This window comes from Bidens hawaiensis, unplaced genomic scaffold (assembly GCF_021521415.1).
Source record: "Bidens hawaiensis isolate Kalapana, Puna unplaced genomic scaffold, B.hawaiensis_p1.1 tig00024416_1, whole genome shotgun sequence".
NCBI lineage: Eukaryota > Viridiplantae > Streptophyta > Magnoliopsida > Asterales > Asteraceae > Bidens > Bidens hawaiensis.
The window spans coordinates 72,402-144,490 of NW_027493843.1; positions in this window are offsets into that span (position 1 = coordinate 72,402).

A 72,089-nucleotide genomic window follows, 5' to 3' on the forward strand; every position below is an offset into this window, starting at 1 on the left:
CTCACAGACCTCATTATGAATGACGTTGGATGTAACTCGCATCAAATCATCTTCATGGATCTTGATCATAAGATGTTTTGATAATAGTATGCTCATTTAGTATCCTTAGACCTGAGATGCATATTGGAACTTTCGTTTACCGAGGATTATTCTTTGATCATGTTAACCGCTGTTACGTAACTTCCGGCTATAAAGGCATTGATTGGGAATGTTCTAAAGTTCAGTGGGAGTTATATGTATAAAGATGGGATTCTGTACTCTTACATTAAAATGTAATAGTTAGACATATTGGCGTCCTCGTTGATTCAAACTGGTAAACTGTGAGGCCTCACCCAAACTTACTGTGTGTTTGATTGGACCACTTTGACTCTATATCGAGAACTATAATAATTGAACACTATATGAGATTGATTTGATCCATGTCTCATTGTTCAATTAATGTCTTATACAAAAATGATAGATGACAACGATTACTATAAATTCATTATCCTGCAATAAGGTATTCCATGATATATTGGTTATGGATTTAAAAATGTCATATTTGGTTGGAGACAGCTATGTGTAGCTAAAACGCCTCTAGCTGCTAGCGTTGTGATACTTGACCCAAATCCGTCCAAGTGGGAGATTGTTGGATATTATGGTCGGTTCGGGCCAAGTCAACGCGGACCGAACCGAATTTGACCCGGTAAGAATTACACCGAGATTAACGAACCCCGAGCCTACTTAAGTTGTTAACTGGGCTAGACATAAATAATCGAGACTGTAAGTGGACTAGGCATTAAGTTGATGATTGGGCCAAAAGCCCAATGGGTTCAGATTAGGTTTAACCCTAATCTAATAATATATAAACAAATTATTGTTTATTATTATATTAATCCATCATTAACAAAAACCCTAGCCACCCTAACCTGCTGCCACCGCCAGCCGTAATTCCGGTCACCAGAAAACCGCCGCCATCTCCGCTAGCCTCCGTATCTCGCCGGAACACCACCATTAATCCTTGTTGTTGCTCCCGGCTGCCGATACTGCTCTTTTTGTCACTGTTGCTACTAAGGACTGCCGCGTATTGCTGCCGTGAATCACCACCGCCGCCGGAGCTGCTGCGCCGCCGCCACTCGCCGCGCCGACGTCCTAGCTACCGGATTGTTCGTGTTAACCTCTAGCAACGTTCGTTAGATCTTGGTGTCTCACCCGGTTTTGATAACCGAGGTATAAATAACTAAATTAAATCTATGGTTGTGTTTTAATTATATTTCGTGCTCGTATAGTTGTAACCGGATCCGAGTTCGGGTTTCCAGTTCGTTTTAATCATTTATTTTTCCACTGTGTTTTTGGTTCGTCTTATATATTAATATGATTAATATTTATTTAAACGGATCCAATACTTAAAACGGGTTAAAATTGTTTAAACGTTTGTTCCGAACCACCAACGAAACCCAACAGCTTTCTGTTGCGGATTTAAGAACTTTGGAAGTTCCCCCAATGAATGGTAAACCTACATTTCTAAATGTGGATTTAGAAGAGATTACATGGATAACTTGAGGGTGTTTCTTTGCTTTTGGAAAAGAGGACAAAGTATATAAACTCGTTATAAGAAGTTTGATCATATCATAATGAAAAGTGTATTCAAAATAAAAGAGTGCACCAATTTTGTGAGCTAACACGCATGCGTGACTCAACATTTTTAAGTTTGTTTTTTCTTGTTTAACAGTCTGTCGTAACACGTTGGTCCTAAGTCGACTTAGTTATTATATTCGTTGTTTTACGTAACATTTAAGTGTTTACACCCCGTAACGGGCGCACATGATTGAACATTTTTACATCTACCTTTTGTTTTGTTTAACACTCCCATCACATAGTGCGGGCCCAATTTCCCCTTAAAACACATAGGTTTGATAAGCATTTCTACATTACTTTTTTTTAATAATTTTACACCCTTTCGCAACGAGGAGATCTTAATACTACTTTGTTACAAAATCCCTTTTTAATAATACAAAAAATTAGCAAAATTCATACCCAAACGTGATCCATACAAGCATTGGAGCGAGGAGGAAGAGGTGGCCCTCGCAAGGGCGTGGATCGTCATTTCGGAGGATCCCGACGTCGGTTGGTTTCTTAATATTAAGTATTTAATAAAAATGTATTTAGTGTTTACTAAAAATTTAAAATGTATACTAATTGTGACAAATAAATTTAACTTGTAGCTAACTTTCAAGCCACCGGGGTGTTTTGGAAGAAAGTATTTGAAGCTTGGCTCGCGATAACCGATAAACCCGAAGACTACCGGGGAAAAGAAGCGGTTCAAGCCCACTGGAAGGGGCTTAACGCCGATTGTCAAAAATTTGCATGGATAATTAACTGGTCGCAGGGGCCCGGCTGGCGTAGCAGGCATAACGACAGCGACATCATAACTCAAGCCTTGAGCGACTTTCGAGCTCAAGGCCAAACTTTCGAGCGGTCCGGGAAACCGTTCAAGTATATGAATTGTTGGAAAAAACTATGTCATTGCGCGAAATGGAACGGGACACCGACCGTTCTAGTCGCCCGACGAGCCGGCTCATCCCGGCCTTCAAAAAAGTCAAAGACATCGTCGTCAACAAATCCAAGCATACCAAACACACCCTCCGATGCTCGTAGCTTCTTCTTGGACGACGCGGTTAATTTAGCCGACGCGGTTAATTTAGACGACGACGAAGACGTACAGGAGTTGCCTCGATCACGTGGGAGATTGTCACACCCCGTCAAGGCGGAATCGCGGGCACGTGACGTCATGTATATCATAAGCATATGATTATCGCCAACATACATGAATTAGGATACCCATAGTTTTTAAAAGTGTTTACAAACCATAACTTGTTTTAAGCAAAATAAGTTAAACATTAAAATGGTATCCTAATTATGCATTGAGGTCGCGTCTTCATGATTCCTTACATGCGTTGTTAATTCCCTAAAAAACATACGTTTAAAAAAGTAAACACAATGGTTGGTGAGTTCACAAGTTTTTAAGACTTGTTATGAAATCATGTTTTCATAAAATGTTGATTCAGTTCGCAAACAAGCATACGATAACTTATTGAAATAAATACGATGATCCTCCGCAGACTAGCTAAATCTACTAATTAATATGACGAACCCCTGAGCCTATAACCAAACCACGACTTATATCCTTTTGCCCTATTCAAATCTCACAGATGGAATATAAGCATCCTGTTTCGATGCAATATCGGAGGTTAGCGCGACTAACCTAACAGTAGGGGGAAATGTCAACGTCAATAGTACTATTCGTATATTCCTGTGGCTAACTCCGTTAGCTAATGGTTATAGTATGCAAGCAAGAGACTTATAACACTACATAGTTCAACTCATGTTCACATAAGGATTGTGTGTTTTGTTTCTAATTATCGTATATAAAAGCAGTTGTGTATGTTTTCCACCCCCGGATAAATAAAACAGTAAAAACCATAAAAAAGGGGTAGTGAAACTCACCTCGTGAGTTTAGTGGTCATTTTTCTAGAAATTTCTGATTAATCAAAGTTCGTCGCCTTCACACATCCTAAACGCGTAAGGTCAGTTAGTTCGTTAGACTCGCAAGCCAGTTTATGCTAGTCGCTTTCACCCAACTAGTAGTTTAGTTGTTCGTGCCACCAGGCCTTTCGTTTATTGCGTCGGTTGCTTTCACCAACCGATCGTTTCGTTTAAGGTGTCGGTTGCTTTCACCAACCGATCGTTTCGTTTATTGTGTCAGTTGATTTCACCCAACCGATCGTTCCGTTTATTCTATAAATAATGTTTCACACGTTAGGTTTGGACGACCCGTTGGTAATAAGTTTTTTTATATCTTTTTTGAAAATAAATATCCATATATAATATATACTTATATAAATATTAAGAATATAATATTCTTAATAGTGTCGGTTTCATTTAGATATATCCAATTTGTTTAGGCTTAGCAATAAATATATTGAAACTATATATTGATTTCTAAATAAGATTTCTTTAAGTTACGGTTGTAAAACACAATACATTCGTACACCTTTCTTCATAAATTAAGAACTGACTTCATATATCGTTTTGGTTGTTTAACTCGTAAAAATATTACTTTTACATTTGACACGCGCACACACACACAAACACATATTTCTTCAAAATATATATTGAAGTAAATTAACCGTTTTGACACCAAGTGTTGTTATAACAAATATATGTTTTACTTGCTATTTTAAAATATAACACGTATAGTTTTATTTAAGAGTCATATATAAGCTTTAAAAACTTATATACCGTATTTTTAAAATGAGTATCTATAGAACTCTGTTTTTGTATAATTAAAATTATAAAATACTTATATAAGATTTAAAACGCGTTCATTTTTGTATTTAAACCGACATCTTTAAAAACAAAATACTCTATCACCTATGAAATTTATAAAACAACATTATTATACTTAACTTTGTGCATCTTTTACTTAAGATAACCACCACATTTATATTCATCCAATTGAACGATATACAAACTTAATGCTTCATGTTTTACTCGTTTTAGCCTTACACGTATTGTTATAAGTCATTTTCCATGTTTTTCTTACCAACCCAAATATGTATGATCATAAATATAATGAGACCCAAGTTCTAGTAATTGCAAGTCCCACTTTTAAAGCATATCTAGTAGTTCTTTCACTACTAGACACTTTTTGTACAAAACAACGGTTTTCCACATATGTTTGTAGCTTTATTTAACTTGTTAAGCGTGTAGATTGTTAATTAGGCGAAAGCTTAGTATAAAAAATTCATATAAATATAACACTAGGTTTAGAGATGTGTAGCTCACTTAGTTTTGGATTAACGTTTAAAGATATTAGAGAGTCTTGAGTTCGTTTCTCCATGTAAAGCTCATTTAACTTCATAGGAAAAGATCTCCAACACAGTCTTGACTCTTGAAACAAAAGGCAATATATATTAGTAGAATGTTTGTATATGAGTCGTAGAGAGAGGGAGGGAGAGAATGAGCATGCGTGTGTATGTTTCATATCCGAAGAGAGAGTGTAGAGAGACTCTAGTGAGAGAGAAGGTGACGGTTAGTGAAGGTGGTTCCGGGTTGGTGTCGGAGCTGGACCAGGGAGTTTAGTAGGTGTGTTTCGGGTAGCGGAGTGTGATGTGGTGGTTCATGGAGTGTGGAGGTGGTTACGGAGGTGGCCATCGGTGGTGAGGGGTTGGCGATAGTGTAGTGCGGTGGTGTTACGGCGCATTACGGGGGCCGTTAAGAAAGACAGAGAGAGTTAGTGGCTGCGGAGGTGGAGCGAGAGAATGACAAGAAGGTGGTTGGTGGTGTTTTGTGTGATAGAAGGTGGTGTTTTAAGGTGGTGGAGTTGTATTCGTACAACCAAGGAGGATGTTTTGTGAGGTCGGTTGTAAGCTAAGAAGAGATAAGGAGAACGAGGGTTGTTTGTATGTGTATGTGTGTTTGTATTTCTTTACCATAAAGAATTATAGATTATGAAGAGATGGAGGTATGGTTTTTGAGTTAAGCAATTCAAGATGAAGGGTGTATGTGGAGTGTGAGGTTGCACCATAAAGAATTATAGATTATGAAGAGATGGAGGTATGGTTTTTTTGAGTTAAGAAATGGATGTGATTTGCCGACAAGGTGAGGGGGGGACCAGAGGTTTGAGTTTGAAAGTTTGTAGATTTAGGGATTGGTGGAAATGATGTTGTCATAAACCACTCTTTGACTTATACCGTTGATTAAATATATATACTTTTTCTTATATGGCTTTTCCAATTAATTTATCTAAGTGTGCATGAAATATTGAGTGCAATTCAAGCGTAGGTGGAGTAGTGGTTGGTTGAAATTGGTTCAGTGAGGATGTCCAGAGATTGATTTTGTTGAATACCATGTTGCAAAGGTCTTATGTGACTAGGTGTTAGAGCTTGCACAAGATATCTTAACAATTAATATATTAATTAAATTCATTTATTTAATTTGTTTAGAATAAATAAGAAAGATAAGAGATGCCAGATGATTAGGTAGTGTTTTATGGAGTTTAGGCATTGATCATAACTTTAAATGTTCGTATGCTTGCGTACCGGTAATATAATGCAACGTATGGCTTTTAAATAATAATAATAAACTCTCATAGTTCATTATGTATTTCTTGTTGATATTTTATAAAAAAAAACATTATAGAATATAATCGTATAACGTAGAATTCAGACCTTCCAAATATATATATATTCGATTCGTTTAAAAGTATCACCAATGCCTTTATCCGTCGGATAATCCAAAAGTTCGAGTAATAAATCGTGCATATGCGGCTTACGTTAGGCTCGTTGTGATTAAACTTAGCAAAACTAAATCATGCATGAGTTAATGTTAAGAAATCATGGTTAAACATTGTACGGAAATCAGGAAATGACCTATTTTGAGGGGTGTCACAGAGATCGAGAAAAAAATAAGGGGGAAGATTCGTCGTCATCACGATTCAATACGGCGGCCAGTGAAAACGTCGGACAATTAAACGAATTGGTCGGTCGTTTAGAAACAAATGTCATGGAAATAGGAAACGACCTTAGAGCATCCAACAAACACAAAGAAAAGCTGGCCCAGACGTTGGAATTACGTCAAATGAAAGAAGAATACGAATTCCTCAAATCGGAGGGGTTTCACGAGGAGGCCGCATTATTACATCAACGACGACGTGAAAAATGCGCGAATATTACAGATATTAGTTTTTTTTTAGTTATGTATTTTTTTTTAATTTTAAGTTATGTATTTTTTTATTTTTAGTTATGTATATTTCTTTAGTTTTGTATTTTTTTTATTTCTATTTAATTTTAATACATTTTAATTTTTTTATTTAATTTTTTTGGTTTTTATTTGTTTAGTTTAATTATAAAAAGAAAATAATGAAAAAAGATATCGTGGACCCACTTTGTAGCCCTACATCATTACACTTTAAAAACAAATTCTCACCCCTTACTAGTTAGACGCCACGTGTCGTATTTCGTCCCATTTGTAGTCTCTTCACTACGCATAATCTGATAATTATGTTTTACATCAAATCAAAACACCTTTTTATTAGTATGACGTTTAACACCTTTGAGTAGTTTAGCTGCTTTTTCTCGCTTCCTTTCCGTCCCTTTTCTCTTTCCTAGGTTTTTCTAAAGCTAAAAAGTCAACCTTTATTAAATTTCACGAGTTCATTGTGAAATCAAATAACCAAATAAATATTTTATATTTTTTGACCCCTTCTTGGTTCCAATATATTAATTCACATCTCCATCGTTTTCTTTCACTTTCAAGTTTCATCATCAAAAAATCCCAGAGTTTTATCGTCTTTGCAACTTGTGGATGAGCTTGATCCAACACAAAACCGAGACCTTAGACTCGGCTCTGTTATGAACGTATTATGGCTCATTCATTACACATGTGTATATTTTCAGGCGTCATATATTATTCGAGATGATCATTTATTATGTTGTCGTGACATCTTTTTAAAAAGTAAGAATATGATGGTATCAGATATCACTATGGTAAAAGACATTGACGTAGTATTTAGGATAATTTGTTGTGTCCACGGAAAAAAAAATTGAACGGACGAAGTGGGTTTAAGTCTGAATGATTACTATTTTAAGACCGGTGCGTTGACGTGCTATATTTTTGGGTTTTCTTTTTCGTTTGCTATAGCGAGTATTCTAACAAACCGAACTGATACCCCCAGCACATCAACAACAAACCGAAAACGTCTCGATGCACTTTTACCCATATTCCGACTATATTTTTAGGTTTTCTCATTAGTTTGCTATAGCAAGTAGATACTCTTTTGCCCATATTGTCGAACCTAAATCACGATGCGACATTCTTATTTTTATCAAATATTGATTATTTTTTTTATCATAAACGGACTTTGCATGATAATGTAAACTCACCGGTAAGGCTTTTTTTTGTATGTTGAGAACCAGCGTCGCAGCATGTGAGTTACCAGTCGTGAAGCGGGGACCAAATATCCTAGCTTATACAACTACAATCGAGTGATTTTTCAACATCGTGAAAAACGTTTGTTGTTAGTTTGGGTTAGCATACTAAACAGGGTGCTGTAAAGAATAAATATATATTATATATCTATTAATATGACCATCATTATCAATTATATTATATTAGATTAAAATAATAATTATATCTTATTATATATATATATATATATATATATATATATATATATATATATATATAGTTTGGTAATTGTTGATGGACCATATTACTTTTAATTAACTAATAATGGGTTTCCCTTTGGGTGTATAAAACGAGAGATAAATATTAACATCATAACCTAATCACACACATATAACAATTTTGTGTGTCTCCTCTCTTCTAAACCGGGTTCCTCTCAAGAATCCTAACACCATCCTTAACTATACATCCTAAAGGGGAACTCGATCAAGATGACAAGCATGTCGACTACATCATACTCTGTTGCAGTCACTACTCTTCATGCTGTAACAGGTTCATAGGTTTATTTTTATTCATGTTTACTATTACTTACATGGAGAACTGATCAACATGCGGCATCAGAATGATGCTGATTAACAGCTTTTCATGTTTTCCCAAAATCTAGAATTAAAATTGAAAAACATGAATTTTGATTAACACCCTAACTTTTTCAGTTTCTTTTTTTTTCATGTTCTATTACGAAAACAATATATGAAACTGTTTAAAATCGCTAAAATTCATCTTTAATAAACCTTAATAATTTCGAAATTTGTTAAAATCATGTTTAAAGATTTCGATTCCAGTTTTTGAATATGTTTGATAATTAAAATTTTCGACGATGTTCTTCGTGTTCATCAAAATTTTTGTAAATTATAACATATTTTGGTTTGAATATGGATTAAAATCCGTTTGAGTTAATTTAGAGATATAGATTTTCAAATCTGGAATAAATTAATTTTCTTAAAAGATTTGAATCTCATTAAAATAGAAAATATATATAATTGTTAATCCTTAACAAAAAAAAAATTGAATCAAATCTTATTATTATCCTTTTAGTTTTCGAAATCAGCTTAGGGATCAACTAGTTTACGGAATTAATTGCATGGGTTTTATTATTTTTTGTAATTTCAGTTTAATTAGGATAATATTAATTTTTGGATTTTAGAGTTCTCGGATTATAAACCTTATGGCCTTATACGGGTTTCTTTGGAATAGTTTTCCAATCTTTTTCCCGCAAACACGCTAATTTTCAGAAAACTCATGAGTTTACCCGAAAACCCATAACACTTGAAAACCTATTAACCAAGAACCCATATCATCCGAAAACTATAATTTACCCGAAAACGTTATTTCTCTAAATCCTTAATTTTACCTAGAAAGTTTTTGCTATTAACTCATTGAAATGTTTTGTAAATACTTAAATATTATAAAATTTTACAAACCTAAATTTTTAACTTGAATGAACTTTTGATGTATCACTTCTGCCCAAAGGTTTCAATAACATTTAGCTCTTCTCATTTTTAATTATCCCTTAAGACATGATACGACTATCCTACTGCTCTTTCTAATAACAATCATTTTATTGAAAACTAGAGCATAACAAATGGGATGAGTAAATCATAATGTCTCTTATGATATTGATAATTAAGAACTTATTTAAATAAATGCAATTACTAGAGTTATTCTAGATAGTTTTTCCTAAGACTAATCAAAATAACTCCAATGTTAAATGTTAAATGGTATCCCTGAATACCTTCTAAATTCTAACTACACTGTTAAATGGTATCGCTGAATACATTATAATGTACAAAACAATGACCCATAAATTTAAGGGCTTACACATGGAAATAATGACACTTTTCTAGTACATTACAGACTAAAATTTTCAGTAGTACAATTTGGTGCCTTAAGAATCAACTATAACACCCAGAAGTACCAAAGGAAATTGAGTGTGTTGATCAACAACATATGTACAAGAAAAGAAATGTCTGGTACTGGAAATAAGATGTTATTCAACTCACACCACTAAAACCTAAAAGAGGATATTTCTAAGGTTTATAGACAAATCACAAGTATTACTTCCAGCTTTAAGTTATTTAAGGAGAAGTCTCATTGCAAAAACATGTCATTAGATTAGGCATAAGCAACAAGATTATCCAAAACTCAAAAGAACAACTAGCTAAAATTAAAAGTTGTATATTAATGATATTTGAGTATGTTAATCCTAATATACCCATTAACACATGATTGGTTGAGTCTAGTTCTATATGTTTACCCGAAATTAGCAAATAACTAATATGAGTGTTAGTGACATATTTAAATGTTAAGGTTATTAGAACCATGATAAACCGTCTTCATTACGCTTTATGATACCTTAAATATTATGGAGATTAATCAGAATTTATTATCAATACTTAAGCTACATTATGATAGTTATGAGGTTTTCATAGCCAATATAAAGTCAATGTTACCTTAAAATCTCATATTATTTGTTATCAATATCTAGATTGAAACATTTATAAAATAGAACTATATGATACTATATACATTCATAATTTGTGTTATCATGCAAATAAAAATTTAACAAAAGACAAATGAGACCTATAAAATTCATCCATTAAAATCAAATTTCATGAGAAATCATGACATGGTTGATGAGGGTGATTTTTCATAGAATCTCATTCTTAGTGATTTTAAATCACGTGTTAGATGCCTTAAACTTTTCTTGGCTTAAGAAATAAGTATGAGTCCACCAAAAGTTATATTTCACTTAAATTCGTGAAACTTATTCAAACGGAATTCTTTTATCATTTAAAAGGCTATTTACTTGTATCTAATATGTCTTCCATAGTTCACGGTCTAAAAGAAACTCATTCATATATATACTTAATATGATTTCTTCTACTTATGTTCCTATATCTCTTATGGCATCTGAATATTAATGGAGTCAAATCAAGTCTAACATATAAATGACATATTCCCACGTCATGTACATCATTGAAACTTTTCTTGTATTTTTTCTAGAGAGATTAAAAATCAGTGGGAGTCTTAAGTGTCTCAATTATAACTTAGTATATTTTACAAGAGGTGGGGGAGTGAAAACTTGATATTATCTCAATTACACCTCTTTTACAAGACACTGCTTCATCACAACACTATGCCATCAAAACTTATCTCTTTAGAATTTATTACTACTCTTACAAAAGTTTTATTGTTTCTTAAATGTGGGCATACTCTGATTTCTTACTAAAATAATCCTCACAAGAGAAACTACGAAGACTTACATCATTAACATGTTTCTCTATTAAAATCTATTGTTATTTAAATATTGACCCTAAGCAAGCTAATTTCCTAAGTGGTTCTAAGGTCAGTGGGAGCAGTAAAAGTCCTAATAATGATTTGTTAAAATTACAAGAGACGGGGGGGGGGGGGGGGAGGGGGGAGTCATTTAATTTTACTCCAAATTTAACTCCAGTTACACCTGTTGTACACCATACTGTACCAACTCTTGCACGCTTAGAATCCTGAAAATGATAGCAACCTAACCAAGAGCTAATTCATAAAATTGAAACTTCAAATAAACCACAATAATCAACTCAGGAGGTCATCTAGGTTTTATAACCTACTAACTTTAATTATTATGTAACCTCCCTAACTAAAGTTTAAATGGATGTTGGAAAGCTTACTGATCAGACCTCTTCTAATTAAATCATTAGCATCAATCAATCTTCTGAATTGAATAAGCTATTATTAGAAATTAAACTAAACTTCATAAGTTAGAATAACGCTTGAGATTTTGTTGAAACACCTAAGGGTGTTCATAACTAAATTAAATCCTAACACAAACGTTAAGACACAAACAAGCATGATTGATCGTTAAAGGTTATATTCAAGAGGAATAAATTATCAAAGAATCTTCTTACCTATATTACAAAAGATTTCTTTAAGGATCATTATTGTTCTAGTAACATTAAAACAACTTTCCATAACAATCGGCTTACATATTTATATGTTCATAAAACATACTAAAAGTTAAAACTGAAGGTCAAGAACATTGAGTCTGTAAGTCAATAAAATCCATATATGGGTTAATGTAAACATCAAAATTGATGAAATCTTTATACAATTATTTTCATCAAAAACCAAGTGGATTAATGTACCTACCTTAAAATGAGTGGGAGAAACTAAAAACAAACTTGTCTTTATACATATATATATATGACATTCTTCTGACAAGTATATGTTACCTAAGTCAAAGCATTGTTCACACACTTTGATATTATAGATCTCATAGATATTCCTTACACATGTAACAAACAATATTGCTCTACTTTAGAGGATAATAGGAACACATAGATTATTTCCTTATGCTTTATTAAGTAGAAGCCTTATATAAGTTCAAGTCTATACTCGTTTATATATTACTCAAATTGCAACACACTAGATATGTCTAGATTAATGTGAAGCATCTAAAAGAGTATTAAGATATATTTAAAGAAAACTAAAGACTAGAATTTAAAAAGAAGAAGCCGGAATTCAACTTTGTTATATTCAAAGATAACATAATGTAATTTTCGGGATATATTATTATGTTCGCAGGTAAATTTATCTCATGGAGGAATCATAATAAGCTGGTAACAACAACCTTAAGTCATGATGATATAACATGTTGATTATTCACAACACAATTATAGATGTTGTTGAAAATCTATTAGTGGACTCATAAGTATGTTAACTCCGTATAATTTATATATTGAAGACTTACTGTGATAAAGTTAGCTACCATGTTTTCTCAAACAGTAATAGTTCGAGAGATGTTGCATTAAATTTTGATATGAAACTAGTTATTCGTTTATAAATGAATTGAGGAATCTAAATTTTCGTGTCGAATACATTCATTAAATGCTTAAGGATCCGATAACTAAAAGTCTCACCCATAAATATTAAGAAAGCGCTTATAATAATGACGGGTTATTGATGACTATGCGCAACTACATATCATACTATGAATGATTGACTATTAAATTTCCTCATTAGTTTTGATTTTGTACGTCTCTTAATATGTTCTGCATGCATAATGACATATAAACGAATTAATATACAAACCAAACGTTCTGAAGGGCTTACTTGAAAATTTTGATCATAACTACTTAGGTTTTAAATAAGGACTGCGGTATGATTAATGGGGTCTTGAGCTGATGTTCAATTCAATGACTGTATTTCTCTGCTCCAGTTTAAGTTTAAAGCTAAAATGAGTGTTAACTCCTGATCAGGCTTATCTAATACTCATAACAAATGATTACTCAGCAAGTGGGATAATGTAAGAATAATATATATTATATATTTATTAATATGGTCATCATTATCACTTATATTATATTAGATCAAAAGATTAATTATACCTTTTTATAAATATACATCTATTTATACATCTCGAATCCCTTGTAAAGTTATGTTTATTTAATGTTTTGAGTTCGTTTTAGTTCGAGTTTTGTTTTTCTTTTATTATTTAAGGTTTTGAGTCAAGTATTATATGTTTATAGTATTTTAAATCATTTGGTGTCTTGAATATTAAGTTTTAATTCTTTCTATCATTTCATAAGAAGTTTAAGTTAGTTTTACTCGTTAATGATTACATGATTACGCCACTTAGTGTTTTGATTTGTTTTCATGTAGATGGTAGCTTAAGAGTCAAGGAAAAGTAGGCCTAGAAGGTTCCTAATCGATTCTTTGAATTCAAGAAAGAGATCTAACGAGTTATAGCAAGAAATATACGAAAAAACGAATTTCCCCTCTGATGCACGCCGCGCCGTGCAACGGGGGAGGCCAATCTTGGTCGCGCGGTGCCTAGGGATTCTGATGAGCCAAATTTTGCGTTTTTTTAAAGCCCAGCTCGATATATATATATATGAATGCAAACCTAAACGAATGAACAACATATTCCAGCCGATTTTGAGAGGAGAACCAAGGTTTTGAAGGTGTTTTTGAGGCTAGGAATCAAGGAGGATTATCGAGCTTTCATACAAGTGTTCAAGGGTCGATTAAGATGGGTTCTCTCGTTCTTTATCTTTGTTCTTGTTCATTATCTTTCATGATGTTTATCTTTGTTCTTGGTTTTAGTTATTTATCTTTGATTATGACTATGCTAGATTAGACTTCATGTCTACCTAGGTTTGATGAACATGTGTTGATTTGATTCTTGCTTTGGACAATTGATTTGATTATGGTTTCGTTTTATTAATAGTAAAACACTTGATTTTGTTTTCATGATGCATATGAGTATTTGTTATCTTAATTGATTATTAACTATTGCTTCACATAGATCTTTTATCTCTTGATTGTGTTATTTAGTTTAGGGTTTATGTTTAATCATTACTTAGTGTTCTGATTATTGTGATTGAATGAGCCCATTAGATCATAGAAGCTTGTTGATAGTTGGTTAGGGTTTCGAATGTTCTGCTAAATTCCAATAGCTGTAAAGTGAGGAGTTGTTCATGTGTCTTGGTCAATCGCATGCTAGGATAGATTAGTGACAATATTCTTGCTTATTGTGTTGATCCATGTTCATGATATCATGTTTAGCTTATCAAGTTATCTAGGGTTTAGTGTTGCGTGAGATTGCTTGCTTTAGATAATATTAATTAACCCTATTTGATAACTGTAAGGAAATCAATATTACTGATTGCTTAATAATCTACTAATTATTCTTTGGGATGTCGTTTGATTCGATCAAGGGTCCTTTAGGGTTTGTTAGATGAATATATTTAGAAATCAGTTTCCATATCATATTAATTGTCCATTGCTTGATGATTGTTGATGTATGGGATTCTTACCTAGGTAGATTCCATCTCTGATTGGTTTCGATCTTGTGTTTGATTGCTTGTTTTCTCGTTTACTATTTTATTTAATTTCCTTGTTTAATATTAGTTTAAAAACTGTCACACCCTGACTTAGGGCCTAGGCGTGTGACTACAAGTTGGTACCTGTTTTGTAAATATATCAGAGTTTATGGGTTAATTTTAGCGAAGACTTTAAGTTTGAATATAATATTAATTTACATTGAAAATTTTCTCGGGAATTAAATACCCGAGTATTAGTTTACAAAAGATACGTTTCATATTACAAGGATTTTTAGTTATCAAAAACGGAGTCATCTTGTACGCGCTTCTATCTTCATTAAAACTCCAATCCTTTTTAATGCTACTTATGCATAATTACCTGCAATGGATTGGAAAAATACGTCAACTAAATGCTAGTGAACACGTATGACTCTATAAAACATTTGAATGACATTACAATACAAACATAGTTTTCTTGACAACCTCAATGGAAGCATTACTACTTCCGGTATATGTACCACTACCCTACACACATAACGGTATTCTCCGAGCCCAACGGCCCTGAACAAAGAACTGGTCATGACCGTTGCAGCCCGCGGCTTCTTTGCCTTTGATTGATTGATTGCGCTTTAACAGTTATGTTTGGATCCAGACACATGCATATTCAGCACAGTTGATTTATTCTCTACTTTGTATTATAACTTTTTAGAGATTACACGATCTCATGTAGACATTGATTGACTCGGACAAACACCCGTTCGTCTCATTGAGTATAAATAAGTTTTGATTGTTTGAAAAGGTTAACGTATTCACTTGTACTGTCGGTGTTGGAAACCTTGACTGATTGATTGATTGTGAATAATATTTAACCTATATACAATAGGTTTGTATAAGTACTTGAATGATGTTTTGATTAAGCTATGATTGCTAAGCTTAACCTTGAAATCGTTTATCTTTGATTTGTGATTGAAAACACTTAGTTTTTATGTGACGTTTGATGTAGCATGCTTTGGCTTATAGGTTATAACACGTTGGTAAGTTTCTCCAGGTAAGTAAACGGGTCCCTCGGTTGATTGGGATTTATACGAATTACTTTTCCTTAGGCAAGAAACTTACTACGAATGATATCACCCTTACAGTTACTACATGCCCGTTAAAATATATCTTTGATTAACATTACTTAGTTATGAAGTAACGTTTATGAAAACTCGTTTATGAATGTTTATAAAACCTTCCAAGGTTAAAGGCCATAGCCTTGATTGATCGTCTAAGCTATAATTCAGATAACTTAAACATAACTCCTACCTTAGATTGGATACTTAGATTGATAATAAGAATAAGGCAGGATCTTGATCTACTCGATTATTCGACTGCTAGCTTGATTATAACTTCGTTCCTTGCACGAACTACGAGAAAATGGCACGTCGGCTTGGCACGACAATGGGGCACGCCTTCGAGGTTAAGTGTGTGTAAATGGAGGTGTGTTTTGGGATGAAATGGTTCAAACCCGTCACCCCCCTTTTATAGGCTGATTTTATACCCCGTCGCGGTACGCGAGGGGGTTCTGGTGACCCGTCGCGTACCGCGGCGCCGCAATTTTACGTCGCCTTATGCGGTGGTGACACGTGGCCTGTCGTATCGTGCCACGTGTTGACACGTTGTTGGACACGTGTCCAGTGAAATTCCATCACGCTACGCGATGGGTTGAGTATTACCCCGTCGCGTACCACGATGGGATAAGATTTTCAGATTTTGCAATTTGGTCCCTATACTTATAAAAATAGTATTTTTAGACTGAAAACTTAAGGGTAAAAGACGCGGTGTTACATCCTCCCCCCCCCCCTTTTTAATAATCTCGTCCTCGAGATTTATTGGAATAGATAGGGATATTTCTTTTTCATTTCTGACTCGAGCTCCCATGTATACTCGAGTCCTCGTCTTGAATCCCATTTGACTTTTACGAGCTTGAGTCGTTTGTACTTGAGAAACTTGATCATACTATCTTCTATTTGAATAGGTTGTTCCACAAACTTAAGCTTCTCATTAATCTTAACATCTTTCAATGGCATAGCAAGAGTTTCATCGGCTAAACATTTGCGTAGATTGGATACATGAAACACATCGTGAATGCCTTTCATTTCATCGGGTAACTCTAATCGGTAAGCAACTGGTCCGATTCTATCAAGTGTCTTAATTGGTCCCACAAAACGTGGACTCAGTTTCCCTTTCTTCCCGAACCTTACTACACCTTTCCAAGGTGACACTTTCAATAAAACTTTATCGCCTTCTTTAAACTCTAATGGCTTGAGACGAACGTCCGCATAGCTATTTTGTGTATCTCTTGCTGCCTTTAATCATTCTCGGATTTGTATAACTTGATCAGTGGTTCTTTGAACAATTTCGGGTCCTGACAACTGACTATCACCTGTTTCAGTCCAACATACAGGTGTTCTACACTTACGCCCATACAATGCTTCAAATGGTGCTGCTTGGATACTCGTATGATAACTGTTATTGTACGGGAATTCCATCAGCGCGAGATGAGTGTCCCAACTTCCTCCTAAGTCGATAACACAGGCACGAAGCATATCTTCTAAGGTTTGAATTGTGCGTTCACTTTGGCCATCAGTTTGGGGATGGTATGCGGTACTTAAGTTTAATCGAGTCCCCATAGCCTTTTGAAAGCTTAACCAAAAATTTGAAGTGAAATGACTATCTCTATCAGAAATGATGGATAGCGGCACACCATGTAAGGATACTATGTTTTCGACATATAAGTGTGCTAACTTATCCATGCAAAACAATTCTTGTATCGGAATAAAATGGGCAGACTTGGTAAGTCTATCGACAATAACCCAGATCACATCATTTGATGAGAAGTCTTAGGTAACTTCATGATGAAATCCATAGTTATCATATCCCATTTCCATATCGGGATTTCCGGTAGTTGTAATAATCCTAACGGCTTTTGTTGTTCAGCTTTCACTTTAGAACATGTCAGGCATTTAGCTACATACAAAGCAATGTCTTTCTTCATCCCGATCCACCAATAATCATCTGTTAGATTGTGATACATCTTTTCACTTCCCGAATGCATCATATAATTTGACTTGTGTGCCTCTTCTAGAATCTTATCTCTCAGAATTCCGACCATTGGTATCCAAATCCTAGTACCGAGTCTAAGTATTTCATCACTACCTTTGACTAATTGGTCAATTGTACCATTCTCTTTTTCGACTTTAATATTTCCTTCTTCCAATGCCAACTTCTGAGCTTCTTTGATCTGACTAGCTAAATCAACTTTGAGTTCCAATCTAAGAGCTTGGACTCTCTTTGGTTTCTCATGTTCTTTTCTACTTAAGGCGTCAGCCACAACATTCGCCTTTCCTTCATGGTATATGATCTCACAGTCATAATCATTAAGTGTTTCCATCCAACGCCTTTGCCTCATATTCAATTCCTTTTGATCGAATATATGCTTCAGACTTTTGTGATCAGTATATACAATAAACTTAACACCATACAAGTAATGTCTCCATAATGTCAACGCAAAGATTATAGCACCCAATTTAAGGTCGTGTGTGGTGTAATTCTTTTCATGAACTTTTAACTGCCTCGAAGCATAAGCTATCACTTTCTTCCCTTGCATCAAAACACATCTCAATACCGTGTGCGAAGCATCACAGTAAATAGTAAAGTTTTCTAGTCCTTCTGGCAAGGCCAGAATAGGTGCCTTGGTTAACTTTTGTTTAAGTGTTTCAAATGCTTCCTCTTGCTTCGGTCCCCATTCAAATTTAATTGCCTTTCTTGTGAGTGAAGTTAATGGAACAGCTATTCGGGAGAAGTTTTGAATAAACCTTCGGTAATAACCAGTTAAGCCTAGGAAACTTCTGACTTGAGTTGGTGTTTTGGGTTTCTCCCATTTGGTTATTGCTTCAATCTTTGTTGGGTCTACTTGAATACACTTCTCATTTATGACATGACCAAGAAATTGAACTTCGGATAACCAAAATTCACACTTAGAGAATTTGGCGTACAATTTCTCATTTCTTAGGGTTTCAAGTATGATATTGAGATGAACTTGATGATCGTCTTTGGATTTTGAGTAAACAAGAATGTCATCAATGAAGAAGATAACAAACTTGTCAAGATATGGTTTACAAATACGATTCATCATGTCCATGAAAGCTACTGGAGCATTAGTGAGTCCGAAAGGCATCACGGTGAACTCATAATGTCTATATCGGGTTCTAAATGCTGTCTTTGGTATATCTTCTTCTTGTACTTTCAACTAGTGGTAACCCGATCTAAGATCAATCTTTGAAAAACAACTTGCTCCTTGGAGCTGGTCGAACAAATCGGCGATTCTTGGAAGTGGATATTTGTTCTTGATTGTGACCTTATTAAGCTCTCTATAATCTATACACATTCTCATCGATCCGTCCTTATTTATTACGAACAATATTGGAGCTCCCCATGGTGATGAACTTGGTCGTATAAACCCATTTTCCAAATGCTCATCTAATTGCTTCTTGTAAGGCCCCGTTTCCGGTAACCCTACTTTCGTGTTGGATTTACTCATAAACACAGTTCTAAATATCAGAGTTAGTTAAAACATTTACGCGGAAAATAAAACTTTCATAAAACATTACAATATTTCATAACTTGTCTCAAAACATCCTTTGTCTTTCAACATTAAAGCATTAAAATTAAAACATCATAAGTCTTCAGATGCCAGACTCTTATTCATTGCCACGTGTCTTCTCAAGCGAGCTGCCTCATCCTACTCACCTGCGTGCATACTAAAAGTCAGCTACGCTGAGTGAGTTCTAGTTAATCACATAATCACACAATACATTCTTACATTTCATACTTAACCTCTTAACTTTCTATCATACACATCTAAGTGCTTATACTTTCATTTTTACCTTCATACTTTCTTTACATACATAATCATACGTTTTAAAGAGCCTTTCGCCCTATAACCTCACAGATATTATAAGGGTCTGGTCCCTAACATCACAGATATTATAAGGGTCTGGTCCCTAGTTCTTGAATATTAGAAGGATTCGATTCCCTAACATCACAAATATTATAAGGGTCTGGTCCCTAACATCACAGATATTATAAGGGTCTGGTCCCTAACATCACAGATATTATAAGGGTCTGGTCCCTAGTTCTCGAATATTAGAAGGGTTCGATTCCCTAACATCACAGATATTATAAGGGTCTGGTCCCTAACATCACAGATATTATAAGGGTCTGGTCCCTAGTTCTCGAATATTAGTAGGGTTCGATTCCCTCTTCGTTACCATACAACCATACATCATACCTCGAGTATTATTAGGGCTCGGTACCCTTTTCGTAACCATACATCCATACAACCGTCATTTCCTTCTTTTATTAACTTTATTACGTTCATACACATAAACATACATATCATACTTACCTTATTCATAGCGTTACAACCTGACAGTACGTGCAATATCCGAAGATCGTTCACGTACCATCAAGCAATCATTCATACATATCACATATATCACATATGGCATACACTTATCACTTAGGATAAATGTATTAACATCACATCAAGTATGCACACAGCCCCGAAAACATAACACATAAATGGGGCTAGAAACTCACCTGAACACGGTTACGTTCACCGTTAATCGTAATCCCTTTCTTCAGTTGTGCACGGCTGACTGTATAACAAATATACGTATCAATACTCGCCTGATCTAATCTGGTGGCCTAGTAATAGCTTACTTTTACTTATCGTTTTAATTTATTTTCTAATCGAACTTGGCTTTAGGCGAAGTTAAACCTCAGGCGAACTTGGCCTTAGGCGAAGTTGTCATCAGGCGAACTTGGCTTTAGGCGAAGTTAAGCCTCAGGCGAACTTAGCTCTAGGCGAAGTTGTCATCAGGCGAACTTGGCCTTAGGCGAAGTTGTCATCAGGCGAACTTGGCATTAGGCGAAGTTACCAGTTAGGCGAACTTGGCCGTAAGCGAAGTTATCAATTAGGCGAACTTGGCCTCAGGCGAAGTTATCGCTTTGAAGGCGAAGTTATCGCTTTGAAGGCGAAGTTGCCCAGTTCGCGGCGAAGTTGCCCAGTTCAGCCGCTGTTTTGGTTTTTATCGAGCATTTTGGCGATTTTAACACCCTTGTTATGGTTCAACATCACCCACTACGTTCCCCAACCGTTTTCGGTCGTTTATACACTATAAAGCTTGGATCTTTAAACTTCAAAGATCAAGAATCATACCTTTTTGAGCTTGTTTGGATCTCGTTTACTTGCTAGTCACAACTAATCGCTCTCTCTCTCTCTCTCTCGGATCTGGTCGTCCCTCTCCTCGGCCGCCGACGGTGAGTGTGGTGTGTGTGTGTTTTGGAGTGTGTTAGAAAATAGATGGAATGAATGATGGTTTGGGGTTTTAGGGGATATTTATATCCCTTAAATCCCATGGACCTAAGGCCCATTCACATTTAACCCATCTCAATTAATCCAAGTCCATGATCCGCTCCTTACCCGATATTAATTAGTTAATAACGCGAAATCACTAAACATAACTTTCTTTATTCAACATTAAAATTTTTAGGATGTTACAAGTCTTCCCTCCTTAAAGAGGTTTCGGGGAATTAGGATGTTACAAGTCTTCCCTCCTTAAAGAGGTTTCGTCCCCGAAACCTAACTATTACATAAACAAACTAGGGTAAAACTTGCGCATCTCATCCTCGGCTTCCCAAGTAGCATCTGATCCCTTGTGGTGTTTCCATATCACTTTTACCAAAGGTATAATCTTGTGACGAAGCTGCTTCTCCTTGCGATCAACAATCTCTATCGGTTGCTCAATGTAGTTCAATTGTTCATCAACCTCAATGTCCATCAATGGCACGTGAGACGTGTCATCAGCTAGACACTTCCTCAAATGAGAAACATGGAAGGTTGAATGAATTCCTTCTAACTCATCGGGTAAATCCAGTTTATAAGCTACTTCACCCACACGATATACAATCTTGAATGGTCCAATGTACCTCGGACTCAACTTCCCCCTTTTTCTAAAACGGATAGTTCCTTTCCAAGGCGAGACCTTAAACATCACATTGTCACCAACGTTAAACTCGACTGGTCGTCGCCGCTTATCTGCGTAAGACTTTTGTCTGTCTTGAGCGGCTTTCATTCTTGCTTTGATCTGATCGAACTTTGAAGACGTTTCTTGAACCACTTCTAGGCTTCCCATTTCTTTCTGACCAATCTCACCCCAACACACCGGGGTTCTACATCGTCTACCGTAAAGCGTCTCAAACGGTGGCATACCAATACTTGAATGGTAACTGTTGTTATAGGAGAAATCTGCCAGATGCAGATGATCATCCCAACTTCCACCAAAATCTTAAACACAAGCACGTAGCATATCCTCAAGGGTTTGGATCGTCCTTTCAGACTGTCCATCAGTTTGAGGATGATACGCCGTACCGATGTTCACCCTCGTCCCCATAGTTTCATGGAATTTCTTCCAGAACCTCGAAGTAAACCGTGTATCTCTATCAGACACGATCGATAACGGTACTCCATGCTTGGTTACAACTTCTTTGGTGAACAAGCTTGCTAGCGTTTCTGACGAGATGGCCTCTCGTATGGGCAGAAAGTGAGCACTCTTGGTCAAACGGTCCACAACCACCCAGATGGTATCAGGTTGCTTAGCTGTACGAGGTAGCTTAGTTATGAAATCCATGGTGATGTGTTCCCATTTCCACTCAGGTATCTCTAGCGGTTGCATCTTCCCATAAGGCTTTTGGTGCTCGGCTTTGACTTGTAAGCAAGTTAAGCACTTACTAACATAATCCACTACATCATTCTTTATTCCTGGCCACCAGTAATCTCTTTTCAAGTCTTGGTACATCTTTGTAGCTCCATGATGGATTGAGTACCTTGACTTGTGAGCTTCATCTAAGATTCGACTTCCAAGACCACCATGGCGTGGGATCCACATACGGTCGAACCAAGTCTTTACTCCATGAGTGTTTTCCATCAAATCATCTTGCTGGCCATAAATCCTTTCTTTCTTTACTAACCCTTCATCTACTAACACCTCTGACTGCACCTTGATGATTTCTTCAAAAAGACTTGGGTTCATGATCAACTTGTACGACTTCACTGTTGCAAGGACTTCCTCATTCTTACGACTTAACGCATCAGCGACCACGTTAGCTTTACCGGGGTAATACTTAATCTCACAGTCGTAATCCTTAATCAACTCCAACCATCTTCTCTGCCTCTTGTTCAATTCTTTCTGCTCGAAGAAGTACTTTAAACTCTTATGATCTGTATAGATAGTACACTTAGTACCGTAGAGATAATGCCTCCATATCTTAAGAGCATGCACTACAGCTGCTAACTCCAAATCATGCGTCGGATAAGTACTCTCATGGACTTTCAACTGTCTAGACGCGTAAGCTATCACCTTCCCTCGTTGCATCAACATGCAACCTAACCCTTGATGCGAGGCATCAGCACAAACAACGAAATCCTCGTCACCATCGGGTAGAGCAAGGATTGGAGCTTGCGTGAGTCTCTTCTTCAATTCTTCAAAGGCTTCTTCCTGAAACTGTCCCCAACTGAATACTATCGACTTTCGGGTCATACCGGTCAGTGGTGCGGCTATCTTGGAGAAACCTTCGATGAATCTTCTATTGTAGCCAGCTAACCCTAGGAAGCTTCGTATATCAGTCGGATTTTGCGGAGTCTTCCAATTCGTTATCGCTTCAATCTTAGCTGGGTCCACGGTAATCCCCTCCGGATTAACCATGTGACCTAAAAATTGCACTTCTCTTAACCAGAACGCGCACTTCGAAAACTTGGCATACAACTTCTCCTTCTTCAGAGTCTCCAATACCTCTCTCAGATGCTCAGCATGTTCAGACTCATTCTTTGAATAAATCAATATATCGTCAATGAAGACGATAACCGACTTATCCAACATCGGCCGACACACCCTATTCATCATGTCCATAAATGCTGCAGGAGCATTTGTTAGACCGAATGACATTACGAGGAACTCGTAGTGTCCATACCGCGTTCGGAACGCTGTCTTAGGGATGTCTGCCTCTTTCACCTTCAGCTGATGGTAGCCTGATCTGAGATCTATTCGTGAGAACCAACTTGAACCTTGCAATTGGTCAAACAGATCATCAATCCTTGGCAAAGGATATCTATCTTTACCGTAAGCTTATTCAACTCACGATAGTCTATGCACATTCTCATACTTCCATCCTTCTTTTTCACGAACAATACTGGTACGCCCCACAGGGAAACACTCGGTCTTATGAAACCTTTGTCGAGGAGTTCTTGCAGTTGGGACATCAATTCTTTCATCTCGGACGGTGCTAGACGGTAAGGCGCTTTTGCGACAGGTTGGGCTCCTGGTATTAAATCTATCTGAAATTTTATCTCTCGCTCCGGTGGCAACCCCGGAAGATCCTCAGGGAATACTTCTGGGTAGTCGCGCACAATAGGAACATCTCTCATTTCTTTCGTCTCGGCCGTAGCGTTGACGACACACGCCAAGTAAGCACAACACCCTCGCCTTAGCAAACCCTCGGCTTTTATCATCGAAATGACCTTAAGCCCAGAACTTTCCTTATCACCATAAACCGTCACCGCACTACCATCCAATGACTTTAACCTTATCATCCTACTCTTACATACTATCTTAACCTTAAACTCAGACAACCAATCCATACCCAAAACCACATCGAACCCTCCCAAAGTCATAACGTACAAGGTAACCGGAAACTCATGTCCTTCCAATTCTATCTTACAGTTCTTAACCATCTTTGTTATTTTAACCGAAGTGTCACTGGCGGTTTCTACTACAAAAGTTTCAGACACTCGGCAGCCTTTCATTTTAGCTAGTTTACTAAATGTCGTAGTTACAAAACTTCTATTCGCACCAGAATCAAATAATACGGCAGCAAAAATGCCGTTTACTAAGAACGTACCGGTCACAACATCAGGAATCTGTCTAGCTTGCTCTTGGGTCAACATGTAGGCCCTAGTCCTCGGCCTTGCTTGATCAGCACCTTTCTTCCCACTACCTCCAGCCTCACCATCGGTGCACTCTCTCGCCATATGGCCTGTCTTGCCACATTTGTAACATGCTGGCTTCGCACTGCACTCATTGGCATAATGCCCTACCTTCCCACACTTATAAAACACATTAGACCCCATCCGGCATTCTCCACCGTGAGCCTTTCCACATTTGAGACAAACATCAGAACTTTTACCCCACCTGCACTCACCACCATGCATCTTTCCGCAGGTCTTACACGATCTCTTCTCCCACACTCTCTGCTTCTTATCTTTGGGGTTCCATAACTAAGTACCGGGTCGTTTAGCAGGTGCGACCCATTTCTTCTCTTTCTTCTCGTCTCCCACCACCACATCATCCGCAACCAGGTCTGCATAGACCATCTCTGCGAGTTCGACAGCAGAATCGAAAGTAGCAGGTTTACTTGTCCTGACTAACATGCGGACTCTCTGTGGTAATCCCCTCACATAACACTTGATTCTCTTAGCCTCAGTGCTGACCATATCGGGTACCAACCTAGACATTCGGTTGAACTCTGTAGTGTACTCACTATGTGTCATCGTCCCAGCTTTCAAGTTTAGGAACTTCATCTCCGCCCTTTCAACCTCGGCGTCAGCACAGAACTTCTTCATCACTAACTCCTTCAGATCGTCCCACTTCATCTCTTTGATATCTTCTCGGGTCTTCCTCTGCTCCACACTCTCCCACCAATACATAGCCTCATCTTCAAATGATTGAGTAGCATAACCTACCGCTTGATCGGGACGGCACTCGCTAATCCGGATAACCTTATCCATGGCGGTTATCCACTGAAGAGTAGCGATTGCGTCTCCTAAACCGGTCAGCTTAGGCGGGTCACAACCTTTGAAGGACTTATAGTTGCAACCGCCTCGGCCCCTCTTCCTATCATCATCTTTCACAGACCTTACCTCACTTGAGTCACCCCTTTCCCTCTCGTCATCCTTTCTACCATTACCACTTGCCCCTTCAACAGTTCTTTCACGGCTTCCAGCAGACCTTCCCGGGGTAATATTCTTCACAGCAGTGGCTACAGCTTGAACAACAGCTGCTTGAATTGCGGGATCCAGTTGAACTCCTTCATTGTTTTCCGGGTTTCTTCCCGCTGCGCTTCCTTCAGCTTCGGTGTTGGAAGCTGTCTCAACCGAAGGTTGCTGGACACGACGAGGTCTGCCGCGTCGTCCAGTGCGACCTCCAGCTCCAACAATGTCTTCAGCCCCAGCCATCGTATTCTAAAAGGGAAAACACAAACATCATCACGCAAGGAACTATTTAGTACAAGGATAGCAAAGATAACAGGTAATAACAGTGGCCAGCTGTGACTAGCTGATCACGTTGCTTTCCGTGTACTATACACTTCCCTTTATGAGTCTACTTGTGCTGGTTCTACTTAAGCAGTTACTCAAATCAAACAATCAATTATTCCTATCCTGTCATTCACATATATCATTTAATCATACAATTTACCTTTACTGATCTTGCTTGAGCAACACATGGCCTTCTTGAACTTGCATCTTCTTTCCTATCTTACTTAAATCCCATACTCTGTTCGAGTCTAAGCATGTAGGATGCTTAAATCTCTCGAACTTTGCTCTGATACCAACTTGTAAGGCCCCGTTTCCGGTAACCCTACTTTCGTGTTGGATTTACTCATAAACACAGTTCTAAATATCAGAGTTAATTAAAACATTTACGTGGAAAATAAAACTTTCATAAAACATTACAATATTTCATAACTTGTCTCAAAACATCCTTTGTCTTTCAACATTAAAGCATTAAAATTAAAACATCATAAGTCTTCAGATGCCAGACTCTTATTCATTGCCACGTGTCTTCTCAAGCGAGCTGCCTCACCCTACTAACCTGCGTGCATACTAAAAGTCAGCTACGCTGAGTGAGTTCTAGTTAATCACATAATCACACAATACATTCTTACATTTCATACTTAACCTCTAAACTTTCTTTCATACACATCTAAGTGCTTATACTTTCATTTTTACCTTCATACTTTCTTTACATACATAATCATACGTTTTAAAGTGCCTTACGCCCTATAACCTCACAGATATTATAAGGGTCTGGTCCCTAACATCACAGATATTATAAGGGTCTGGTCCATAGTTATTGAATATTAGAAGGGTTTGATTCCCTAACATCACAAATATTATAAGGGTCTGGTCCCTAACATCACAGATATTATAAGGGTCTGGTCCCTAACATCACTGATATTATAAGGGTCTGGTCCCTAGTTCTCGAATATTAGAAGGGTTCGATTCCCTAACATCACAGATATTATAAGGGTCTGGTCCCTAACATCACAGATATTATAAGGGTCTGGTCCCTAGTTCTCGAATATTAGTAGGGTTCGATTCCCTCTTCGTTACCATACAACCATACATCATACCTCGAGTATTATTAGGGCTCGGTACCCTTTTCGTAACCATACATCCATACAACCGTCATTTCCTTCTTTTATTAACTTTATTACGTTCATACACATAAACATACATATCATACTTACCTTATTCATAGCGTTACAACCTGACAGTACGTGCAATATCCGAAGATCGTTCACGTACCATCAAGCAATCATTCATACATATCACATATATCACATATGGCATACACTTATCACTTAGGATAAATGTATTAACATCACATCAAGTATGCACACAGCCCCGAAAACATAACACATAAATGGGGCTAGAAACTCACCTGAACACGGTTACGTTCACCGTTAATCGTAATCCCTTTCTTCAGTTGTGCACGGCTGACTGTATAACAAATATACGTATCAATACTCGCCTGATCTAATCTGGTGGCCTAGTAATAGCTTACTTTTACTTATCGTTTTAATTTATTTTCTAATCGAACTTGGCTTTAGGCGAAGTTAAACCTCAGGCGAACTTGGCCTTAGGCGAAGTTGTCATCAGGCGAACTTGGCTTTAGGCGAAGTTAAGCCTCAGGCGAACTTAGCTCTAGGCGAAGTTGTCATCAGGCGAACTTGGCCTTAGGCGAAGTTGTCATCAGGCGAACTTGGCATTAGGCGAAGTTACCAGTTAGGCGAACTTGGCCGTAAGCGAAGTTATCAATTAGGCGAACTTGGCCTCAGGCGAAGTTATCGCTTTGAAGGCGAAGTTATCGCTTTGAAGGCGAAGTTGCCCAGTTCGCGGCGAAGTTGCCCAGTTCAGCCGCTGTTTTGGTTTTTATCGAGCATTTTGGCGATTTTAACACCCTTGTTATGGTTCAACATCACCCACTACGTTCCCCAACCGTTTTCGGTCGTTTATACACTATAAAGCTTGGATCTTTAAACTTCAAAGATCAAGAATCATACCTTTTTGAGCTTGTTTGGATCTCGTTTACTTGCTAGTCACAACTAATCGCTCTCTCTCTCTCTCTCTCGGATCTGGTCGTCCCTCTCCTCGGCCACCGACGGTGAGTGTGGTGTGTGTGTGTTTTGGAGTGTGTTAGAAAATAGATGGAATGAATGATGGTTTGGGGTTTTAGGGGATATTTATATCCCTTAAATCCCATGGACCTAAGGCCCATTCACATTTAACCCATCTCAATTAATCCAAGTCCATGATCCGCTCCTTACCCGATATTAATTAGTTAATAACGCGAAATCACTAAACATAACTTTCTTTATTCAACATTAAAATTTTTAGATGTTACACTTCTTTAGTTCTTTCATTTCCGTAGGTGCTAGACAATAAGGAGATTTAGCTATTGGTGACGTTCCTGGTATAAGATCAATTCTAAACTTTACTTCTCTATCTGGCGGAGCTCCTGGTAACTCATCAGGAAATACATCTTGAAACTCGAACATGATTGGCACCTCCTCCATGTTCTTGGGTTCAGGTTCTTTATTTACATAGGCCATGAATGCAAGGCATCTTTTACCTAAGCAACTACTTGCTTTTATTTTAGAAATGATTCCTACCCTTTCCGCTTCTTTGTCTCCAGTGATACGAATGGTTTTATTGTTAGACGTTCGGATGTCAATAGTCTTATCATTCCATAAGATACGGGCTTGATTAGACGATAACCAGTTCATACCTAAAACTACATCAAAACCTGCCAATGTCATGGGTAACAATCGCACAGGTATGATGTGATCGGCTAAAGAAATTGTGGCATTATTTAAAGCTTCGGTTATTATACTTATATTATCATCAGCAGCCTCGACTTCATAATGTTTATCTAACTTAACTAAGGGCTCATTTAATAGACTACAAAATTTATAATCTATAAAACTTTGATTTGCACCTGAGTCAAATAATACTCTAGCATAAACATTATTAATAGAAAACGTACCGGTGATCACGTCCGGTGTTTCTGCTACCTTCTGAGTGTCTAACATAAAGACACGAGCGTTTCCCTTCTTGGCATCGGTCTTGGCACCGCTGCCACTTGCACCTGCTGTATTTGTCATTGGCTTCTTCTTTGGGCACTCAGCACTATAGTGTCCCTTCTCGCCACACTCAAAACATACTTCTGTCTTTTTCCTATAATCTGTTTCTGAATGACCCGGTTTCTTGCAAAATCCATGTACAACGATGTTGGTTGGTCAAAGGCATCTACCGAAATGTCTCCTAGCACATAATTTGCAAATAGGGCGACTATACACAAACGCCCCTGCCCTCTTCTTCTCGGTCTTCTTTATTTTTCCTCCCACAGTTGTTCTTCCATCATCCTTTTTCTTCTCATCCTTATTCCTTATCATTCCATCCATCAAATACCCGGCCAACTCCATGGCATATTCCGCCGAAGACGGCATATGTGAACGGACTAAGTCACGGATTTCTATTGGCAACCCGTAAATATAGCGCGTTACTTTATTGATTTCAGGAGTGACCAAGTGAGGTACGATTCTACAATACTCAAGAAAATTGGTGTTATATTCCTTGAGATTGGTTCCCACAACTTTGTGTTTCCAGAGTTTAGTCTGAATCTGATCCATTTCGTTAATTGGGCAAAACTTCTTTACTATCAAGGCTTTAAACGTCGCCCAGCCCAGATTGTATAAACTTTTTCTACCCTTGATTCCAATCAGGGTATTCCACCACTCTAATGCCTCCCCTTGAACATCTGGGAGGTATATTGCACCTTTTCACTTTCCGTACATTTGCTAATCAACACAATCGATTCCATCTCCTCCAACCATCGGTGGGTGTGTATCGCTCCCTTATCCCCATGGAACTCTTTGGGGTTATACACTTTGAACACCTTGAAATCACAACCCTCGTGTATTTTTAACTTTTTTGTTTTATCACGGAAGTCGTTTTCAGCAGTCGAACTCTCATCACTTGTTTCTTTCTTTTTCTTACTTTCCTTCTTTTTGTTTTCTTTCTTTTCCGACTACTTTTTAAATTCTTTCTTTGATTCTCTTTTTGAAGTAGCGGATTCACTTTTACTTCGACTTGCCCTCTTATTAGAATGAGAGGCAGTTCGACTTGGATCATTTTTCATGAAGTCATAAAGCGGAGTTACAGTTTCTTTGATTAAATCGCGAAGACCGAGCACATAGTCTTTCAGTATCGCTTGAATGTTTTATGCTACTATCTTTTCTTTATCTATGTTTATGTTTTCTGCAACGGTCTTTTCTTTATTTATTTCTTGATTAGCTTTAGACATTCTGTAACATGAATGAAACAAAATTTAGAGAAAAGACAAACTTTCTTTATATTACATTATTTATTTTTACAAAGAAACATAGTAGTATACACAGTACTTAGCAACGATTTCTAATCCTTAATCCACTTTTTAACAAGTTTTCTTTATCTTGTCACAATTCTTAACTATTTTCTTTCCCATTCTCTTTTTGTCCACTTTCTCATTCCTTAGCTCATCCATCACTGAATTTGGCGGGTTAGGATATCCCATCGGTGCGGATGCAGATGGGAAGAGATAAGCGTTTTCCCGTGGATGGATATGCGGGTTGGCAACATATGTATGCATTTCTTCATCGGGGATATTGGTAGTGTAAAATTCCTCGATGAGATTTGCTTCCTCGCGGATTTCATTAGCTTGTTGTGATATTGAAGGTCTTGGTCCATTATAAGGAGAAAAATAAGGATTCTCATTTTCCTCATTTTCTTCCTCGGGTTCTTCCTCCGATTCATAAGGATTCTTGATTGGCGATTGAACTAATCTCTTTTTGTATGGTAAGATGACCCTCATCTTTGGCTTACGACTTGGTTCCGCGGGGGTAGGTGGAATTTGGTATTGATAACCTAATGGTGGTGATCCAAATTGACATCTCCTTTGATCAGAATGACAATTCATCCAGCTTGATGATTCTGATTCAGTCTCCTGTTTGATCTTACTTTGTACTTCCTGTTCCTCGGAAGGATGATACATGGGAATGTCGGATGGGTAGTACTGAGGATTGTTGTCGTCAGTATTATCGGAAATTTCGATTGGGCATTGTTGACTTCCTGGGAGATACACGGGTTGGCTCCCATATGGTAACATTGGAATGATTGGTTGACTATGATTGAAAAAGCTTGTGTAATAACTATTGCTACTCTCCATATCGGATGGTTCGTAGTTGAATGTCAGTTTTGATCAGATTACTACTCGGTGTCTATGACCAAGATAATTAATTTAAGACATCTGCATGTAGTTAGATTAGGGATAGGAAGTTTACCAATCCTATCTTATCCCTAAGAATAATAATCATAATAATCTTCAAGGTTAAAGCTTAGGTACTAATGTTTAAATACCTAATTCGCTGAAACCGATGGCTCTGATAGCAACCTGTCACACCCCGACTTAGGACCTAGGCGTGTGACCACATGTTGGTACATGTTCTATAAATATATCAGAGTTTATGGGTTAATTTTAGCGGAAGACTTTAGGTTTGAATATAATATTAATTTACATTGAAAATTTACTCGGGAATTACATACCGAGTATTAGTTTACAAAAGATACGTTTCATATTACAAGGATTTTTAGTTATAAAAATCAGAGCCATCTTGTACGCGCTTCTATCTTCATTAAGACTCCAATCCTTGTTAATGCTACTTATGCTTAATTACCTGCAATGGGTTGGAAAAATACGTCAGCTAAATGCTGGTGAACACGTTTGACTCTATAAAACATTTGAATGACATTACAATACAAAAATAGTTTTCTTGACAACCTCAGCGGAAGCATTACTACTTCTGGTATATGTACCACTGCCCTACACACATAACGGTATTCTCCGAGCCAATCGGCCCTGAACAGAGAACTGGTCATGACCGTTGCAGCCCGCGGCTTCTTTGCCTTTGATTGATTGATTGGGCTTTAACAGTTATGTTTTGATCCAAACAAATGCATATTCGGTCTGAGTTGATTATATTCTCTACTTTGTATTATAACGTTTTAGATATTACACAATCTCATGTAGACATTGATTGACTCATTAAGACAAACAGCCGTTCGTCTCATTGAGTATAAATAAGTTTTGAATGTTTGAAAAGGTTAACGTATTCACCTGTACCGTCGGTGTTGGAAACCTTGACTGATTGATTGATTGTGAATGATATTTAATCTATATACAATAGGTTTGTATAAGTACTTGAATGATGTTTTGATTAAGCTATGATTGCTAAGTTTAACCTTGAAATCATTTATCTTTGATTTGTGATTGAAAACACTTAGTTTTTATGTGACGTTTGATGTAGCATGCTTTGGCTTATAGGTTATAACACGTTGGTAAGTTTCTCCAGGTAAGTAAACGGGTCCCTCGGTTGATTGGGATTTATACGAATTAATTTTCCTCAGGCAAGAAACTTAATACTAATGATATCACCCTTACAGTTACAACATGCCCGTCAAAATATATCTTTGATTAACATTACTTAGTTATGAAGTAACGTTTATGAAAACTCATTTATGAATGTTTATAAAACCTTTCAAGGTTAAATTCAATAGCCTTGATTGATCTTCTAAGCTATAATTCAGATAACTTAAACATAACTCATACCTTAGATTGGATACTTAGATTGATAATAAGAAAAAGGCAGGATCTTGATCTACTCGATTATACGATTGCTAGCTTGATTATAACTTCGTTCCTTGCACGAATTACGAGAAAATGGCACGTCGGCTTGGTACTCAATGGGGCACACCTTTCGAGGTTAAGTGTGTGTAAATGGAAGTGTGTTTTAGGATGAAATGGTTCAAACCCGTCACCCCCCTTTTATAGGCTGATTTTGTAACCCGTCGCGGTACGCGATGGGGTTCTGGTGACCCGTCGCGTACCACGGCGCCGCAATTTTACGCCGACTTATGCGATGGTTACACGTGGCCTGTCGTATCGTGCCACGTGTTGACACGTTGTTGGACATGTGTCCGGTGAAAGTCCATCGCGCTACGCGATGGGTTGAGTATTACCCCATTGCGTTCCGCGATGGGATAAGATTTTCAAAATTTGCAATTTGGTCCCTATACTTATAAAAGATAGTATTTTTAGACTGAAAACTTAAGGGTAAAAGAAGTGGTGTTACAAAAACCCCCCCTTTAAAACATAAATAATAAATAGTCGTGTCGTAAGTCGAGTCTAATTAGTTAATTAACGTAATTTATAGAGTCCTGTGGGTTCGATATTCCGGACTTACTTAGCTTTAGTACAATTGATCGGTTCACTTGCCGGTGTTTTGTTTAGTTGAGTCTTAAGTCTAGTTTTTATTACTTGTTTGATTTAGTTAATATTTAATTGACTGTTTTCACCACATCAAGTTTTTGGCGCCGTTGCCGGGGATTCTTAGCGATTGCGTTATTAGCTTTACTTGGACTTAATTGCTACATACGTGCTATTTGATTTATTTTTGTTTGAGTCATAGGAGTCTAATTTAAGTTTTAGTTTATTTTTGTTTATTTTTAAGTATTCAAGTCTACTCACTTGGTCTTTTGCATTTTTCTGGTTTATGCCACATCTTCGTTCGCTAGGACCACCACTGGTTGATCTTGAATTTTCTCCGTTGAAGTCCAAGGCTAGTTTGTCAAAAAAAATCATCTCCGAACAGTTCACCACCAGAAAGCCCGAAAATCCAACCAAACGTCACAATGGTCGACAATAGGACAATTTCCGCTCAAGCCTTCGATGGCTTAACCGGAAACCAGTCATGCATCGTCGTTCCCGAGATCGACAATCCTAACTCGTGGCAAATCCCATCATACGTCATGAACAACATCATTCAAACCAATCAGTTTAATGGGCGTGAAGACGAGGATGCACCGACTCACATTAACCGACTTAACCGCGTTCTTAAAACTTTTAATTTACAAGGTGCTACCGAAGATGCTATTTTCTTACATCTGTTTCCGTTTTCACTTGCAGGTAAAGCAGCTACTTGGCTTGACACTCAGCCACCTGGCACGTTCACGACTTGGGAAGCATTGCGTTAAGCTTTTATCAAAAGATACTTCCCACCGGCTAAAGCGACTACTCTTCGTGATCAAATTCACTCTTTTCACATGGAACCAGGGGAGCAATATTGTCATGCCTGGGAGCGTTTTCAGAACAAGCTAGCTCATTGCTCATAGAATGGTCTCACACCATGGGCTCTCGTGGAGAAATTTTACAATCGGTTGAACTACGAAACCCAAGTTCGGTTCGACACGGCCGCGGGAGGAAGTTGACCGGCGAGGAAAAATGTCACCGAGTGTAACGAGATGTTTGAGAGCTTCGCTCAATCGGACCTTGCCAAAGTGCCACATCGCGGAAATTCCACTCCCGTTAGTAGTACATCCTCATCCGCTCGAGGTGTACACCAGGTTAATCTTGATACTAGTGTGGCAGCTGCTTTGGAATCACTAACTTGAGAGGTTAAGGAGCTGAAGGCCAAGGTGGACAGGTGTGAGTTTTGTAGAGGTGGACATGGTACATTGGAGTGCCCGGTGATGAATCAATAGGTCGATTTTTTTGCTGGTCAGAATAGATTTCCCAACAATTACAACAACAATAATCAGAGTTATAACACCTACAAGAACCCGAATCAGAATAATTCTAACTGGCGTCCGTCAGGCGCACCACCCGATGATGGTTGGTTATTATGTATATGTTTTAGTTCGTTTATTTATTAGTTTTAATCGTTTATTGTACGAACTTTGGTACTTCATACGTGCTTTTGTATTTCAGGTCATTGATCGATAAAGATACTAAATTGGAGACTTGTACGAGCGTGGAATGATATCTCGGAAAGATCGGAGCCACTACACAAGTTTTGGAAATGAAAAGAAACAAGTTGGTTGAAAGTCAGCTCCCATAGTTTGATGAGACAAAGGATGAAATCACAAGAACGTGGGCGAAAACGGTGAAGAAAACGGAGTTGAAACGAGAAAGATATGAAGAAAACAAGAATTTGGGCAAATGTCCCATCGTGGCCCACGGTCAACCCAGCTTAAAAACAATTAGAAGCCACCATACCGTGGCCTCTGTCCCACGGTGAAGCCACCGTGACCCATGGTGGAGACCGTGGCCACGGTCTGGAGTTCGTAACAACATATTTAAAAGGGTTTTTGGCTGCATTTTAACCTATCTTTCATTCCATCTCATTCTTGGCGGCTGGAGGCAATTTCTAGCAGCTTCAAGAGGCGATTAATGATCATGCCAAGATCCTACGCATGATCCATATCCTCCGTATCGAAGATTTGATGATGTCAAGGCTCGGCTAATCTCCTAGAATAGCACCCGGGATGTATATTTTGTAATCTTTACAGTTTTTCTCATGTGATTAAGAACACTTGTGTATAATTATTGATGATTGATATATGATTATTGATGTTTGGTATTTCTGTGTGTTCGTCGGTTTAGGTTTACGTTAGTCTGAACGATCTGTTACCAGTTGCTAGATAATTAATCATATAAGTGTTTGGTTTGATTGAATATGATAAAACATACAATTGCCCTTAACGGAGTCACACTGGAAAGGACTGTTTGATAACCAGTGTCGTGTGTAATGTAATTGTTGATGTAAGGTTTTGTCTGATTGATCAGTCTTTAGTTAATCGTTAATAATTAATCTGTTAGGTTGCATGAGATAACTGTAGGTTTCTTACTTGAATTCCCGGGTGTGATTTGTTTGTTAATTGCTTGAACTCGTTTACTTGCGTGTTAGTTAGTTCTCTAAATTCACTTTAATTGCTTGTGTGATCAGCACTAAAAACCAATTACTTCATAATAGAAAAATTTGTACACGAATTACATTGACCACATACTCCTGGTGAATACAATACCTTACTTATCCTATCTAGGTAGTTTAACTAGGTTTTTGATTGATTCAAACGATGGTCATCAAAATGGCGCCGTTGCCAGGGAGATAGTGCGCTTAGTGTCTTTCGTGTTAATTGATTTTTTTTGTGTTTATTTTAGTTAAAATTTAGTTTTTAATTTTCAGTGTTAGTTTAAATTTTACTTTTCTGTATTTTACGCGGGTTGTGTTAGTTGTGCAGATTACAGGTTTATGCACACCCGCCATTCGGGCCGACAGTCTCCGTTAATTTACGAGCCCGAAATCGAGAGGTTAGCTCGGCAGAACCGAGTACAAAACAGAAATTCAGAGATGGAAGACCAGAACCAGAACCAGAACCAGAACCAGAACCAAAACGAAAACCAGAACCAGAACAATAACCAAAACCAAGACCCACTCCTGCAAAATAACACGTTTCACCCAGATAACATACCTGACCCACCAAACTTCAATAACCAAAATAACCAAAATCACTCAGCTCGTGCTTCCAGAACGCGAAACCAAAACCGAAACCGAAACCTAAACCGAAATCTAAACTCAACTTTGACCAAGCCGGACCATCAGTTCCAAATAATAACCATAACCGCCAAGTTCGGATAAATATCGATGATGTTCAACCGAGTATTCCGACAGAAGATGAAGACGAGGGGTAAATAATAATGGAAACGAGGGTTTTGAGATTGATAACGAGGTAGACCGGTGGGTTAGAGGTAATCGGGCAGTTGAGCCCGAGAATGAGGCTGTTGAGCCGGAAGACGTGGGAGATGATAGTGGGGACGAAGAGGTAGAAGAGCCAGTTAATCGAAGACGGGCTGATGCAGTTAACAGAAATGGAAGGGGTCGAGATAGGGTGAATCGGGCGGAATGGCCCGAAAGAGTTCGTGGTATTCAGGTTAACCGGGGCGGTTTCGGAAACCCCGGGGGGCTTAGGAGGAATTATATGGCCCCGGTTCATGGTGTTAATAGTCGGTTCAGTCCGGCTATCTCGGACGTAGCATCCCCGTTGGTCCTACAGGAATGAGTGCAGGGACATCAAACTTTCAAGTCCCGGTCATGTTACATTAACATCGTTCCTCATTTCCACGGGATGGCTTCGGAAGACCCGTATTCGCACTTGACGATTTTTCGGCTATTTGCGGGTCTATTGGTGATGGTGCATTTTATTAGGATGAAGTCCGATTGCGATTATTCCAATTTTCTCTAAAAGATAAGGTAAAACTCTGGTTTAATTCACTACCGATGCACAGTATCAGAAATTGGGCCTAGATGCAGCAGGTGTTTTTAAACGAGTTTTATTCACAGTCGAAGACTAGCGAGGCCCGTTCAGAAATTTGCAACTTTTCACAGTTATCGGGCGAATTATTTCATGAAGCTTTTACCAGATATAAAGACATGATTAAAAAATGCCCACATCACCAAATCAAATTGTGGGAACTGGTAAAGTGTTTTGTTGATGGGTTGACATACGAGGACCGAAAGCATCTTAAGGCCTCGTGTAATGGTCAGTTGTTGAATAAGCCTAAGGAAGATGATTGGGACTTTTTAGAGTTTATGTGTGAGAAACGAAGACGGGGTACTTCATCCAGGTCAGTTAAGTTAGTCACGAGTGAATATGAGAGAATTGCTGAATTAGAGCGTGAGCTGGCTGGGTTAAAAAAGGGTAAAAAGAAAGAGATCGGGAAAGTTGGAGTAAAATTTCCGGTTTGTGAAGATTGTGGTAAGCACAAGCATAAGGCAGAAAATTGCCCCGAGTTTTATGATGACGAGGAGGATGCACCCGAGGAAGTTAATTATGCTTACGGGGATTCCAATGGTCAAGGGTTGAATTCAAATACCTATCACCCGGGCCTGAGGAATCACCTGAACTTTCGTTACGGGAACGCGTCTACTCAGTTGAACCCGAACTTCCAGGGATCAAGCCAGAACAGGTCGCAGGGTAATTACCGCCAGGGCGGTTATCAGCAGCAACAAAGTTCGTATGATCAGAATCATGGGTATAACAGAGACGGTAACCGGGGGGAAATTCATCGGGTAATCAGGACCAGCAGAGGGGGTCCTCGGGAAATGCGTATGAGTCTGTGCACTCAAAGTTGGATGCATTGATGAAGATTATGACAGATCATAAGGCTGAAACGAAGAAACAGTTTGAGTTATATGATAAGTCAGCAGCGACAATGTCAAAGCAGATTGGTCAGCTCGCAGCAGATATGGCAAAGTTGCAAAAGAGCGCAGGTCAACTCCCGAGCGATACTATAGTCAACCAGAACCATTACTGCTCAAGCTCCAAGAAGGGAAACAATGTGCACATCAATGTTGTAAGTCTTTTACCTCATTTTGAAATTTCTGGTGTTGAAGTTGATTCACCACCACAGTTTGTTAAGGGGGTGGTGGAAGATGTTAGTAATGAGAGTGATTGTGTTGGTCAAAATGAATCAATTTTCAAAAATGAATCAGAACCAAAAACATATGAAATGTCTTTTTGTGAAAATTGAACATGTGAAAAATGTTTAAACGGTAAATTGACAAACATGAGAGATGAGGAGGTGGAGAATAATACCACCTCAAGTAAACTCCAAGACCCGGGAGTGCCGCTTTTATCAATTCAAATTGGGAAATTTAAAACTGATCGGGCACTTCTAGATCTTGTAGCATGTGTTAGTATCATGCCTGGTAGTTTATATGATCAGTATGAATTTGGCTCGTTAAAAGGGTAAACACCACTGTGGTGTTGGCGAACCAAACTCATACACTTCCTTGGGGCATGGTGACTAATGTAATGATTCAGGTGGAGGAATTTTTCTACCCAGTTAACTTTCTTGTACTTGACTATGCTAAACGTGTGAATAATACACAACCGCAAGTCATATTGGGTAGGCCATTCCACAGCACATGCGGTAATTGATTGTGCTAAGGTGGTTTTGGGAATTATGTGTGGAGACCGTGATAAACGGTTATTATTGTTTGAAAATGATATTAACCCTCTTGTTGACAAGTGTGTATCCTTGGACAAGGATCACACAAAAGAGGAATGTTTTGTGATTGACAGGATAGATAAGAAGGGATTTGAGAAACAACAGAGTGAGAAGGTGGAAAGAAAAGGTAGCCGCCCAAGGAAGAAGAAAGTGAGACATCCACCCAACCAAAATGATCGAGAGTGGAGATTGAGGATGTTCGGGCCAGATCCTAGCCTATCGGAAGACTGGCAACAAATGCTTGAAGAAAAGCGTGCTTATAATGATAAGGTTGCACGGGAGCGGGCCAGACGTCCACCTTGAATGGCATACAAGTTTCAAAATGGTGGTAATTGTACATTTTGTATATTTTTAGTTTGAATTTTTTTTATATTACTAATTGTATTTCAAGCGTACCATAATAGCAAAAGCTATGTGTGGGGATACCGCACCACGAGAAAATGAGGTTTCAGTTAAGCGACCCGGAGTGCTTTCATGTTCATTTTGCTGTGGTTAATCCAGGTACGTGAATATTATGTTGTAACCGAACTTTGTGGGTGTTGTTCACTATAAACCCTCACGAGACCTCACTCGTCCTCCCGGACTACCGGGAGGTTTACAGGACTTGTTGCATATGCTAAATGCAATCGTGATTCCTACGAAAGTGAGTTAGGTCTTTTAACGTTTTAACTTGTTTAACAAAATTTATTATGAAACGACTTGATTTGGCTTGGTAATTGTTTTAATAAAATTAACGAATATTCATTTTCATAACTCTTAAAAGACCTATATCTTACACTTGTGAGAAACTTGCTACTACACGTCTCGAGATTTTGCAGGTTCGATTGTCAGTTTGGTAATTGGATGAGACTAGAGTATATGAGTGTTTTTGAGAGTTCACGAGCCGACTGGTCCTTCTCCAGTCCCGTTGATGTCAGGTGATTTCAGTTTCATAATTTATTTTGTTTTCATTACTTTGACTGTTAAAAGTGTAATTGTATAAGTGTTAGTTGAACCGCCACATTTGCCCGAATTTTAAAATTGCTTAATAGTCAAAAAGTCAATTTCAACCCCGTCCCTCAAATGAACATTAATTGTTTAACTATTTTTACATTGAGGACAATGTAAAGCTCAAGTGTGGGTACAAGGGAAATTTGAAAAATTTTAGCCCGATAGTATCTCGAAGAGTGTTCAGAAAACCAAAGTTGTTAACTGTTAATTATTGCCATTAATGCCAAGTCATAGGTTTCTGATCATGGTTGGTTTTTCAGCTTCTCATTAGTCTTACTCACAAATGTTTTTATAACCAGAAATTGAAAAAGGGGTCGTTTAGGCGGGGATAACGAGTCAAGGGGGCGGGTATACATGTTTCATATCGGCAGCCCATTATTCCAGACATATTGTGAGATGGCCCCCTATACTTAATACACATATTATATAATAGATATAAAACATGTCTTACACCATTGATTGAGGGAAACTGGTATGTTTTACAGAGTTAGAACTTGCTTGTCATATGCTTATCGAGATCTTAATACCACCACCTGTATGGAGATTAGGACTTTAGAATACCTTTACATACACTTTTCCTCCACTAAATAAATTTCCTTACCCGACATTGTCCCCCCTAGGAGCCTGTTTGGACCTCATTCCTGTTTATTTGCTAAACCAGACATTACACACCATTTCAACCTTGGCCTTTATTATATTTTAACCCTGTGTGATGAAATCCAGTTTGTTATCGAGTTGCATATAGTCAGTTATTGAGCATAGTACACAATGTACGTATGTCTCGGTTGAGTTGTAAATATGTGTTTGGCAGAGTTGTATAATTATTTGCTTCAGTGTATTGTCTATCAGTTTGGTAAAAAAAATCAGCAAAGCGCCAAAAAAAGAAAGTCACTTCTTATTCAGTTATGTAATTAGCAGTCTGTTTGTTTTTTTTTTCAGTTGTCTGTGTATTTGTTTAACTGGGTTTCATCCACCTTAGTCACTAAATATGCCTATTCCGCACCCAACCAAAGCCTCAACAAAACCCTAGTCCGAGTCTTTATGCAACCAGTGGGTAATTGGTGGAGATAACACTGACCTGCAAGCATATTAAGTTGTGACGCATATTTGGTATTTGAGGGAAGAGACATATACTGGCACATCTTTTGCTAGTCCAGATATTAAACCGAGAGGAGTGTTGATAGTGTGAGGGGTATGAACATGTATGCCTTAACTGGTAACAAAGTACACTCGTCTGGGCGGCTCTATTGTTTTTAGTATAGCACTTAACTTTATTTGTGGGATGTCAATCTATAAAAAGTGTCAGTCTGGTAAACTGGGTATGACCTTAAACCTTACTAGTATTAATGACGATAATTTATATACCTATGATAGAGGTTAATGTTTACTTTAGAGTTTTCTTGAGGGCAAGCAAAAGAAAAGTGTGGGGATGTGATGGTTGGTTATTGTGTATATGTTTGAGTTCATTTATTTAGTTGTTTTAATCGTTTATTGTAGGAACTTTGGTACTTCATACGTGCTTTTGTATTTTAAGTCATTGATCGTTAAAGATGCTAAATTGGAGACTTGTACGAGCATGGAATGATATCTTGGGAAGATCGGAGCCACTACACAAGTTTGGGAAATGAAAAGAAACAAGTTGGTTGAAAGTCAGCTCCCATAGTATGATGAGACAAAGGATGAAATCACGATAACGTGGGCGAAAACGACGAAGAAAACGGAGTTGAAACGAGAAAGATATGAAGAAAACAAGAATTTGGGCAAATGTCCCATCGTGGCCCATGGTCAAACCGTGGCCCACGGTCAACCCAACTCAAAAACAAGTAGAAGCCACCATACCGTGGCCTCTTTCCCACGGTGAAGCCACCGTGACCCACGGTGGAGACCGTGGGCCACGGTCCGGAGTTCGTAACAACATATTTAAAAGGGTTTTTGGCTGCATTTTGACCTATCTTTCATTCCATCTCATTCTTGGTGGCTGGAGGTGATTTCTAGCAATTCCAATAGGCGATTTCCACCACCATAGCTCGTGCCAAGACCCTACGAATGATCCATATCCTCTGTATCGAAGATTTGATGATGTCAAGGCTCGACTAATCTCCTAGAATCGCACCAGGGATGTATAGTTTGTAATCTTTACAGTTTTTCTCATGTGATTAAGAACACATGTGTATAATTATTGATGATTGATATATGATTATTGATGTTTGGTATTTATGTGTGTTCGGTCGGTTTAGGTTTACGTTAGTCCGAACGATCTATTACCAGTTGCTAGATAATTAATCATATAACTGTTTGGTTTGATTGAATACGATAAAACATACAATTGCCCTTAACTGAGTCACACTGGCAAGGACTGTTTGATAACCAGTGCCGTGTGTAAAGTAATTGTTGATGTGTCGTTAGGCTCAGCCTTGAAAATGAAAGGACAATTTGATAAAATGGTTAAAACGGAAATCTTTTGTGGGTAAAGCGTTTGTCCGTGGAAATTAAGTAATGAAAGGTCGGGCCATACTCAAGCCTCAATTTTGGTATGAAAAAGTGGAAATGCTATAAAATTTAAAAAATTTGAATACTTTATCATATGATGCTTGGGTAGGTTTAACATTAGAGTATGCGGTGTAGCCGGTGATATAAACCTTAAACTGCTAGTTTAGTGTTTTACACCTCATTGGCATATGGTTTTATAACCTTAAATCTTGTATTGATGGGATGATTCGGGTTGGAGGCCATGGGTCTGTATAATATTTATTCATCTGGGTATTCACAATTCCTAAGTGGGATTATGGATATTTAAATAAAGCCAAAAAGAGCAAACCCTTATAAATCTTTAAATATGATCACAAAAAAGTACAAAAGTATAAATACACTACAGACTTGATCATCCATGTTGTTAGCCATGTGGGGTCCCCTTGCTCGCGTCTCAATACCATTAAGAGACGGACCAAAAGGGACACGCTACATGTAAGCCCTACATATGAAATTTTGCATACTCATCTATGGTGATGGTTCGGTGTATTTCTTGATAACGGGGGTATGTCATGTTGTGGGGAACACTAGCTATTAATTAATTGAACCTTAATCGTATCTAATGGCTGCTTGGTAGACTTTGATGTTTAAGCTTAGGTGGATAAACAATACCCTTGATCGTCTTAACTATTCATGAAAAAATAGAGCAAAAAAAGTTTTAAATCTGTTAATTTTGAGGTTTAAGTCAAGTTGGGGTGGTATGGTCCGGTAAAAGCTGAAAATAAGCGGGTCTTAATTGTGTAAACCACTGAGTAATATAATTGTCGGATCTTATTTGTCCCAGTAAAGATTAAGGCATGGGTTTAAGTGGACAACAATATCGGTGATCGCGGTTTTTGCGTTCTTCTAAGCTTTAAAAATTAACCTATATGTTTTTAAGACTGCATTTCCGATTCTGATCCAACTGCATCAGACTTTTTCAGGGACGAAAAAAGAGTAAGTATGGAGATATTTGATATACATCTATTTATACATCTCGAATCCCTTGTAAAATTATGTTTATTTAATGTTTTGAGTTCGTTTTAGTTCGAGTTTTGTTTATCTTTTATTATTTAAGGTTTTGAGTCAAGTATTATATGTTTATATTGTTTTAAATCGTTTGGTGTCTTAAATATTAAGTTTTAATTCTTTCTATCATTTCATAAGAAGTTTAAGTTCGTTTTACTCGTTAATGATTACATGATTACTCCACTTAGTGTTTTGATTTGTTTTCATGTAGATGGTAGCTTAAGAGTCAAGGAAAAGAAGGCCTAGAAGGTTCCTAATCGATTCTTGATGTTCAAGAAAGAGATCTAACGAGTTATAGCAAGAAATAAACGAAAAAACGTATTTCCCCTCTGATGCACGCCGTGCCGCGCGATGGGGGAGGCCAATCTCGGTCGCGCGGCGCCTAAGGATTCTGATGAGCCAAATTTTGCGTTTTTTAAAGCCCAGCTCGATATATATATATATATATATATATATATATATATGTGTGTGTGTGTGTGTGTGTGTGTGTGTGTGTGTGTGTGTGTGTGTGTGTGTGAATGCAAACCTAAACGAATGAACAACATATTCCAGCCGATTTTGAGAGGAAAACCAAGGTTTTGAAGGTGTTTTTGAGGCTAGGAATCAAGGAGGATCATCGAGCTTTCATACAAGGGTTCAAGGGTTGATTAAGACGGGTTCTCTCGTTCTTTATCTTTGTTCTTGTTAATTATCTTTCATGATGTTTCTCTTTGTTCTTGGTTTTAGTTATTTATCTTTGATTATGACTATGCTAGGCTAGACTTCATGTCTACCTAGGTTTGATGAACCTGTGTTGATTTGATTCTTGCTTTGGACAATTGATTTGATTATGGTTTCGTTTTATTAATATTAAAAGACTTGATTTTGTTTTCATGATGCATATGAGTATTTATTATCTTGATTGATTATTAACTATTGCTTCACATAGATCTTTTATCTATTGATTGAGTTCTTTAGATTTAGGGTTTATGTTTAATCATTGCTTGGTGTTTTGATTATTGTGATTGAATGGGCTCATTAGATCGTAGAAGCTTGTTGATAGTTCGTTAGGGTTTTAAATGTTCTGCTAAATTCCAATAGTTGTAAGGGGAGGAGTTGTTCATGTGTCTTGGTCAATCGAATGCTAGGATAGATTAGTGACAATATTCTTGCTTATTGTGTTGATCCTTGTTCATGATGTCATGTTTAGCTTATCAAGTTATCTAGGGTTTAGTGTTTCGTGAGATTGCTTGCTTTAGATACTATTAATTAACCCTATTTGATAAGTGTAAGGAGATCAATATTACTGATTGCTTAATAATCTAATAATTATTCTTTGGGATGTCATTGGATTCGGTCAAGGGTCCTTTAGGGTTTGTTAGATGAATATATTTAGAAATCAGTTTCCATATCATATTAGTTGTCCATTGCTTGATGATTGTTGATGCATGGGATTCTTACCTAGGTAGATTCCTTCTCTGATTGGTTTCGATCTTGTGTTTGAATGCTTGTTTTCTCGTTTACTTGTTTATTAAATTTCTTAGTTTAATATTAGTTTAAGAACCACCCTTAAAACATAAATAATAAATAGCCGTGTCGTAAGTCGAGTCTAATTAGTTAATTAACGTAATTTATAGAGTCATATGTGTTCGATATTCCGGACTTACTTAGCTTTAGTACAATTGATCGGTTCACTTGTCGGTGTTTTGTTTAGTTGAGTCTTAAGTCTAACTTTCATTACTTGTTTAATTTAGTTAATATTTAATTGATTGTTTTCACCACATCATGGACCATATTACCTTTAGTTAACTAGTAAAGGGTTTCCCCTTGGGTGTATATAAAGAGAGATAAATGTTAAAATCATAACCTAATCACACACACAAAACAATTTTGTGTGCCTCATCTCTCCTAAACCGGGTTCCTCTCAAGAACCCTAACACCATCCTTAACTAAACATCCTAAAGAGGAACTCGATCAAGATGACAAACATGTCGACTACATCTTACTCTGCTGCGGTTACTACTCTCCATGCTGTAACAGGTTCATAGATTTATTTTTATTCATGTTTTCCATTACTTATATGAAGAACTGACCAACACATGCATGTATAAATAAATTACAATTCGAGTGATCAAGGTATTCCCAAAACACCTTCCAAAGAGAGTCGAAATGCCTTTTGATTCCTCAATAGCAACCACGACATATTCAAAATTTCTTACTAAACTACGGAGTATTTTCTCAACTATTCGTTGATCTTCAATGATTTCACAATTTAACCTTAATTAATTAGGTAACATGGTCACACAATTATAATATTCTTTAATGGATTTAGACCCCTTCATCTTTAATCCATTGGATTCACCTCTTATGTTATGTAACTTTACATTTTTGACCCGTTTGTTCCCCGTGTATGCTTTGTGTATCATCTCTCGAGCATGTTTTAATGTTTTAGATATCGGAATTCCTTCAAATTAACGGCTTATAGAAGATAAATTGATCTTGTCGTGGTTCTTGTTTTCCTCAAATTCAGTTATAAGTGCAAGAGTGGTTTTAGTTCGTTCCATATATATGTCATCAATATAATTCTCCACAGATCTTGACATTCAAATAAGACTTTCATTTGTTTGTTCCAGTGGCAGTAGTTTTGCCCAATTAAATTAAGCAACTGAGTTTGTACACCATTTGTGTTGTTTGTGTCATACTTGATCAATAATTGGGATACCAAGACTTGCATTCGATCTTGAGCATGAGTACTAATGTATGATTACCAGAAAGATGCATAAACAAAGTTATGTTTTTGATCAATACGATCGGAAAATAGAGGGAAAGAGGGAACAATGGGTTGCTTGAACAAAGTAAATTTTGATGGAATATGAAATTGTGTGAATTGACGATTAGATTCAAATGCTAGACAATCACATGAATATATGCGTACTCAATAATCACATCGTTAAATAACTACCATATCCTAAACGACGCTAATATGCATGTAAGACAACTATACGTAAAAGACTTACTCTAACAATGAGAAACACGGTTCTAGATTATTTAATCCAATAATTTAAATGTCATATTGTTGTATAAGTTAAAAGTTTGCCAATGAAATGTTTTTAGGACAAAATCAAGCTAAAAAATTTCAAAGACATCTCAATGTTATTATCCGCTTGTCCGCCTAAAATTGGACCGACCCTACCTATATAGGCTATAATTACCTGTAAGCACCGACATAATCAAAAGAGGGGAAAACCTATCAAATTCAAACTTGTTAAACATCTTGTGCCGTATAGAAATTATGTAATTCACAATTTTTTAGTGAAGTTTTGAAAATAAATCTTAGCCGAAATAAATTAAAAATATTTAACTTAAAAAGAAAAGGTATTGGATTTAAGTGGCATCCGTAACAAAAATAAATAAATATATAAAAATAAAAATAGGGGTTCTAGTTTAATTCAAAGGATTTTCTTATCTGTGGTGGGTTTCCTCTTAAGTATGAAAGAGGGATGATCGGGTGGGTTTGTTAACCCATCAGTAATTAGATGACTGTTAAAATGATAGGGTGTATTCCCAATTCACAAATTTCTTCACCGTGTCACGTAAACGTTACATAACACTCAACTCAATAAGAGTATCCACAGTAACGTGTTTTTAGAGGTTGATTTTTTAAAGTTTATACATATCATTTTTTTTCTATTGTGAGAATTTTTAGGAGGGGGGGATTTTTCAAAGATATTTTTTTTAACAAAATCTAGAAAAATAAAAGTCGGAGTTGGCTCTATTGAAGGTGACGGTGGTTGGGTAGTAAATATAAAAATAGAATTTGTTAAATGTAAAAAATAGTGATGATATGATAATGTTTTGAATTCTTTTTAGGATCCTGATTGAGTGAATTTTAGATGTTTTTAAATGCTAGTGTTTTTATATTGGAGTTATGTGCATGTTTTTTGTTTTTTCATGTTTTACTGTTTTTGTGTAACATCCTACTTTTATGAATAAATAATAAAAGAATGTTTTTTACTTAATTGCGTGTTAAGATTTAATTATGTAGAATAATAACAATTGGAGTGTGGGCTTAGAAACCAAAAAGATGGATTAAGGGGAGGGGGCATGTGATGAGCCTTAAGGTCCATGGGATTAGGGGTATTTAAATACCTTTAAACATCTCTAAAACCCTAAACTCTCATTCTATCATTGCCTCTACACACTAAAAAACACACACAAACACTTTTATTATTTTAGAACGAGATCCGAGCTAAAGAAAGGGTAGAATTCGTGTCGAATCTTCATCAAACAACAAAAAAACGCATCCTGATTCACGGATTGAATCAGATCTGAACCGCACCGAACCAAAGAGGTATGTTTTCGAATAAAAGGTTGAGTGTTTGAGGTCGGTTTTCAATAAAATTTGATACTAAGGCAAATCAGACCATATCATGTAAGAAAGACCCAAACTTTTCCATAAACGGGTTGATAGATGCGATTTGGGACGAACGGTTGAAGTTCTGACCATGTAATACTGATAGTTGAAGTTGTTATAGCTCACAACACGTTATACCGGTAAAACAGACCTTGGGGGGATAAAAGAAAATTGATTATAACAAAAGGGCATGAAAATCAGACGGGAATCCTAAAAGTCGATTCGATTGGTCGTAAAAGTCGATTCGTTTGAAAAGTTGATGTCACACCCCAACCTACGATAGAACGTGCCGGGGCCCAACAATATTGTATCTTAGCTCAAAAGACACTAAAGTAATTACACGTGTCAATATCTAAATTATTCATTTCATATATCAAGTACACAAAGCACAAACATTGTCTAAAAATAAAATATCATTACAAACAAAAACTTAAAAATAAAAATTGTTCTTTATTCATCATGCAACCTAAGGTATTAGTCTATTCTTTAATTTCTTTCTTCATCCCAAATAGCTATCTATGTCATACGTGAAAATATATAGGTTTGTCAACATAAAGTTGAGCAAGTAATCATAAATTTTATATATAATAATATTGAAAATGAAAATTCTTTGTGATAAACATGAATCATTACAACTAGCATAACAATAATAATAAAAATGCCATTTCCCTTGTCCTAACTGGTCATACTAATGAGGATGAGGATGAGATAATAACAACCACAACTCAAAATAAACATATAGTCACATTCTCACATATCAACTAATTGAGCAAATGAATAGCTACGCATATAGTGGAATTGTAATGAAAATGATAAGCTATTTAATTTATGAGCGCTTAATGTCTCCAAAATGTGAAACGGTAAAAAGGGAAATGTGAATTAATTACCTTATAGAGTGGGTTAATGAAGATGAGATAGCGATAAAAGTTAAGATAAAAACGGTCATGCTCCTTGGGATACGCCGACAAAGATTCCTATCTGTTAAAGATAATATTAATTAATTATAAGTGAAACAATAACGAGATTTTTATGACAGAATTGGGATTCGATAAGGTTTTAAGTAAGATTAAAATATTATTATCTTAATTGTCATAATTATTGTGGTTATTGTTATTATTACTATCATTATTATTATAATTATTAATTTGTATTTATTTTTTTATGAGTAAAATATTAATTATTGATAAGTAAATAAATATTATATATTACATATATATTAACAGGAAAGTTTAAAAGAAAATGATTATGGGCATCTAAGATAATCCGGTTCGTTAAGCGCGAATGATAAAAATATTATTATCATATTTAATATATATATATATATATATATATATATATATATTAAGGATTTATAAGCGTTCAATGACAAGAATAAAACAACAAATCAGGGTTTCGTTTATCAAAATAATGTTTTTCAATGTTATATACAAGTAATAATATCAATAAATGGATTAAAAAGCATTTAAAAAATAAATAAAAAAACCAAGCTGGGCGATTCGAACCCACGCCCCAGGCCGGTTCACACGTTGAGGAAACATATGCCGGCCATCAGACCAGCGCCTTATTTTGTTTAATGTATAAACCAATAAATTATAAACACACAGATTAATTCTTCCCCAAATCAAGGATAAACCCTAGTTTGATTCAATCATTTTAACTATTTAGTGTTGATTAAAATTGATTTAGGGTTATTGTTAATTGATTAGAAATGAAAAAAAATCATAAATCAATTACTACTTATGAGGCCGAATAGCTAGAGAACATGAACTATGACTTGCGGCCCTGACCCGAACACAAAACAGATTATGATGGCTTCGAATGGTGAAATTAAGTTAGAGATTTGATTTGTGATGTTGTAAGGACCATGTGGTATCGTTTAATTATATTATAAGCTTGTATTTATAATGATTTAGGGATGATTAGGCCGCGGTTTGTTATGGGTAAAATTAAGAATAAATTGGTTGTCAATTGTGATATTTTACCATGATTAGGGTGTCGGTGTGACATGTTTAAGGTAACTAAATGATTTGGTAACATGAATTTCTTGATTTTGGTTCAAGAAAGAGCTATGGTGGTGGGGATCGTCGGTGTTGATGGAGAGGAAGAGAAACACAATTTATTAAATTGCAAATTGGTCCTTGGTCTTTAGTTGTGGGTGCAAAAGTGGTTAACTTGTTAATTTAGGGTCGTTTTGCACATTATTCATAGTTTTAACAATAAATAAATAAAAGAAATAATTATACTTAACCTAATACGAGATTTTATTTCCGAAATACCTTAGTATGAGACGGGCCGGGTAAAGAATACATATACAAGAAAATGAAAAACCGAAATGTTACAGTTGATTCGGTTTATTTAAAAAGTTGATTCAATTCGTTTAAATAGTAGATTCTAATGAATTCAAAAGTCACACCGATCAACTTTCAAGTTTAAGTTTCTTATTTTTTTATTCTTGTGTTCATTCATAGGGTATGTTTGTGTTATTTCCTTCATGCTTTAATGGTTTAAAACATGATGTTATGATTAACTTAACATTAGTATTAGTTCATCAAAAATGAACTTGACTCGCTTACGCATGTATTCGGTTTCGGTTTAGTTAATTTATCATATCTAAAACCAAATTTCTTTCGTTTATTATTCCAGAAATATTATTACCAAGCCAGAAACGATCCCGACATTTAAATTTGAGTTCAAGTCCAACTAAAAACGAACCACTCGCTTAAACTCATTTTTGGCCCATTTAGGATTTTTCTTGAAACGAGCCTGACTTAATAACGTTACTAAGAAATATTATAACCCAACATTCTATAAATAATTAAAACTAATCAGCTTATAAACTTTACGACAAAAATTCTAAAAATATACAATTATAGAGTAAACATATATTTTTGCTTTCAAATGTTTAAAACACTAAACCATGACCCGAATCTTAAAAGTCTTACGTTTCCGTTTATTTTCTTGAATTTTATTTTAAACCTTGAAATATTTTCTAGGGTTCCTCGTCGAACAGAACTCATCCGGTTCAGCTCGCTTATGTAACATCCTGTTTTCTAGTTTTGGATAATAAAATGAGAATTTATTATGAGTCGGGCTTGTGTTGGGTTAAATGAATATGGGATATGGACTTGGGTTATGAAGAAAAAGGGGAAAGACCATGGGCTTAAGCCCATGATCCATAAATATATAAACCCTTAATCACCCATTTAATTCATTTTACACACATTCCATACACCACCAAAACACACACTTAGCTCTCTTTCATCTTGCTCTCTCTCTCTAGCCGAAATCACCAAGGAAAACCGATCCCGGTCCAAGGTAATGTTAGTATGATAATGTATGAGCTTAAACCCGTTAGATATAGTCACGAAACAACGATCGGACACCGTTAAACCGTTTAAGTCACGAGATCCGGGTGGAATCGGGTATAAACCGAACCTATGATGAGCTTAGGGGTCACCCTAGCTCAGATCTGGATCGAATGGAACGAAAACGGTGAAAAACGCATTAAACTCGTTTTTCCGGCGAATCCGCGGTTTTCCGGCGGGGGCGCCGGAAAGGCGGCGTGGGCGCCGGAAAGGCGGCGTGTGCGAGGTAGGGAATGTCAGAGAATGTTTCTGACATTCTCTTACCTAAGCCTAATCCGCTAACGGGAGGTTAACGAACTAGAGGTAATTCTCTAGCTGATTTTTTAGAGAAAACATAGCGAACTAGCTTCAGTTCGCGTTCAATTCGTTTAGGGAAAAGATAACGAATTAGCCCCAATTCGTTATAGTCATTCGTTAAAGAAGATAACGAATTAGAAGGTTCAATTCGTTACAGAGGGGTCATTCGTTATAGGGTTCAATTCGTTATAAGGACCAGTTCGTTATGAACCCAATTCGTTAAGAACCAAGTAACGAACCAGACCATGTTGAGATAACGAACAAGCTAACGAACTAGATCATGAAAGATAATGAATTAGTTAACAAATCAGGCTTAATTCGTTAGGGAAAATGAGTTAGCGAATTAGAAAATAATTTAAAATTCTATTGAAAAATGTGATAAGACAGTTAACAAATCAGGCTTAAGACAGCCAGGGGCTCTGCCCCTTGGACCCTGCTAGGGGCTACCGCCCCTAGACCCCGCTGCCAGGGATGCTGCCCCCGACCCCCGTCTGTTGTGGGATATAATTAGACTATAAATGCGATTTGCGTAGTGATAGTTAATTGATACGTGTAATTGTTATACAGTTAGTCGTGCAGAACTAAAGAAGGGAATAACTATTAACGGTGAACGTAATCGAGTTCAGGTGAGTTTCTAGCCCCATTCCTTGTTATGTTTTTGGGGCTGTGTGCATACTCGATGTGATTAGTTAATACACTTATCCTAAGTGATAAGTGTATACCATATATGTTTTATGTGAAAGATATGATTGACTGCTTGTCGGCACATGAACGATCTTCGGATATTGCATGTACTGCAAGGTAAAGGTTTGATGATAAAGTTGTTGTATTTGAAGAATGAATGATGTATATATGTATGAAACTTACAATTATGTATATAGAAAGTTATGGTATGAAGGTATGGAAGAAAGGGTGACCAGACCCTAATAATATCTGAGGATGGAGGGTACCGGACCCTACTAATATCCGAGGATGAAGGGAGACCAGACCCTAATAATATCCGAGGATGGAGGGTACCGGACCCTAATAATATCCGAGGTATGTAGGGTGAAATGCCCTTTATAACGTAAGGCTAGCTATAAATGTGTATGGACGAATGAAGTACAGGTTATGTATGTAATACGTACCTTCGGGCACGTATATGTGTATGTAAAGTAAGTTATGTGATTAACTAGAACTCACTCAGCGTTGCTGACTTTTAGTATGCACACAGGTTAACAGATTGAGACAGCTGGTTTGAGATGGACACATGGCAGGATTGAAGAGGCTGGCATCCGAAGATTGTCATGATGTTTTGAATGTTATAATTTATGTTATGTTTTAAAAGACAAATTATGGATATTTGTAACGAATGGTTGATGTTTTATATTATTCCGCGAAAGTTTTAATTAACTCTGATATTTAAAACTGTGTTTATGTGTAAATCCAACGTCCAAAGTAGGGCACCGGTAATGGGACCTTATAGCTTAAATGCATAGTTTGCTTTTCACTCGCTTACTTTAACATGTGAGTTTTTCATAACCCTTTTTTAATGCTTTACAATATTTTTTGGGTGTAGCACGTCACGGATTTTATCTCGTTAGTTATGCGTTTGTTTGCAAACCAATTCACATTTATCATTAGTATTAATACTATTCCCACATATTATTTATGATTATACGTGAATTATGTGCAACGTGTTTACTGTTTTTATGGTGGAAGTTATGCAAACGCATACAGTAACAACTCGGGTTTTTCGTTTAATTTGTTTATGTCTAATATTCGACCCCTTTTGGTTTTTGGGCAAATTAATTAATAAAATGTTGAAAGTATTTCCATTTCTTTATTCGTTATTTTTAACTTTGTTAAATATACAAAAGACACCTTAAAATTTTTGTTTCACCCCTTTTTGTACCCACACCAAAAGTTCAGGGACCATCTGCAAATTTGATAATATATTATATAATGTATTATGGATCCAAACCCAACCCATATCCAATTACCCGTATTTGATCCAACCCATGACCCATATGCTTTCTTGATCCTTAATCTCCGTTGTATAATAAAAATTGATCATGGAGGATCGTTTATACGTTTATTACGACTTACAACGACACAACAATTAGGAAATAAGGTCATGTATTGATTCTGTTTATCAAAATAAAAAACCGTCTTATACTATATCGTATTATACCATTTAGGGTTAGTAATAATCTAATTAAACTCATAGATATGTTCTTGTACACGTCGCGATCAAAACCTAAAATCAATTTAAGTATATCAGCCTACTTGTATCAATTTTTGTTCGTGTCTTAGGCTGTCCCTGTTCGTTCTATTTGATCATCAATTCATCATCTTTTAGGTAATTATTATATGTAGCTTGATCGATTTAATCCATATTAAAATAACCCCAATGTTAATTGATCAAACATAACGAGAATTAACCGATTGTAATTGTTAGGAATCTTGTATGATTTGGGGGGTTTTTACCAGTTTAGTATTTATATAATTGTTTCCATACATAAACCAACTGACACCAGCCTAGTTGGTTGGTGTGTGTGTGTTCAAGGGCTTGAGCCAGCTGGGGTGGAGGTTCGAACCTCCCCCCCAGCCCAGCTTTTGTGTAACATCCTACCGTTGGTTATAATAATAAAATAAATTTCATTTATTTATAGTGGTCGTTATCGGTTTAGATAACTAGAATATGAGTTGGGCTAGTGTTGGGTTAAATGGATATGGGTTATGGACTTGGGTATGAAAGAAAGAAGGAAAGACCATGGGCTAAGCCCATGATCCATAAATATATAAACCATAATCACCATTAATTCCCTCATTTTACACATATTCCATACACCACCAAAACACACACTTAAGCTCTCTCTCTCTAGCCGAAATATAGAAGAAGAAATGGATCCCGACCCAAGGTATGATAGTATTTTGTTGTATGAGTTTAAATCCATTAGTTATGGTCACGAAACGACGAGCCGACACCGTGAAACCGTTTAAGTAACGAGATCCGGGTGGAATCGGGTATAAACCGAACCTATGATGAGCTTAGGGGTCATCCTAGCTCAGATCTGGATCGAACGGGATGAAAAACGGTAAAAAACGAGTTAAAACTCGTTTTTCCGACGTGTTTGCGGTTTTCCGGCGGCTTTCCGGCAAAGGCGGTGCCGGAATAGTGGTACGAGGATAAGGAATGTCAGGGAATGTTCTGACATCCCCTGACCTAACCCTAGTTCGCTATGGGGACTTAATGAACTGAAGGTGATTCGTTAGTTGATTCGCGTAAGGGGGCACAACGAACTAGCTCTAGTTCGCCTCTGATTCGTCTCTGATTCGTTAAGGGAAAAGGGTAACGAATTACCCTTGATTCGTTATGATTAGTTCGTTAAAAGAAATAAAGAATTAGAAGGTCCGATTCGCTACTTGAATTGGTTCGCTATATGGACTGATTCGTTAAGGAGTCCAGTTCGTTAAGGGTTCAATTCGTTATAGGAACCAGTTCGCTAGGATAATCCAATTCCCTATGAACCAGTAACGAATTAGAAGTTTAACAGAATGACAGAATGGTCCCTGGACTTAGAAAAGAATGATTTAATTACAAATAAGCCCTTGAACTTTTAAGTAACAAATTATTCTATGGTTCAAAATGCTAATGGAAAATGTGTTAAGACAGTTAAACCCAGCCAGGGGCTCTGCCCCTTGGACCCCGCTAGGGGCTGCCGCCCCTACAACCCCGCTGCCAGGGGCGCTTCCCCCGGACCCCCGTTCGTTGTGGGTTATATAAAGATAGATGTACGATATGAGTAGCAATAGTTAATTGATGCATGTAAATTATTATACAGTTAGACGTGCCCAACTGAAGAAAGGAATATCTATTAACGGTGAACGTAACCGAATTCAGGTGAGTTTCTAGCCCCACTTCCTTGTTATGTTTTCGGGGTTGTGTGCATACTCAATGTTATAGTTAATACACTTACTTAAGTGGTAAGTGTATGCCTTGTATGATTTATGTATGGTGATTGCTTGACGCTGCGTGAACGATCTTCGGATATTGCATGTACCGTCAGGTGGTAGCTAAAGATGTGATTGTCATGTATTGTGTAAGATAAGATGCATGTATGAATATATATGATGTATGCATAATGTACGTATGATATGTTAATGGTACGTGAACGCTCTTCGAAGATTGCACGTATTGTCAGGAAAAGTATTTAAGAACAGGTATAGTATGAAGCTATGGAAGAAAGGGTACCGGACCCTAATAATATCTGAGGATGAAGGGTACCAGACCCTAATAATATCCGAGGATGAAGGGTGACCGGACCCTAATAATATCCGAGGATGGAGGGTACCGGACCCTAATAATATCCGAGGTATGTAGGGTGAAACGCCCTTTATAATGTATGGTTAGATATGAATGTGTATGGACGAATGCTGAACATGATATGCATGTAATGTGTACCTTCGGGCACGTGTATGTGTATGAAAAGTAAGTTATGTGATTAACTAGAACTCACTCAGCGTAGCTGACTTTTAGTATGCACGCAGGCAAATAGGTTGAGGCAGCTCGCGTGACTGAAGACACATGGCATGGAATCGAAGATACTGGCATCTCGGAGAAATGTTGTGATGTTTTAAAGACTATGTTTTGTTTTAATTGAAAACGAATGTTTTATAAGACATGATTTGATGGTTATGTAAAATGTTATGGTTGAAGTTTTATTATTCCGCGAAAGTTTTTATTAACTTTGATATTAAGAACTGCGTTTATAAGTAAATCCAACGTACAAAGTAAGGATACCGGTAACGGGGCCTTACATTTTGTAAATTGATTTTTTTAGTTATTGTAATTGTTTATATGATTTTATAATTAATATTAAATATAAAATAAACACTATTTTATTAAACCGACACCATTAAGTTTACGTTTCTTGAAAATTAATTTCGTTATAGGTTTTCGTCATATATATATATATATATATATATATATATATATATATATATATATATATATAAATTAATTTTAAACGAAAATATAATAAACGTGTTAAATGTATTAACTATACTATTACCATTAGATTTTCGTTAAAGATCCAAAAATATATATTTTATGATAATTATTTATTTAAACGTTTATCTATGTAAATATTTGTCTTATCATTACATATTATAATTAACAATATAAACATTATTATTATATTATATATGATATCATATTTATTTATTTAAATTTTAAATTAATTATTAATATATTTGATTATACATTGTACCAAGTATAAGCAATGGTGATTTTATAAATAAAAGTAATCATCCTATAATTAAAAGATAAACAACGATAATGATTTTACAATAATAATAACGATAGAAATTAATCGTTTAATCATTAACATTCTAATCACCAACATAATTCAAATCACATCGAACCCTAAAATGCATTACACGTGTTATGTCATTTATAATTAATTTATATTATTATTAACTAGGAATCCTTGTCGGGGAATCCCTAAGGGTTTAACAGTTTAATTTCTTGCATCATCCTTTAACTTTTGTGCATCTAATCACGTGAGAAATCATTCCCCTTTTTATTTACTGTTTTTCAATATATTTTGGGGACTTATGCATGCCAACTATCAATTTACATATTTTATTATCTTCTCAAATGCAAACTGTTAATATTTGTGTTGTGTATTAATTGAATGACTATTTGCTATATGTTAACATGTTCATTTTTTTATTTTATCGCATTCGGAGAAGTCCATCATTATAATCACATCATTTCGTAGTGGCTGACGTCCGATCGCATGACAATGGTTTCACCGACAACTCAATTATTCTATCATGGTAACCAACGTCCGATTCACATGGAAACGGTTTAGCCAACACATCATTATTTGTTTGCAATATTTACATTCTATGGCTTAATTGTTTATACTCACGGATAATAGTTTTGCGGTTTTCTTATATATATATATTATTGTTATTGTCAAAACTAGTGATTTTCTCACTCAAACTCGTATTGACAAACCTATTCTATTTTGTACGCATTTACAAGTTATCAGGTTGGATTGTTTATCAAGATGAAGATCACATAGAGATGACTTTTAGGATTAAAACTTATTCAAGAATTATTTGATCTTGTTTTTTAATATATGTATACTTGATGTACTTAAATATCATTTATTATTAAATAAATTATTTATATATTACCACATTTTAAATTGCATGATAGTACCTTGTGAGTTGTGAACAATTGGTTCACGCCCTGACATTTCCGCCTTAGGTTGGGGTGTGACACATACACATAGTGGGACAGTTCGATGAAACGTACTTGCGCCATCTAATGTTAGGAATTCGTTTGTTTACGTAAGGTGGTTCTTTCCCCGACTTCTATGGCTTCGGCTAAATGAACGGAAGGACGACACTATTTATTTCCATTTACATTATGTTGAATATTTATGCATGACGATCGTTGAATCACACATTTTATATATGTTTATATACGTAGAAAGTTATGAAAACTCACCAACATGTGCTGTTGACAAAATATATTATTTTAAATATGCTGCAAGTTGATACAATGAAGTGCCATGACAAGAAAACTAGTTACACCTTAAGATTATTTTAATGTATAATATATGTTTCATTTAGATGTAATGTTGTTTATCTCATTATCAAACTATTTGTGTACTTGCGAAATTTTGGAATAAAATAAATATATTGTCACTATTAATAGGGTTACGTGCTTATGAGTTATCTGTATGCTACGCCCGGGCGTATTCCACTTAAAGCTGGGGTGTTGCAGATTGGTATCAGATCCGTGACTATACAATAGGTGATTAAACTTAAGGACATTGTATAGTTTTAGTTTATTTTTAAGGACCCAACTGCACGTATACCCTATGTGCTATGTGTCTACATATTTTAAGATTGTTCATATGCTTCATGTATATTTATAATATTTTATAACGTCGTATGTACACATATTCACACATAAATATTAAGGCTTATGCCTATATCATTTTATAATCTTTTGGATATTTTTTTGAGAAATCTGTAATTTGCCTCCCTGGTTTATATCATCGCTGTATGGGTAAACCACTGAAAAAGATTTTGCGAATGTTCTGCCACTGTGTAATTTTGGCGGAGCAGTCTGTGCCATTCTGTTAAATATTTTCATTAGTGACCGTTGAGATGGAAGGTGTTTTAGACTTTTTACAAATAGAAATTTGGCGGGTCATAGTCTGTGCCATTCTGTTTGTTATTTTTTTAAAAATCTTGGAAAAACCAACTTGACGGGAAAAATGGCAGTCCGACCACCGGGTATTATTTTCTTCCCTGCTTCCCCTGTAAGAAACCCTCCTCCCTACTTCCTCTTCTTTTCCTTCCACCTCTTTTCCTTACCCCTCTCAACTTCTCCTTCTTTCTCAACACTCCTTCTTCATATATATATACACCACCACCGTAACCCTAGCCATCTTCATCCTCAACACAACACTTCATCTTCATCCTCCATTTTCTTGTACATCCAATACCCGAACCCACCGTCTCTGGCTCCCACTTCCTCCCGACCTCCCGGCTCCCGTGTCCGGCCTCCCGGCTCCCTGGCTCCCCGTCTCCGGCTTCCGTCTCCCCATGAACTTTAAGATGGTTCTAATAATCTCCGTGAACTTCAATCGGGCTCTATATGGAGTCCCGATTGACATCAATCTCCGGTTAGAGCTCTGGATCCGAGCGATTACGGCTTGGTTTTTGGTTAACTTAGCCGGCTAAAACCAAGTCAACTTCCACCGTACGTGGAATCTTGGGCCGCGTCTCCGGATGCTACCGTTATAAAATCCCGAAGTTTATAAATCGGGTGAATAATTATAATTATGTTATGTATGTGAAATCCCGAAGTTTATAATTCGGGTGTTTTGTTATATATACTCTGTGTTTGTGTTATATATATAAAAAAACATTTGTGTTCATTGTGTTCGGGTTCGGGTGGTTGGGTTCGTCGTTTTCGGGCGAAAAGTATACTAAAAAACGATACTTTACGTCGTTTTCGAAAGAAAATTTTACTAAAACACGACACTTTTCGTCGTTTTCGGACGAAAATTTTACTAAAAAACGACACTTTTCGTCGTTTTCGGACGAAAAGCTTACTAAAAAACGGCCCGTTTCGTCGTTTTCGGGCGAAAATTTTACTAAAAACGGCCCGTTTCGTCGTTTTCAGACGAAAAGTTTACTAAAAAACGGTCCGTTTTGTCGTTTTCGGGCGAAAAGTTTACTAAAAAACGAGTCGTTTCGTTGTTTTCGGGCGAAAAGTTTACTAAAAAACGAGTCGTTTCTTCGTTTTCGGAGGAAAAGTTTACTAAAAAACGGCTCGTCTCGTCGTTTTCGGACGAAAAGTTTACTAAAAAAAAATGGTTTTAAAAAAAAGGTTTAGAAAAAACATTTTTTAATTCAATTCTTGGTTCATTTCAAATGTTGAATATATATTACATATTGTATAGATTTTTCAAATTTTAGTTCAGTTCAACTGGTTGGTGTTGTGTGTTTTTAAACTGGGGGTCGGGGGTTCGAACCCCACCCTTTACACGAAATTTGGATATTTAGTTTTACAATTAATTAAAGGCTCAGGGGTAAAATGGTCATTTCAACGTTTTTTGGTCAGTCAACTCACGGTCAACTGACGGTAGTGGCACAGACTGACCTGCCGGAGAAACACAGTGGCGCAACATTCGCAAATTCTTTTTCAGTGGTTTACCCATCCAACGAAGATATAAACTAGGGAGGCAAATTGCAGATTTCTCTATTTTTTATGATTTTGTGATTTTTGAATTAAAAATTATTTTTTCGATTTTTCACGCTCCATAAAGATGGTGTTACATGACGAGTATGTAGTAACTAGAAGCCGGAAACACTTTTTTTTTGAATCCTTGACACGAAGGTTTTTACCTAAGGATAAGCAATGTGTATAAATCCCAATCAACCCAGAGACCCGGTTGCTTACCTGGAGGGTTAGGAAAGGGTGTTAAAAACTTATTAGGCCAAAGCATACCACAGAAAACGTCATACGAACCACTACTTTTAGTTATCAAATGTGACCATTTTCCTTTGTGAATACAAAGTGGTTACACTCATACTTTTAAAAAAATCATAAAAGTCATTATGGTTCATGCAACGTATGATTAAAAAGACTCAATTGTTTATATTGTGGTTTGAATATTTAAATTTCTAAAAGTCATGGTGCTACATGAATAATCGAGTTTCAGTTCTTTTTCTTTATTTAAATATATTCATTTATTATCTTGGTTTAATTGAAAATTCGAAAAGTCATGGTAATACATGAATAGTCAACCCAACCAAAAAGCCTTAAACGGGAACACCACTTTTGTATAGCTTGTGTATGCGTCATCGCTCAATCACCTCACGATATCAAAATGCTTCCCACGACCCATTACTCAACCATTTGCCACACCTTATGTAAGGCCCCGATCCCGGTGCCCTACTTGGACGTTGGGTTTATTCATAAACATAGTTCTAAATATCAGAGTTAGATTAAACTTTCGCTGAATAATTAAAACTTCAAACATTCATTATAAAACATTCATATCTTGTCTTTAAAACATAGTTTTAAATATCTTATTTAAACGCCATGACAGATCTTCAGATGCCAACCTCTTCAATTCTGTCATATGTCTTCTTAAACCAGCTGTCTCAGTCTATTAACCTGCGTGCATAATAAAAGTCAACTACGCTGAGTGAGTTCTAGTTAATCAGGCAACAAACATTTCATACACATACTTACATATATGCATCTGAAGATACATATTACATACTTAAATTGTTTACCTTCCTTTCATACATACATACTTACATACATTCATACATTCCTTCTTACATTCATACGTTCTTTCATACCTTCATACTACATGCATAACCATCTTACCATCTCAGATATTAGTAGGGTCTGGTCCCTTCTATCTCAGATATTATAAGGGTTTGGTCCCTTCTATCTCAGATATTATTAGGGTCTGATCCCTTCCTTTTCTATCCCAGATATTATTAGGGCCTGGTCCCTTCTTCCCATGCCATACAACCATACATTCATTGCCATACATGCATTATATATATATATACATACATACATATATTCATAAACATCTACATATATACTCCTAACCTTTTCTACATTCTTTCATCATTTCAATATCATTCATAAGACATTCATATAGCATACACTTACCACTTGAGGTAAGTGTATTAACTAACACATAGAGTATGCATACAACCCCGAAAAACATAGCAGAGAAATGGGGCTAGAAACTCGCATGTACTCTGCTTCTGATGACGGTTATGTTCTTCCTTTGCAATGTACGGCTGACTGTGTAATAAGGCGCATTAATCAATTACCACTTCTAGAGTTCGTTTACTTTGTTGGCCTTTCTTTCTAAGTCCTACTCACTTTAAACGTTACCTTTCAATTATTAATTAGTTCCTCGCTCTTAGCGTATATACCGTATAAGTCCATACTCTTTGTTTACATACATATACGTTCTATATACATATATGGCATACCTACATACATGGAATACATACATATACAGTGTAACTACATATACGGATACATACATATGCGGCATACATTCATACATATACGGCATACGCATACACGGCATACACATATACGTTCTCTACATACATATACGGGATATATACATATACGCTATATACATATACGTTATATACATACACGGCTACATACACATATACGCTACATACATATACGGATATATATACATATACGCTACATACATATACGGCTACGTATACGCACGAAAAGTAAGCTTTTATTAACAAAAATGTACCTTTGAGGTTTTTGTCTGAAATCACTCGAGAAGCCCAAAACCATATCAAACAAAATCAGATTTGAGTGATTCAAGCGGCCACAGAACCGTCCCACCGATATCTACCAGCGCCGCCTACTGCCGCCGAAGGCCGCCGCTACAGTTGCCGGAAACTGAAACAGTTGCCGGAAAAACTCAATTTTTGCTGTTACGGTTTTGCTGATAAAAACCGGACTTCCAGACCTCTGATCGAAGATCTTATCGATGAAAATCTTCATTTTTATGCCATGAACACTCAGTTAAATTTTGAGACCGCTCTGACGGTTAGATCTCCAAGAATCGTGGTGTCTTTGTGAGCTATTATCTCAAAAATGGGAATTGAAAAAGTGTATGTTTTTGAAGGTGTAGGCTATGGTGTAGAGATTGATGGAAATGGAAAGGATTAGGGTTTAAGGGTATTATACTCCCTTAAACCCATGGACCTTAGGCACATCTTTCCTTTTTAGTCCATATTTAATTTAATCTTTAAAGCCTACTTAACCTTTTATCTTTATTATTTTATTATTTCATTTACTAACTCAAGTAAAATAACTAACTAATAAGTATTTAATCAAGTGATTTTCTTCAAAAAAATTTAAGTCAAATCAATTGGTTTATTATATTATTATTATTATAATTATTATTATTATTATTATTATTATTATTATTATTATTATTATTATTATTATTATTATTATTATTACTGTTGGGAGCAGATTTTTTTATCCTCAGGATTGACTACGATACAAGACTTCCGAGCTATCTTGTCAACGCTAATATTCCGAGGATGATATTTGACTAATTCAATTGTCCTATACTTTATTTTTGCTTTGTAGATAAGATCACATGTTTAATGTGCTCCTAAGAACGTGGGTTTGCAACGGTTATTCATAAGGCTTCGTCAATTTGAACGTGGGAGGCAAGGGATAAGTGGAAGACTTAGTCTATGGTTTATCCCGGATTTTTCGGGATAACAGTTGTAATCTTCTTATTATAAATACGAGCTGACAGTAACGATAGGTCACACACAACTCACTTGTTTAGCTGCTAGTACTCATTGTATCACTTAGCTCACGTTTACTAATCAGCTCCAACCTTTGTAATCACCGGTTTTGTTATTAATAATATCGACGGTGATAGTTTTCACCGTCCGGGGGTTTTTTGTGCCGGAGATCATAATAATTAAGCTTAATTCGACCAATAGTTAAGTTCATAATCTTTAACCGAAGAGATACGACTAAAGATTACGTTGCAAACTCTTGACCGAAACGAAGATTATCATAATCAAGGGCTTTTTCCCTCGTAATTATATCTTTGTGTTTGATATCACAATCATTAAGCACCTCGCCTCACGCACTAACTTGATCAAAATTTAGTTTGTTAATTTTTGACTGAAACAATTTGGCGCCCACCGTGGGGCAAACGGTGCTTTGATCATTATTCATTCTCAAACGAAACTCTACTCTCAATATCCACAACATGTCTTCACATCCCAAGATTGTTTCATTTTTTGCCGTAGCCTTAGAATCCTCATCGAAACCTTCCATGCCTCCTCCTTCTTCTGTTGTTGTTATCCCAAAGAAACCTGACAACATTTAGAAGAAAGCTGCTACTCCAGTATTTTCGGGATCGAGACCATCCCCTAGGATCCCGTTATGGTATCTATTAATGAACTTTTGTCTATTTATAAACGATTACAGGAACAGATGGATCGCCAGAACAAGACCAACCAGATGCTTGTGAAGGAACTAGAAGATATCAGGAAAGCCAAGAAGCCGGCGGAAGAATTCACGCCATTAATCCCGAGACTCTGGATTTCACTCCTCCAGGATCCTCAGGATTTGTGCATCCGGAGTCAACCACGGCGTACAACCTTGGATCCTCGCTTTTCCAACACTCAGGGTCCACGGGATTGTACTCTTCCGGATCCCAAGGATACTTGCATGCATCCATTGCTGGGCCGTTTCAACATGCAGGATCCTCAGGATTGTCGCAGTAGGGAGGATCCTCAGGTCCTTATCAACAGCCGTTATCCTCAGGATTGGCGCAGCAGGGAGGATCCTCAGGTCCTTATCAACAGGTGTTATCCTCAGGATTGGCGCAGCATGGAGGATCCTCAAGTCCTTATCAACAGGCGCTATCCTCAGAATTGGCGCAGCAGGGAGGATCTTCAGGTCCTTACCAGCGGGTGGTATCCTCAGGATTTCCACAGCAGGCAGGATTCTCAGGAGTACCTCCATCAGGATTCTTCAATCCTCAGCAGCCATATGCTCAGACTCAGCAATTTGCAGGGTCCTTCGAGGTTCACCAGGGAGACTACATCCCGATGCAGGCTAACACCTCGACCACTCCATTTGTCACTCCAAGAAATACTATGTTCAGGAATACCAGCTACAACATCCAAACCGTTCCTCAGAATATCAATCAGGGTAACACTTTCAATACAATTCCTTTTAATGCTAATCAGGGATTTTTGCAGGATGCAGGCATAAGTACAAGTTTAGCCCGAGAGCTACAGAAGCTCAAGGACATGATATCAAATGTTCCTGGTGTAATCCGTCCTATAGCTGAAGTTCCTACTGATAGCCACAAGATATCCCGGTTCGTGCCATCGATTAGCGACGTGCAGATCCCAAAACGGTTTCAAACCCCAAATATGAAACTGTATGGCTCGACGGATCCTGAGGAACACATCGCACAATACAGAGAACGTATGGAGATCAATCCAATCCTTATGGAAATCAAGGAAGCATGTCTTTGCAAAGGGTTTGGGTCTACCTTAACCGGAGCAGCCATGAAATGGATACTGAGTATTCCCCCTAACACTATCAATTCTTTTTCTCATTTAGTTAACATGTTTAATAACCAGTTTTCTTGTAGTAGAACTTTTGAGAAAATGACAGGTGATCTTTATAGGGTTACCCAGAATCCTGGGGAATCCTTGAGAAATTTTATTACCAGGTTTAGTAAGGAGTCGCTGGAAATCTTGAATCTAAACCCAGCTTTAGCAGTTGAAGCTCTCAAGTTGGGGTTAGAAAAGGGCTCCTCTTTCTATGATGATCTCGTTATGACTCCATGCAGGTCATTAGATGAAGCATGAAGCAAAGCTCTGAGGTTTATCAGGCTAGAAGACGACAAGAAAAATTCTAAGGTTGATATCCCGAAGTATGATCAGACAAACAGGAAATTCGAATCCCCGGGAAAGTCTTTTCGAGCAAAGCCTTACCACAAGCCTGATAACCCCAGGATTAATGCAGTAGATGAAGAAAATGACGAAGAATATCCTAAAATCTCTTAATATTGTTTTATTGTTGATATTGGTGGATTAATGTGTGCCATGTAGGATTTAGGTGAGAAAGCCAGGTGGCCAAGGAAGATGGAGAAACCAGGAGCATGGAAAGACAAATCAAAATGGTGTTCCTTCCACAAAGACTTTGGGCACTTGACTGATGATTGCATTGCACTCAGAAGGGAGATCAGCTATCTTCTCAGCAAGGGCCACTTGAAAGAGCTACTTGGCAAGAAGAAGGGAAGAGAACAGGATCCCGAGAAAATTCCTGAAAAGCCAACTCCTCCACCAACAGATGCAAGAACAATCATGTTCATATCCGGAGGATCCGACATCTGTGGAACCTCTTATTCTGCTGCAAAGAGGAATGCTGACCAAAGAAAGTTAGAAGTGGCTGACAGGCCAACAAAGACATCTATTCTCTCTCAAGAGAGGATTATATCCTTCGATGAAAGTGATAGAGTGTAAGGCCCCGTTACCGGTAGCCCTACTTTCGTGTTGGATTTACTCATAAACGCAGTTCTAAATATCAGAGTTAATTTAAACATTCGCGGAACATTAAAAACTTTCATAAAACATTTCGTAACAATCCAAAACTTGTCTTAAACAAACAACTTGTCTTTCAAAAACAAAGTAATTAAAACATATCACGTCTTGAGCCTTCTGATGCCAGCCTCTTATTCAATGCCACGTGTCTCCTCAAGCGAGCTGCCTCATCCTACTCACCTGCGTGCATACTAAAAGTCAGCTACGCTGAGTGAGTTCTAGTTAATCATACATTATTCAATACACACAAACTTATACTCTTTCATTCATACTTTCATACTTTCATACTTTCTTTTGTACTAACTTGCTTTCATATCTTACTTTCATTACGCCCTACATTCCTAGAGTATTATTAGGGCTCGGTACCCTCCTGCCTCGAGTATTATTAGGGCTCGGTACCCTCCTTCCTCGAGTATTATTAGGGCTCGGCACCCTCCTTCCTCGAGTATTATTAGGGCTCGGTACCCTCTTTCCTCGAATATTAGTAGGGTTCGGTTCCCTAGTTCTCGAATATTAGTAGGGTTCGATTCCCTCTTCGTTACCATACAACCATACATCATACCTCGAGTATTATTAGGGCTCGGTACCCTTTTCGTAACCATACAACCATCCTTTCCTTCTTTTATTAACTTTATCAAGTTCATACACATAAGCATACATATCATACTTACCTTATATATAGCGTTACAACCTGACAGTACGTGCAATATCCGAAGATCGTTCACGTACCATCAAGCAATCATTCATACATTTCACATTATTCACATAAGGCATACACTTATCTCTTAGGATAAGCGTATTAACAAACATATTTAGTATGCACACAGCCCCGAAAACATAACACATAGATGGGGCTAGAAACTCACCTGAATCCTATTACGCTCTCCATTAATCGTTATTCTCTTCTTGAGCTGTGCACGGCTAACTGTATAATATTTACATGTATCAATTAACTACTACTACTCATGTTGTATTTCAACTTTTATATAACCCACAACGAACGGGGGTCCGGGGGCAGCGCCCCTGGCAGCGGGGTCTAGGGGTGGAAGCCCCTAGCAGGGTCCAAGGGGCAGAACCCCTGGCTGTGGTCGAGCTGTCTTAACGCATTTCCTATTAGGATTTTAAGTTACTATTTTATTCACCTACTCCTTCGTTAGCCCGATTCGTTACCTTAAAATGCATGTTAAGCGAACTTAACTTAAGTGAACTTAAGGTTCGGCGAACTTAAGACTCGGCGAACTTAGAGTCCAGCGAACATATGGTTCAGCGAAGTTAATAAGGTAGGCGAACTTGCTTGTAGCGAACTTAACATCAAGCGAAGTTAATCAGTTAGGCGAACTTATGCCAGGCGAAGTTGAGCATTAACGAACTTAGCCTTAGGCGAAGTTATCATGGGCGAACTTATTGTGGCGAAGTTGTCATGGGCGAACTTGGCTGGCGAACTTGCTTGCAAGCGAACTTGCTTGAAGGCGAAGTTGGCTTGCAGGCGAAGTTATTCAGCATTCGCCTCTGTTCATTCGAAATCACCAGAATCACCCTTGTTTCATCGAGAAATTCTTGGATATGACGTTAACAAGTCCCAAGATTATTCCCATGGCCTTGTTCGGGTAAAACTTAGCCCGGAATGACGTAAAGTTTGGACCTTTATGGTAAAAACGTTCAATACTACGTAAACTTTAAAGGTCAAGAACATACCTTTTGTGCTCGTTCGATCTTGGTTAGCTTGTTTAGGAACTCTAGATCTCGTGTAGGACTCGAATAACAAAAATCTAATCACAACTAACGTTTAATCTCTCTCGGATCTTGCTCGTTTCTCTCTCTCGGCCGCCGGCCGTATATGGTGGTGTGGTGTATGTGTTTTTAGAGTGTGTTAGAGAATAAGATGGTAAGAATGAGTATTTAGGGTTTTAGGTTGGTTTAGGGGATATTTATATCCCTTAAAGCCCATGGACCTAAGGCCCATTCCCATTTAACCCACCTTAATTAATCTAAGTCCATGATCCGTTCTTTACTCGATATTACTTAATTAATAACGCAAAATCACTAAACGTAACTTTCCTTATTTATCATTATAATATTCAGGATGTTACATAGAGTCGATGTTCAGGATCCTCATCATGATAGTTTGGTAATAACTTTATATGTGGCTAACCATTATGTTCGCATGATCCTCATAGATGGCGGAAGCTCTGTCAACATTATTCAATTAGACGTACTGAAAAAGATGAATTTTCCTGAGGATGAGATCGTCCCCAGTTCCTCAGTATTGGTTGGAATCAGTGGAGAAACTTAAAATACTATTGGGGAGATTAAGCTACTAATATATGTAGAAGGGGTAAATAAAATGCAAAAATTTTGTGTTATTGACTGTTTATCTTGTTGCAATATTATATTAAGCAGGCCCTGGATACACGAGATGAAAGCAGTCCCATCTACTTATCACCAATGTGTAAAACTCCCAAGTCTGTGGGGAGTTATCAAAATCATGAGTGACCAACAAGACGCCAAGAATTGCTACACCTCTTCCATGAAGTACTGCCAAACCCCAGCAGGCGTAGCAATTACAGAAGCCAGCACGAGGCGTAATGGAGGCCAGGCAAAAAGAAATTAAAGAAGTACCTCTTTATCCCGAGGATCCTGAAGTCAAAGTGCTGATAGGAACTAACATTCCCGAGAATATTGAGTCAAAATTGCTTGATTTCCTTAAGTCAAGGCGATCGACATTTGCATGGAAACACAAGGATATGACAGAAAAAGAATGGCAAATGGAGAGTTTGTGTGGACTTCACAGACTTGAATAAAGCTTGTCCCAAAGATCCATTCCCTCTACCACACATTGATTCAATGGTGGATGCTACAGCTGGTCATGAGATGCTGACATTTATGGACGCATCCTCAGGATTTCAGCAAATACAGATGGAGCCCTCAGATCAAGAAGATACGGCCTTCATGACTCCCACAGGTATTTATTGTTATATTGCTATGCCCTTTGGACTTAGAAATGCAGGTGCAACCTATCAGAGGTTAGTTAACATGATGTTCAAAGAGCAACTGGGGGACACAATGGAGGTCTATATTGATGATATGGTGGTGAAGTCCAAGAAAGATGAAGATCACCTTCAAGATCTCAAGACATCATTTGATATCCTCGATAAATACAACATGAAGCCGAATCCTTCGAAATGCCATTTCGGAGTGAAGGCTGGCAAATTCTTGGGATACATGGTCACCAAAAGGGGGATAGAGGCGAGTCCAGAACAGATACAAGCTATCCTGAATCTGAAATCCCCAAAATCAGTCAAGGATGTTCAAAGGCTGACAGGCAGGATAGCAGCGCTCAAAAGATTCATATCCAAATCCTCAGAAAAATGCAAAGAATTTTATGATATCCTGAAGAAAAATAAAAAGTTCGAGTGGACCAGTAAGCATGAGGAAGCTTTAGCATCCTTAAAAGCTTATCTTTCTTCTGCTCCTCTACTGGTAAAACGCGAGGAAGGTGAATCTCTATCTCTATATCTTGCTGTATCAAATAATGCTATAAGTGCAGTTTTGGCTAAGGATCTCGAAGGTCAGCAACACCCCATATATTACGTAAGTAAAAGTCTTTTGGATGCTGAAACTAGGTAATCTTATCTTGAGAAATTAATTTTAGCCCTTATTATGGTATCTACTAAACTTAGACATTATTTTGAAACTCACCCTATATGTGTTAAAACTAACTATCCTATTAAGTCAGTTTTGAGAAAACCAGAAATGTCAGGTAGAATGGCAAAATGGGCAGTAAAGTTGAGTGCATATGATATAACATATGAACCTAGGACTGCTATCAAATCCCAGGCATTAGCAGATTTTGTGGCTGATTTCACCAGTGAGCTTAAAGAAAAGGCAGACCTGGAAGTCCAACAACTTGAAGAAACAAAAGATAAGTGGACTCTATACTCTGATGGTGCTTCAAATGTTAGAGGAACTGGTCTCGGGAATCTGCTGAAATCTCCACAGGGGGACATTATACCTCAATCCATATCCTACGGATTTTAAGCCACAAATAATGAGGCAGAATATGAAGCTTTGATAGCAGGATTACAACTAGCAATCGACATGAAAATTAGGTTTATTCAAGTACATGTTGATTCATTATTATTAACTAATCATTTTAATGGTTCATATACTGTTAGAGGAGAAAGACTAATGAAATATCTAGAGCTAGTCAAAAAACTAGCAAAGTGTTTCGAAATATTTGATATTTCGCAGGTACCTAGGGAAGAGAATGTTGAAGCAGACGCCCTGGCATATTTATCCTCATCCTTCAGGATACCAGAAGGTGTCAAGATCCTTATCGTACACATCCTGAGCCCAGCAATAGAAGAGCAAGGTGTCAATGAAATATCAAAAGATAACGAAGATGTGGGAGTCAAGAATCCTGAGGATAATGAAGATTCTTGGGTTATCCCAATCAGGAAATATATTTAGGATGGAGTTATCCCCAAGGGTGAAAACCCAAGAGCTTTTCGCACAAAGGTAATCCCATATACTATAATTAAAGATTATAAAGAAAATCTCTTGCAGGACCATATCTTAGGTGCTTGGAGAAGGCAGAAGCTCAAGAATTTCTTCAAGATATCCATGATGGAGATTGTGGGAACCACACTGGGGGCAGAGCTCTATTCTCCAAAATCCTGAGGACGGGGTATTTCTGGCCAACGATGAAGAGAGATGCTATGAATTATTCTCAGAAATGTGATGCATGCCAAAGACATAGCAACATTTTGCACCAGCCAGCAGAACCATTATATCCTATTATATCCCATAGGCCTTTCATGAAGTGGGTGATGGATATCCTGGGGAAATTACCAAGAGCTCCAGGAGGAAAAGTCTTTATGTTGGCTATGACAGATTATTTCTCGAAGTGGATCGAAGCGGAAGCTTTTTTTCAAGTCAGAGAGAAAGAAGTTATCTCATTCATCAAGCGCAATATCCTGATCAGATTTGGGATTCCGGCAGAAATAGTATGTGACAATGGCTCACAGTTCATCGGCAAGAGAACCACCAACTTCTGTGCCAGTTGGGGAATCAAGATGATCACATCAACACCTGTCCACCCTCAGGCTAATGGACATGCCGAATCGAGAAACAAAATCATTATCAATAACCTGAAGAAAAAGTTGGGGTCTAAGAAAGGAAAGTGGGCCGAGGAACTACCTTTCGTTCTTTGGGCAGATAGAACCACTTCTAAGAATGCTACTGGTCAGACTCCTTTCTCATTAGTGTTTGGAGCTGAGGCAGTTATCCCCACAGAGATGGTTATCCCGACGGCCAGGGTCACTCATCAAAATCCTGAAGATAACACTCGAAGTCTACTTGAAGACCTAGATGCGGTAGAAGAACTCCGGGATTTGGCAAAGATCAGAATGGCTTCTTATCAACAGAAGATAGTAAAGTCCTATTACAAGAATATCAGAGTTCGAAGGTTTCAAGAAGGGGATTTGGTTCTCCGAAAAGCTTTTCAAAATACTACCAATCCTATGGATGGGAAGCTCACACCAAAGTGGGAAGGTCCTTACCTGATCGATTCGGAAGCAGGAAAGGGGGCATACAAGTTGTCTACTTTGGATGGTGACTTACTACCAAGGGCTTGGAATGCTATACATCTCAAAAATATTTT